Source organism: Tamandua tetradactyla, chromosome 16 (assembly GCF_023851605.1).
Source record: "Tamandua tetradactyla isolate mTamTet1 chromosome 16, mTamTet1.pri, whole genome shotgun sequence".
Taxonomy (NCBI): Eukaryota; Metazoa; Chordata; class Mammalia; order Pilosa; family Myrmecophagidae; genus Tamandua; species Tamandua tetradactyla.
Window position 1 is genome coordinate 19,073,896 of NC_135342.1, and position 72,089 is coordinate 19,145,984.

General features: G+C 37.9%; 1 protein-coding gene across 1 annotated transcript; it reads left to right on the forward strand.

Annotated features, from left to right (window-relative positions):
• The first annotated feature begins 24,115 nt into the window (after positions 1-24,115).
• Positions 24,116-54,975, forward strand: LOC143659028 (uncharacterized). Its single transcript, XM_077131524.1, has 5 exons — positions 24,116-24,167; positions 35,650-35,710; positions 43,650-43,776; positions 44,783-44,872; positions 47,789-54,975. Exons 1-5 carry the CDS (start codon positions 24,148-24,150, stop codon positions 49,513-49,515), a joined length of 2,025 nt encoding a protein of 674 aa, XP_076987639.1. The 5' UTR covers positions 24,116-24,147; the 3' UTR covers positions 49,516-54,975.
• The last annotated feature ends 17,114 nt before the right edge of the window (positions 54,976-72,089 follow it).

Consider the following 72,089-nt stretch of genomic DNA (forward strand, 5'->3'; position numbering starts at 1 on the left):
AGTCTTGTGATCACTAAAGACAACCCCTCATGTTTCATAATGAAGGGCCTTGAGTCAACTCAGAGTTAACCCACTCTAATTCAAAAGTTATTTTGATAATCAAAGCTGGATTTAAATAAAATGTAATTGTTTGACATGTGCGGTAGCTTAGACTTTAACCTGTAAGTGACCTATACCTCATGATAATACTAAAAAATACATGCATCATAATTTTAAGGCCACTATTTTCTTACATACATTTTGTGAATATGCATATAATCAACATGTGCATGCACAATAATTACATCATCTCTAGTTAAATCATCTAGAGCCACTGAACTCATCTTAAAACCTGCCATGTCTTGACACTATAAAACTATCAGAATTACTGCAGTTTGTGGAGAAAGATTTTTAGGCCCATAGACCATATGATCTCCTGCTTTGTACCTAACAATAAACTCTTTCTGTCTTTGAAACCCCAGTGTCTCAGGAAATGATCATTTGAACACATCAGACAAACAATATACAGTTTTCACATGGCCTTTGCCTCCCTGTTTCTTTATTATCACTCCCTCTGACTCTCTGTACCCTTTAAGGTCACTTGTCATTGAATTTAGGGCCCTCTCTCATTCAGGGTGATCTCCTTTCAAGATCTTAATTAAATATGCAAGGACCAATTTTCTAAATAAAATCACACTTAGAGGTTAAAGGAGAAAATTCCCTTTGGTGACCATCATTCAACTCAATTGAAAGTCCATGAAAATTATGGGATTGGATTTAAAATTTAACTGTTTTCTTTGCCTTTATTGTTTTCACTTTATACATATGCCATTTCCTTTGCACAGGCTATCAACCCTTCAAACCAAATATTGCATTTGGGGAGAGAAGAGAAACTTTTGATTATAATAGAGTCAGAAATTAATGATGGGCATTCAGTTGAGAATCATGCAGCCAAAATCTTGAAATTAACAGCCCTGAATATTTTGCTTCTCACCTCCTCTTTGGCCACCACCCAGCCCAAGCCCCCATCTTTCATTACTATGCTTTGATTAGAACAACTTTCTCACTACTTCCTTGTTTCCACTTTTCCCTTTTTAGAGTCCATTCTTTACACAGAAGTCAGAGGAATCCTTTAAAATGTAGTCAGATGATGTCATTTTTTACTCAAAATGGTCCCATGGCTTCCAATTTCACTAAACAAATTCAACTTATAATCAATTTTTTATGAGAAAGGTCTCTCATCACCATGATGGACACAGAGTACACAGAAGAGAGGACACATTTAGCCTATAATAATTGTGGAAAGACTTGAAATCATCCCAACACAGTGTAATTCACTCATGAGAGCAACCCTCTTATGAAAATGGAAAAGGAATCAGCCTTAGAACTATAAGCTTGTAACTTAATAAATCCCCTTTATAAAAGTCATTCCATTTTTTGTATATTGCATTCTGGCAGCTTTAGCAAACTAAGACACCCAGTTAAATTTGAATTCAGGTAAACAAAAAGTAAAAATTTTGTATATCTATGCCCCCCAAATTTCTAAAAATCATTTATAATTTTTAATTATATATATATATGATTTATAATTTTAGAACTGAGGTGAGGCCTATCCTACTGAATAGGTGCCCTAAAGCTGATATGGGAAATGAACCACATTAGGGGATAGTGCATATCATATTATGATTATTTACTATCAACAGGACAATGTTAATATGTCAAAAGGATAAGGCAGTGATAAAATTTAGGAGAAAATTCTGTCCTAGTATATTTTGGAAGCCAGAATGGCTGCAATATTTTCTAGTACACTAGACTAGTTGAGTCATAATTGAGTTTTCATAGCAATGCAAAATACTGCTCCTGTTTGGCCAGTATAAACTCTTGAAGATCTCATTTAGCTCATTAAATATATAATTTGAAGAGAATCTCTTCAATCATCCTGTGAAAAAATTTCCATCATCTTGTTGCAGAATAAAATGGAGATGACTTCTTGTCAGTCAAGATGGTGATGTGAGATGCTACAGGATTCCATTCCCCAAATAATATTTTAAAAACTAGCAAAGAATGAACATGAGGGACATTTGGTGAGACAAAATAAGCCACAAACAAAAGAACAACAATGGTATGGTCACCTTTAGAAAATGCTTATAAGACAACAGGGGAGTAGATTGTAAGTTTTTAGAACAGACACGTTAAGTCCGGAGTGGTGATTAATATTTCTGGATTTATATATATATATATATCCTGTCATTTAGAGATAAGAATGAAGCCAAACAGGTTGGTATTAAAGTAATTCAGAACGTAGGGGTAAGGAAGACAGTGTCCATATATTAGCACCACACATGGTCTTTGAGACCAATGGAAAAAATTGGAAAATTTATTTGATCTGGAACTGAAATTTTCTGTAGTGTGTAATCTAACTGAACCTATCTGTATAGCTCATTTGAACAATTGAAACACAGGGAGCACAGAATAAGAAAAAGGTCCTTTAATCCTGTATAGATTAATGTAATGCCTGGAAACATCCTGCAGTATATTAAGCAGATAATCAAAAAGTATTGGCAAAGTCCCCTGAGGGGTGGGAGAAAGGACATGGAATTATTAAACCTTACCATCAAGGAATCCCCTGATACTGTGTCAAATTTTAGAGACACCCAAATCAATAGGCATTGCCCTCGATCATGAGGCTTACTCTTGTGAAGCTTATGTAGGTAGCAGAGAAGCTTAGACTACCTAGAGTTATGCCTAAGAGTGACTTCTGGAGGACCTCTTTTGTTGCTCAGATGTGGCCTCAGTCTCTCTAAGCCCAACTCTGCAAGTGAAATCATTACCCTTCCCCTTACATGGTACATGACATCCAGGGGTGAAAGTCTCCGTGGCATCATGGGAGATGACTCCCAGGGATGAATACAGACCTGGAACCATGGGATCTACAATTCCACCTACCAAAAGGGGGAAAGAAGTGTAATTAATAAAATATCAGTGGCAGAGAAAGTTCAGATAGAGTTGAGAGGCTACTCTGGAGGTTGCTCTTATACGAGCTTCAGGTAGACCTTGCTACCTATCATAACTTGCTAATCCCCAACCATGACCATTCCAGCCAATGCTAAAGAACATTGAGGGAAATATATAAGATTCCACAAGGGTTCCAGGCACTAGAGTAACTTTCCAGAAACCTACAACCTCCAGATGGGTCCCTGATCCAGATAAGTCCTGAAATCTAGCCCAGCCTCTCCAAGACATCAGATAGTTCCACTTCCCTACCCCATATTCATGACAGGCCCTTCCAATATAAAAAAATTTAGAATTGCCATAGCCCAAACAACCCTAAAGAGAGAGATGGAAAGATCAAAGGTGATGGTGGAGTTATACATAGAAGACAGGATTTAACAAATGAATTTGAATGCTGAATCATTCAATTGTAGCTCTTTTAGCTTCCAGAATTTTAGAGCAACTAGAAGTAAAAACCTAAAATTGTGAAATTGTAAGCCATGTCAAAGTCTGAAATAAGTTCTACAACTAATTGTGGTGCTGTACTTTGAAATTTATAGCTTTATTGTATATTTTTTCACAAAAATATGGAATAAAGTCAATTGTGATGATAAAAAAATATTCAAGGCCACTAGCCTCCTATATTTTCCTTATAACAGCTATAAGGAAAAATATAAGAGATTGTATGGTTGCCCATGACAAACTCTGGGATCTGTCTTCTAACTTCTTGCTGAAGAGTACTTTGAAAACTATTGCCCTTTTATTTCTTTGTTTTGTACATATGTTATACTAGACAATAAAAAAGGTTTAAAAAACAGCAACAACAAAAAAAAAACAACTAGCAAAACTTGGCAAAGCAGTCTTCCCAAGACTAAGAGAAGAACAACTAAAGTGTTTCAGTAACTGGGTGGGCATTGAATCAAGAAAACACAACTTAAAAGTGTTTGAGAAGCATGTGGTGCCCTTGATGGCCTTACCCAACCCCCACTTATGTGGTATGGAGCCAGTCTTTATTCTGATTGTGGACCCCTCATCCTATGTTGATGGGAGCAGAGAACCACTAAGTGTATACTGGCATGTCAGCTCCAATCTATTGGGTAACAGCCTTATGGACTGAACCAGAACACTCTTCTCTGGCTCAGTGCTTCAAATGTTGCCAGCCAAGCAGAAGCAGCTTGTGGACAGCTGTAAAATAATCAGATTAAAGTGGCCTGGGCAAAAATTACTGGCATAAAAGACATAAAATAGAATAACCAGAACCAGGGCGGGGGTGGGGATCAATTCCATGAAGAGTAGAGGTGCTATTCCAATCTCTGTAGATGGGGGGAAATTCCTAAGGCCATGAGTACATGCTGAAGGCAAGATGTATGCTCATAAAATAAAGAGAGGCTTCCCTACATTTTTCAGGGGATTACTTAGCTGGAGGATTCAACCAACAAGACAACACAGAGCCAATTTGCAAGGACTGAAAGGTATTTTGCTTTGGTTGGTTTGCTTTTATTGGTGATGAAGGAAATATATGTCATATCACTAGCTCCATATAAAGTTGTGCTAGAATTAAAACCTAAAAAAGCCAGGTTTTAATCCTAATCCCATTTTGTAAAGGAAGCCATTTCTCCTAATCCCTACACAGTACTGTATGTTTGAAACTTTAATTAGATCATCTCCCTGGAGATGTGACTGAATCAAGAGTGGTTGTTAAACTGGATTAGGTAGAGATGTGTCTCCACCCATTCCAGGTGGGTTTTGATAATTTTACTGGAATCCTATAAAGGAGGAAACATTTTGGAGAAAGGTGGAGATTCAGAGAGAGCAGAGAAGAATGACAGAGCCACAAGAAAGTCACAGCAGATAACACCACAGAACCTTAAAGCAGAGAGTCCACCAGCCAGCGACTTTTGGAGAAGAAGGGAAATGCTTCCAGGGGAACTGGAGAGAAAACTAGCAGATGATGCCATGTTTCCCATGTGCCCTTCCAACCAAGAGAGAAATTCTGACCCTGTTTGCCACGTGCCTTTCCACTTGAGAAAGAAACTCTGAACTTCATTGGCCTCCCTGAATGAAAGTATCTTTTCCCGGATGAATTAGATTGGAAATTTCTATAGATTTTTGCTTTATTTGGGACTTTTTGTGGCCTTAGAACTGTTTACTTATAACTTACTAAATTCCCCTTTTAAAAAGCCATTCTATTTCTCATATACTGCATTCTGGCATCTAACAAACTGAAAAAAACTTAAGAAAAATATAAATCAGGTACTAAATTTCCATACTAATAGATTAAAATGTATAGTGTGCAACAGAAGAATATGAGACAAATAGAAACAGGCAATGACTGCACAAACAAAAGAACAAAATATAACTTTGGAAAATTTATTTTTCAAATAATCTTTAATAAACTCAAAGAACACAGAGGAGGAACTAAAGGATATTTGGAAAATGATAAAATGGACAAAATGAGTAGCACAATGAAGAGATAGTAGTTATAAAAATTGGCCAAACAAAACTACTGATGTTGAAGACCATAATAACTGCAATGAAAAATTCCCTACCATGTTACAACAGCAGATTGGAGATGGCCAAAGAATCAGTGAACTCAAAGATAAGACAATTGAAGTTATTCAGGGTAGGAAGCAGAAAGAGGAAAGAATGAAGAAAAGTGAACAGAGCCTGAGACCCAGGTGACATCATCAAAGTTATCAGTATATTTATTATAGGACTCCCAGAGGAGAGGAAAGAGAAGAAGGTACAGAAGAAATATTCAGAGACATAAGGACAGAAAACTTCCTAAATTTAATGAAAGTCATGGATACTCACATTGAAGAAATCCATAAATAAACCAGTGAAATCCCACACAGAAAATAAAGTTTTAAAATACAGACAATATCATCCTTTATGCTGTATTCCAATTCACCTTAGCCCTAACCAGATCATTCTTATTCACATTTCTCATTGAAGTCTGATCTCTTTTTGAGTTTCTTTAACAGTTGGTGTATGGAATGATGCTGACTTTTGGAGCTGGAAAACTCTAACTGTGAGTTTGTAGTACCCAAAGGTTTTTAAAAAAGATTTACTAATTTACATATTCCAATCACTTCATGTGAGTGAAATCATACAGTATTTGTCTTCTGTGTCTGACTTATTTCACTCAGCATTATGTCCTCAAGGTTCAACAATGTTATTTTCATGCTTCAGGACTTCATTCTTTCTTACTGCAGAATAATATCCCATCATATGTATATATCACATTCTGTTTATCCATTCACCAGTTGATGGGAATTTGGATTGTTTCCATCTTTTGGCAATTGTGAATAATGCCATTATGAACATCAGTGTGCATATATTTACCCACATCCTTGCTTTCAGGCCTTCTAAGCATATACTGAGCAGAAAAATTGTGGGGTCATGGGGCATCTATATTTAGTTTTCTGAGGAAACACTAAACCATCTTCCACAGAAGCAAAACCATTTTAAATTCCTACCAGCAATGAGTAATTGTAACTTTTTCTCCACATCCTCTCCAACACTTGTAGCTTCTTTAATAGTGGCCATTCTAATGGTTGTGAGATGATATCTAATAAGGGTTTTTATTTGCATTTTCCTAATAGGTAGTGAAAATGAGCATCTTTTCATGTGCTTTTTATCCATTTGTATATCCTCTCTGGAGAAATTACTATTCATGTTTTCTTTCCATTTTATAGTTGGTTCATTTTTCTTTTAATCATTGAGTAGTAGGATTTCTTTATATATTTTGGATACAAAACCCTTATCAGATACATGGTGTTCTAGTTTGCTAGCTGCTGGACTAGCTAGCTAAACTAGCTAAAACCCAAAACAGAATGGGTTTTAAAAGGGGAAGTTTAATAAGTTGCAAGTTTACAGGTCAAAGGCTGTGAAATTGTCCAAATTAAAGCAAGTCTATAGAAATGTCCAAAATAAGGCACCAATAAGGGGTTACCTCCCATCAAGAAAGGCTGATGAAGTTCAGGGTTTCTCTCAACTGGAAAGGCACATGGTGAACATGGCAATGACATCTGCTAGCTTTCTTTCCAGGCTTCTTGTTTGATGAAGCTCTCCCAGGGGCATTTTCCTTCTTCATTTCCAAAGGCCGCTGGCTTATGGACTCCTCTCAACCTTGTGGTTCTGCCATGGTTCTTCAGCTCTCTCTTCATTCTCAAAAAAAAAAAAAAAGGAATCTGTCACAAATGTTTCCTCTTTTATAGGATTCCAGTAAACTAATCAAGACCCATGTAAATGGGTGGGGTCACATCTCCCTCTATTCAAAAGTTAATACCCAGTTGGGTGAGTTACACCTCCGTGGAGATAACCTAATCAAGTTTCCAACCTACATTATTGAATAGGGACTAAAAGAAAGAGTTGTTCCCACAAGATTGATTAGGATTAAAACATGGTTTTTCTGGGGTACATAAATCCTTTCAAACCAGCACACATTTACCAAATTTTTTTTTCAAATATTGAATTGACTGCCTTGTCACCCTTTTGACAAATTGCTTGGAAGCACAGAAGTATTCAATGTTGAGGAGGTCTCATTTATCTATTTTTTCTTTCTTTGCTTGTGCTTATGGGTGGGAGGTCTAAGAAGCTACCTCCTATCACAAGGTATTCAAGATGTTTCCCTAAATTTTCTTCTCCTCACTTTATGCTATTGGTTCTTATATTTAGGTTTTCATTCGCTTTGAGTTAGCTTTTTATAGGATGTGAGATAGGGATCCTTTTTCATTCTTTGGATATGGATATCCAGTTCTCCCAGCACCATTTATTGAAGAAATTGTTCTGGCCCAGTGTAGTGATTTGGGGGCCTTAATAAAAATCAATTGACCATAGATCTGAAGGACTATTTTTGAACTCTCAATTCATTTTCATTTATCAGTCTGCCTATCTTTATGCCAGTACCATGTTGTTTTGATCACTGTAACATTATAATAAGCTTTAAAATCAGGAAGTGTGAGTTCTCCCACGTCATTCTTCTCTTTCAAGATGTTTATTCAAGACCTCTTCCTGATGCTCAACTTAACTGGCTATTAAAGAAATGCAAATAAAAAACACAATGAGATATCATCTCACACCCACCAGAATGGTCACTATAAACAAAACGGAAAATGATAACTGCTGGAAAGGACGTGGAGAAAGAGGCACACTTATCCATGGTTGGTGGGAATGTAAAATGGTACAACCGCTGTGGAAAGCAGTTTGGCAGTTCCTCAGGAACTAAGTATAGAATTGTTATATGATCCAGCAATCCCATTGCTAGTTATCTATTCAGAGGACAAGAGGGTAATGACACAAATGGACATTTACACACCTATGTTTATAGCAGCATTATTGATTGCCAGGAAATGGAAACAGCCCAAAAGTCCCTCAATGGATTGGCAGCTAAACAAGCTGTGGCATATACACATGATGAAATATTACACAGCTGTAAGACATAATAAAGATATGAAGCATGTAACAATATGGATGGATCTTGAAGGCATGCTGAATGAAATTAGCCAGAAACAAAAGGGCAAATTACTGCATAGCCAAATACTGTAAAGGGAGAAATGTTTATTTGGTATAAAATTTATATTTTGACTAGTGCATTTCCTAATTTAACTGGTATGGTCAGTTTAATTGAAAACCATAAGTACATGGAACCTTGAATAGGGCATGAGATTTTGTTGGTTTGTCCAGGTTAGTGTGATGCCCCGATAAATCCCAGAGTGATTTAAACAGTGAATAAAGAAGTATTTGTAAAGTCCCCTTGGGGGAATGGGAGAAAGGGGGAAAATTCAACTTCCCCATTTAGGGAATTCCTGATATTCTTGCAAGCAGTGGGGGCAACCAAATCAATAGGCTGAGCCCTCAATCTTGGGATTCACCCCTATGAAACTTATCCCTGCAAAGGATAGGCTAAGCTTACTTAAAATTAGGCCTAAGGACCCCCCTCAGAGAATTTCTTTTGTTGCTCAGATGTGGCCTCTCTCTCTCCAAGCCAACATGGTAAGTGAACTCACTGCCTTCTCCCCTCTACATGGGACATGACTCTCATGAGTGTAAATCTCCCTGGCAACATGGGACAGAAATCCTGGGATGAGCTGGGACTTGGTACCAAGGATTGAGAAAACCTTCTTGACCAAAAGGGAAAGAGAGAAATAAGACAAAGTAAAGCATTAGTGGCTGAGAGATTTCAAATAGAGTCAAGAGATTATCCTGGAGGTTATTCTTACACATTATATAGATATCCCCTTTATAGTTTATGGTGTATTAGAGTGGCTAGAGGGTAGTATCTGAAAGTGTAGAGCTGTGTTCCAGTAGCCATGTTTCTTGAAGGTGATTCCATAATGATACAGCTTTCACAACGTGACTGTGTGATTGCAAAAACTTTGTATCTGGTGCTCCTTTTATCTATGGTGTGGACAGATTGAGTAAAAAATATGGATAAAAATAAACAAATAGTAGGGGAAACAAAGGTTAAAACAAATTGAGTAGATTGAAATAGTAGTGGTCAATGAGAAGGAGGGGTAAGAGGTTTGGTATGTATGAGCTTTTTCTTTTTCATTTCTTTTGCTGGAGAGATGCAAGTATTCAAAAAATGATCATGGTGATGAATACGCAACTATGCGATGATATTGTGAGCCTCAGATTGTACATCATGTGTAGAAGGTTTGTATATCAAGAATGTTTGTATGTTTGTTTGTTGAGATTTATGATTATAGATATGTATATATATATATATATATGACACCCTTCCCTTCCAAGTAAATTTGATAAATTTCCAATTCTGCAAAGTAGGTTGATGGAATTTTGATTGGTATTGCATTTAATGTGTGGATTAATTTGGATATAATTGACATCTTAATGGCATTTAGCCTTTCTAGCCAAGAACATGGAATGCCTTTCCACACTTTTAGGTCTTCTTTGATTTCTTTTAGAAATGTCTTACTGCTTACTGTGTAACGGTCGTCTATATCCTTGGTAAACTCTATTCATAGTAACTTGATTCTTTTAGTTGCTGTTTTGAATGCAATTTTTTTCTTATTTACTCATCAGAAAACTCATTAGTAGTGTATAGAAGACTACCAATTTTTAAAAACATTGTTAGCATTTTTATTATTGTGAAATATAATATATATACAAAAAAGCAAATTTCTAAATACATTTAACAAGTAGCTATACAGCAGATTTTAAAATTTGGTATGGGTTACAGATCCACGATTTTTCATATTTTTTTCTAGCTATATCAAGACCAAAATAAATACCAATAAAATGACTCAGCAAATAAAACTTACTCATTTGTTAAATCTTATCTTCTCTATTATACTCCATCTTCTCTTTTTTCTTTTTTTTGTGAAAAAAAAATATATATATAAAAGAAATACATTCAAAGTTCATCACAACAAATAGCTGTAGAACAGATTTCAGAGTTTGGTATGGGTTACAATTCCACAATTTTAGGTTTTTATTTCTAGTTGATCTAAGGTACCAGAGACTAAATTCCATTGATCCCTTCTATCCTTGTGCTAGTACCATGCTGTTTTGACTTCTGTGGCTTTATAATAAATTTAAAAATCAAGAAGTAGTAATTCTCCCATTTCCTGCTTTTTTAGGATGCTTTTAGGTATTCAGGGTCTCTTCCCCTTCTCAAGAAATTTGGTAACTAGCTTTTCCAAGTCTTCCAAGTAGGTTGCTGGAATTTTGATTGGTACTGCATTGAATCTCTGCATCAATTTAGGTAGAATTGACACCTTAACTATATATAACCTCCCCATCCATGAGCATGGATTGTCTTTTCACCTATTTAGATCTCCTTTGATTTCTTTTAGCAATGTTATGTAGTTTTCTGTGTAGAACACTACCAATTTTTATGTGCTTATCTTGTATTCCACCACTTTGATGAACTCATTTATTAGCTCAAGTAGCTTTGTTGTAGTATCTTTGGGATTTTCCAGATACAGAATCATGTCATCTGCAAATAATGAGAGTTTTGCTCCTTCTTTTCCAATTTGGAAGACTTTTATTTCTTTCTCTTGCCTTAATTGCTCTAGTTAGAACTTCCAACACAATGTTGAACAACAGGATGACTGTGGAGATGCTTGTCTCATTCCTGATATTAGACAGAAGGCTTTCTCATGATTCAGCATATTAGCTGCCAGTATTTCATATATGCCCTTTATGATGTTGAGGAATTTTCCTTCAACCCCTACTTTTGAAATGTTTTTATCAATAAAGGATGCATAATTTTGTTGAATGCCTTTACTGTGTCAATTGAGATGATAATGTGCTTTTCCTTTTTGATTTGTTAAAATGTGTATTACATTTATTGATTTTTTTTGTGTTGAACCATTCTTGCATACCTGGAATAAAACCCACTTGGTCACCATATATAATTATTTAATGTGCCATTGGATTGGATTTGCAAGTTTTTGTTGAGAATTTTTGCTTTTAAGTTCACTAGAGAGATTGGCCTCTAGTTTTCTTTTCCTCTCATATCTTTATTAAACTTTATTTGGGTTAATGTTGGTTTCATAGAATGAGTTAGGTAGTGCTTCTGCAGTTCAATTTTTTGAGAATTTGAATAGAACTGTTGTTAATTCCTCTTGGAATGTGTGGTAAATTTCCTGTGAAGCCACATGATCCTGGGCTTCATGGTATAAAGTTTTTGATGCTTGATTTAATCTCTTTCTTGTGATTGATTTGTTGATATCTTCTTCTTCTTCAATTCATGTAGATTGCTCATATGTTTCTAAGAAGTTGTCTATTTCATCAAAATTGTCTAGTATGTTAGCATACAATTACTCATAGATCTTCTTATAATCCTTTTAACTTCTTCGGGATCTGTGGTAATGACCCCAGTATCACTGCTAATTTTATTTATTTACAGTGTTTCTCATTTTTATTTTGTCAGTTACCTAAGGGCTTATCAATCTTATTGTCTTTCTCAAATGACTAACTTTTCATTTTATTGATTCTCTTTATTATTATTTTTTGTACCCCATTTCATTTATTTTTGCTTTAATGTTTGTTATTTCTTTCCTTCTTGCTTTGGGATTTGCTTGCTGCACTTCCTCTAGTTTCTCCAGTTGTTAGTTAGGTCTTTGGTTTGAGCATTTCTTCCTTTTCAATGTAGGTTTAGGGATAGAAATTTGCCTCTCAGTACCCCTTCTACTACATCTCATTAATTTTGATATATTGCAATTTTGTTTTCATTCATCTGGAGATATTTACTCTTGCAGTTTCTTTACTCACTGATTTTTTTTTTGTATGCTTTATGGTGGGGGTCACATTTTATTCTTTTTCCATGTGCGTATCCTGTTATTGTAGCACCATTTGTTGAATTTTTTTGTTTGCTTGTTTGTTTGTTTTTGGAAGTGCACAGACTGGGAATCAAACCTGGTCTCATGCATGGCAGGTGAGAATTTTACCACTGAAGTACCCTTGCACCCACTGATTTTAAGAGCATGTTTTCTAACCTCGATATATTGGTTAAATTCATGATTCTCTTGTGGTTATTGAGTTCCAGTTTCATTCTACTATGATCAGAGGGTATACTTTAAATATTTCAACCTTTTAAAATTTATTAAGACCTGTTTTGTGCCCCAGCATATGGTCTATCCTGAAGTATGTTCCATGAACACTGAAGAAGTATGTATATCCTCGTGTTCTGGGGTGCAACAATGTAAGTAAATCTGTTAGGTCTAATTCATTTTTCATGTAATTTTTGTTTTCTAAATCCTGATATACATCGTTTGTTCAGATGTCCTATCTATTGAGGAGAGTGGTTCATTGAAGTATCCCACTTTTGTTGTTGAGGTATCTATTATTCCCTTAAGTTTTCGGTATGTTTGCCTCATGTACTTTGAAGCACCCTGAATAGATATTTATTATTGTTACTTCTTCTTGGCGAATTGCCCCTTTTATTGATATATAATGTCCATTTAAGTCTCATAACATTTCTTCCTTATATGTTGCAGTAGTTCTTTTCTGGATTCCCAAACCCTTGAACTGCTACATTGGACAGTTATGCCTGTTCTTTAGTAGTTTTTTGTGGAGAAGTGAGTTCTGTCTGACCCTATCCTGCCATCTTCCCAGAAGCCTCCCCCTTCCTTCTCTTTTAAAGCCCCTTTTGTTGAAGATGAAGTTCTGTCTTATAGCTGACATGTACATTTAGAGAAGCTTTAGAGCAAAGCCATGTAACTGACATGAAAATTTGGTCTTTTCTATTATTTGTAATATTCTCCTAAGAATAAATAAAACTATGATGAACAACATCATTCTATTGTCTAACAACATGCATATCAGTATCAGTATATAACATGGACAGTAAAAAAATTATCAAAAAATTATACAATCTTTAAATATATCAATAACAATTCACTCATACAACTTTAACCAACAGAAGGTTAGAAAATCCCCTTTAATTTTGACAACATTTCCAAAACACTTCTCATGCAACATTTCAACTATTTATTTATTTATTAGCTTTTTATTGCATTAGTATAACATATATACAAAGCAGAGAAATAAAAAAAAAAACAGTAATTTTCAAAGCACTTTTCAACAAGTAGTTACAGGACTGATCCCAGAGTTTATCATGGACTACCATATGATCCTCTCATATTTTTCTTCAAGCTACTCCAGAATATAGGAGGCATGAGGGCTTAAATAGTTTTTCATCATCAAAATTGACTTTTTTGTGAGAGATAATATATGTACCAAAAAACTATAAATGTCAAAGCACAGAACCACAATTAGTTGTAGAACATATTTCAAAGTCTGACACGGGTTACAATTTCACAGTTTTAGATTTTTACTTCTAGCTGTTCTAAAATACTGGAGACTAAGAGAGATATCAATTTAATGATTCAGCATTCATATTCATTTTTTAAATCCTATCTTCTCTGCACAATTTCACCATCACCTTTGATCTTTTCATCCCTCTCTTTAGGGGTGCTTGGGCTATGGCAATTGTAAATTTTTCATATTGGAAGGGTCTGTTAATAACATGGGGTAGGGAGATGGAACTATCTGAAGTCCTGGGGGGGCTGGGTGAAGTTTCAGGACTTATTTGGACCAAGGACCCATCTGAAGGTTGTAGGTTTCTGAAAAGTTATTCTAGTGCATAGAACCCTTGTGGAATCTTATACATTATCTTAGGTTTTCTTTAGGATTGGCTGGAATGGTCTTGGTGGGGGTTGGCAGGTTATGATAGGTTTTACTGAAGCAAAGTCTTACTGAAGCTTGTGCAAAAGCAACCTCCAGAGTACTCTATTTGAACTCTCTCTGCCACCGATACTTTAAGTACACTTCTTTTCACCCTTTTGCTCAGGATGGCATTGTAGATCCCACACTGCCAGGTCTGGATTCATCCCTTCAAGTCATCTCCCACATCACCAGTGAGACTTTCACCCTGGATATCATATCACATGTGGGGGGGGGGAGGGCAATGATTTCATTTGCAGAATTGGGCTTAGAGAGAGTTAGCCACATCTGAACAATACAAGAGGTCATCCAGAAGTCACTTTTAGGCATGCCTATAGGTGTCTAAACTTCTCTGCTACCTACATAAACTTCACAAGAGTAAGCCTCATGATTGAGGGCATGGCCTATTGATTTGGATGTTTCTAAAGTTTGATATGGTATTGGGGGATTCCCTGATGGTAAGATTAGTAATTCCATATTGTTTCTCCCATTTCTCAGGGGACTTTGCCAAAGTTAGCTCAAGTAACTTTGTGGTAGATTTTTCAGGATCTTCCAAATACAGTATCATATCATCTGCAAATAATGAGAGTTTTATTTCTTCCTTTCCAATTTGGATGCCTTTTATTTCTTTGTCCTGACTGATTGCTCCATCTAGAACTTCTAGCACAATGTTGAATAATAGTGGTGACAGTGGGCATCCTTGTCTTCTTCCTGATCTTAGAGGAAAAGTTTTCAGTCTCCATTGAGTACGGTGCTGACTCTTAGTTTTTCAGATATTCCCTTTCTCATATAGAGGTAATTACCTTTGATTCCTATATTTTGGAGTGTTTTTATCAGAAAAGGATGCTGAATTTTGTCGAATGCATTTTCAGCATCAATCGAGATGATCATGTGATTTTTCCCTTTCGATTTGTTAATGTGATGCGTTATATTAATTCATTTTCTTGTGTTGAACGATCCTTGCATTCCTCATATAAACCCCACTTGGTCATGGTGTTTAATTCTTTTAATGTGTTGTTGGATTTGATTTGCTAATATTTTATTGAGAATTTTTGCATCTATATTCCTTAGGGAGATCAGCCTGTAGTGTTCCTTTCTTATAGCATCTTTATCTGGCTTTGGTATTAAAATGATTTTAGCTTCATAAAATGACATAGGTAGAGTTCCTTTTTCCTCAGTTTTTTTTTTAAAGTTTTAGCAGGATTGGTGTTAGTTCTTTTTGGAATGTTTGATAAAACTCCCCTGTGATGCCACCTGGCCCTGGGCTTTTCCTTATTGGAATATTTTTGATGACTGATTGAATCTTTTTACTTGTGATTGGTTTGTTGAGATCTTCTATTTCATCCTGAGTCAGGGTAGCTTGTTTGTGTATTTCCAGGAATTTGTTCATTTCGTCTAAGATGTCTAGTTTGTTGGCATATAGTTGCTCATAGTATCCTCTTATGATTTCTTTTATTTCTTCAGGGTCTGTGGTAATGCATTCCTTCTGATTTCTGTTAGTGTTTATTTGCATACTCTCTCTTTTTTTCTTTGTCTGCTTATGGCCCCTCAATTTTATTAATTTTCTCAAAGAACCAACTTTTGGGTTTATTGATTGTTTCTATTGTACTTTTGTTCTCCTATTCATTTATTTCTGCTTTAGTCTTTGTTGTTTCTCTTTCCTGTATTCGCTTAAGATTTGTCTGCTGTTCTTTCTCAAGTTCCTCCAGGTGTGCTGTTAAGTCCTCAATTTTTGCTCTTTCTTGTTTTATAATATAGGCATTTAAGGCAATAAATTTCCCTCTCAGCACAGCCTTTGCCATATTCCATAAAGTCTGATGAGTTGTATTCTCATTTTCACTCATCTTCAGATAGTTATTTATTTCTCTAGCAATTTCTTCTTTGATCCACTGGTTGTTTAAGAGTGTGTTATTTAATTTTCATATATTTGTGAATGTTCTCATTCTTTTGTGGTTATTAAGACCCAGCTTCATCCCCTTGTGATCAGAGAAAGTGCTCTGAATAAGTTCAATGTTTTTAAATTTATAAAGACTTATTTTTTGACCCAGCATGTGATCTATCCTGGAGAATGTTCCATGAGCACTAGAGAAGAAGTGTTTTGGTGTGCAATGACCTATATATGTCTGTTAGGTCTACATCATTTATCAAGTTATTTAATTTCTCTATTTTCTTGTTGATCTTCTCTCTGGTTGTTCTATCTACAAAGGAGAATGGTGCATTGATGCCTCCTACTATTATTGTTGAAACATCTATTGCTTCCTTTAATTTTGCCAATGTCTGTCTCATGTACTTTGGACCTCCTTGATTTGAAGCATAAACATTTATGATTGTTATATCTTCTTGTTGAATTGACCCTTTAACTAATGTATAGTGTCTTTCTTTCTCTCTTATATTGCCTTTACATTTAAAGTCTATTTTTTCCTTAATTAGTATAGCTACTCCTGCTGTCTTTTGGTTACAACTTGCAAGAGAAATCTTTTTCCATCCTTTCACTTTCAATCTATTTGTATCCTTGTGTCTAAGATGAGTCTCTTGTAAGCAGCATATAGCTGGATTATATCTGTATCTTTTAATCGGCAAAGTTAGTCTATTAACATTCAAAATTCTTACTGAAAAGGCATTTCTTGATTCCACTATCTTATCTTTTTTATTTTATTTGTCAGATCTATATATTATTTTCCCTCTTTCTCTTTGTATTCTTTAAATTACCCTCAGTGGTACTTTTCAATTCTGTGTCCTCATTCAGACCTCCCCTCTCCTGTCTTTTTTTTTTTCAGCCAGCAGATCTCTTTTTAGTATTTCTTTTAAGCCTGTTCTCTTGTTGACGAGTTCTTTCAGGACTTCTTTGTCTGTGAAAACTTTAATCTTTCCCTCAAGTTTGAAGGACAGTTTGGCTCGGTACAGAATTCTTGGCTCAAGTCTTTCTCTTTCAGGATCTTGATATATCATACCACTGCCTTCTTGCCTCCAGAGTGCTAGTTGAATAGTCTGAACTCAGTCTTATTTGATTTCTGTTGTATGTAGTAGATTGTTTTTCTTTTGTCACTTTCAGGATTTTCTCCTTCTCATCAACATTTGACAGACTGATTAATTTGTGCCTTAGGGGAGGCCTATTTGGATTTATTCTGTTTGGAGTTCACTGGGCCTCTTTGACTTGTATTTTATGCCCTTTATGAATGTTGGGAAGTTTTCTTCCATTATATTCTCAATTACTCCTCCGAGCCCTTTACTCCTGTCTTCTCCTTCTGGGACACCAGTGATTCTTATATTTGTGTGCTTTGTTTTGTCTATCATTTCCCTGAAATACAATTCAATTTTTTCCATATTTTTTGTCCTTTGCTGTTTTGAGTCTTTGAAGTCAGTTATCCTGTACTTTATATCACTTATTCTTTCTTCTGTCCCTTCAAATCTGATGTTGTGTACCTATAGTGTGTTTTTTATTTGGTCAACAGAGTCTTTAATCTCTGTGATATCTGCTATTTTTCTATTTATTCTTTCAAATTCCTCTTCATGCTTGTCTACTGTCATCTTGATCTCCTTTATGTCATTTGCCATTCCACTTATTTTATTAAGCAGACTTATGTACATCTTTGGTTAGTTATTCCAATGTCTGTGTCTCCTCTGTTGTTTTAATTTCCTCATTAGTCAGGGCTATATCTGTCTGCATTGTATATGCTTAGTGATCTTCTACTGTCTTTGTGGCATGTAAATATCTGATTGATTTACTTTGGGAGTTGATTTCTTTCAGTACTCTAAGGCCTTGTGTTTGTGGGATGGTTGTACAGCAGGAAGCAGGGTACTGGGTGGAAGTTTTCTTCAGGGCAGGTATAGGTGCAGGTTGGGGATCTTATGCTGATGCTTGTGAATGTGGGTGTCCAGCAGCCAGGGGGAATGTAGGTGTGCAGGGGCACATCTGCGGGGCATAACCCTGATGTGCACTGGTCTAAGGCACAGGGCCCTTTGTGCTCATGTGTAGAACTGTGGTAGCAGGTGTGCATTATACTTTCATGGATTGGGAGCAGATATGATCTGGCTGTGCATGTCAGCACTTTCTCCAAGCTGGAAAGTGTGGCTGAGGTCCGTGTGCATGTGCAGTTCTAGGACTGCTGTAAAATGGAGTTGCCAGAGCTGAATGATGTGGTGTGCTGTAAACTGATATGCAGAGCTCAGGGTGGGCAGGGTGAGGCTGTATGACATTGCAGGCAGGGGTAGCCTAGGTATGGAGGTTAGTGCCCACAGCCTTTATGCACTGGCAACAGCCTGCAGGGAACAGGGAGGAGGTGGTAGTGCTCAGGAGGGGTGCAGGAGAGGTGGGTTGAGCTGGGTGGGGGCAGGTATGTGCACTGTGGTCTAGTGGGGTGAGGGTGCCTGGAGCAGGGGGAATAGGACCAGGTGATGGAGTTCAGGTGTGTGGGGTGTGGGGTGAGTTGTCAGTCATGGGGCTGCACTGGAGAAGGTGGTGCACCTAAGGAATGTGGCCTGGTTTACTTACTAGTCCTTGGCTCCTGTCTGGACACTTCCATGGACTCTGTACCTCCATGCCAGCCTCCATATTTCTGCCTCTCAGTTCCTCAGCCTCTCCAACAGGCTGCCCCATGTGGTACAGAAGGCTCTCCCAGATCAGACATACCCCTGAATCACCACCTCAGTCACCCTCCCGTCCCTTCTCTAACTTTTCCATGGAGCAGGACTAATCTGGAGCTACTCTATTTCACCATCTTCCTGGAAGACCCATATTCAACTATTTTTAACACCCTCACTTTTACAAGGTGGAAGAAGACATCCTTTGCAAATATTTGAAACCAAAAACATCCTTTAGGTTTGATTTTGGGAGGGGAAAATGTCAAAAGTTTGTCAGGTTTGAAAATAGGAGTTAATATGATCATAAGAAAAAATATATAGTTCCTTTAAAAACAAGAAGACTTGTCTTCTAAAATAAATGATGATAAGATTAATGTAAACCTAAAGAAGGATTTTTTTTTTTTTTTGCTGATATGACATAGAATCATTGTCTCATAGACAGAATACTTAGATGGTTAAGATAAACTTTTTATAAACTTTTGTTAAGAGTAGACCAGCAATTCACATTATTTTACCAGGTTAAAAGCTAAACTCCAGTTTTGTATGAATACATGGGTTTGACACAAGAAACTCTTAGAGAATTTTATAAAACAAGGTTATAAAGTTTTTGGTCTGCATTGACTACATCAAATAGAATTCACTTTCACAACCCTGCTACAATTTTTGATATCAGTTCAGGTCTTGTTTTCCTCATTAAAACTAGACATTTTCCTTTAGGACAAAACTACACTTCCTTAGACAAGCTTATCTAATTTTAGTTAGCATTGACTATGAAAAATTCCACAACTTTCCATATTCACATGAGTTTTGTCCTACACATTTTTGGGAGACAAAACTACACACCTTTCTTTAACAAAGCACATCCTGTATACTTTACATACCTGCATAACTTAACTTACCAGAAAGATATTTAATACATCCAATGAAATATAATTACTTTTAAAATAGTTTGTGAAATAATAATTTAATTTCATTAAACACAAACTTAGATTTTTAACCATCTTAAAGATCTGATAGACATAATACAAGCTTATTTTATCAGTAAACACATATAAATTTAGGGAGAACAAAATTTATCCAGGTAGAATAAAATTGTATTTGTTTGGTTCAAAAGTCATCAATAAAACAGAATTAAGGATAGATTTTGTCAATACATTTACAAAAATATTTTTATTGTCAATCCTTAAACAAATGTACAAACATTCTATACATCAGTGACCAACAATTTCATCACATAGATGTGTATTCATCACCATGATCACTTTTCTGAATATTTGCATCTCTCCAGCCAAAGAAATAAAAAAGAAAAAAGAAAAATTTCATATGTACCATACCCTTATCCCACCCTTTCATTGACCACTAGTATTTCAATTTACTTTAACCTTATTCTCACTATTATTCATTTTTATCCATATTTTTTTACTCACCTTTCCATACCTTAGACAAAAGCAGCATCAGACACATGGTTTTCACAGTGTAAAAGCTCTATCATTATACAATCATCTTCAAGAAATATGGCTACTGGAACACAGCTCCACAGTTTCTAGTACTTCCCTCTAGCCACTCCAATACACCATAGCCAAGAAGGGAATATCTATATAATGCATAAAAATGTCCTCCAGGATATCTCTTGACTCTGTTTGAAATCTCTCAGCCACTGACTTTATTTTGTCTCAGTTCTCTCTTCCCCCTTTTGGTTGAGAAGGTTTTCTGAATTCCTTGATGCTGAGTCCCAGCTCATCCCAGGATTTCTGTCCCATGTCGCCAGGGAGGTTTACACCCCTGGGAGTCATGTCCCATGTACAGGGGAGGGCAGTGAGTTTGCTTGCCATATCAGCTAAGGGAGAGAGACCACATCAGAGCAACAATGTGGGTTGCTCTGGGGGGGTATCAATACATTTTTGCAGCTGTGCTTGTCATTTTCTTTTGGAGGTTGCAAAATTCTTTTTGTTTTCATTATATTCTACAATTAGGAAGGACATAAAAAAATACCAATTCTGGAAAATATTCCTATTGTTTAATTTGTCCCAAATATAAATCCAGAAAAACTTTTCCATATGTCTCAAAGACATTTTCTTTCATTTCCTGAAATTTAGCAATTGGATCTTATTCATTTACTCCTATCCAAGGCTATTTATATTTATAATGATTTGGTTATTTTGGTACCATTGCAAAGGTATTATTAGCAAAATGATTTTTAATAGTGAAATTCTGTCAGTTCAAATATGATCTGTTCTACAATATTTCTTCTGTGCCTAACATTTTTAATCTCCAGACCCAGCAGAAATAATTCTAAACAAAGCCTACTTTTCCCCATCTTTCTGCACCCAACCTTTCCTCCACAGCTGCCTTACCTTATTCATTCATATTTGGCTGAGGTTTAAGAAACCTTGGGGGCTGGGATAGGTAAGACATAATGAGGACTTGTTTTAAAATTTTAAATGAAGGTGATGGGATTTAAGACCTCTAAGGTGGCCTGAGTGTTAATGAGAGTTTCTTTGCCTGTATTTCAATTGTTTCCAATTATTAGATCTATTTTCCATAAAGCTGTCTTTTCCATTACCTGAGACAGCTCTGACTTCAGGAAATTTCAGAAGATTATTTCTTTTCAGTGTCCAGATATGCTTTCAGTTCAAAACTTACAGAAACGAAGGTTTTCAAACCTGTTGTCTAGAGCTTTTTTGCGGGGGAGGGGAACTCTAGGAGTCTTAACATATTTAACTGTTGTACATGAAAGGATATTATAAGAAAATGGAAAGACAACTTACAGCATGGGAGAAAATAGGTGGATATATTCTATCAGATAAGGGTTTGATATTCAGAATATATAAAATGCTACAACTCAACAAGAGGAAGGCAAGCAATCAATTTAAAAATGGGTAGAGGAATTGACTGGACATCTCCCCAAAGTAAATACACAGATGGTCAATAAACACATGAAAAGATGCCCCGTATCATTAGTTATCATGGAAATGAACATCAATACCACAATGCGATACTTCTTTACATCCACCAGGATGGCTCTTTTTTTTTATGGAAAATAAGAAGGGTTGGCAAAGAGGCAGAGAAACTGGAAATTTTGTACACTGTTATTAGGAATGTAAAATGTTGAAGGTGCTGTGGAAAACAGTTCAGTGATTCCTTGGAACATTGAACATGTAATTATCACATAACCTGGCAATCCCATCTCTAGGTATATACCCCAAAGAATTTAAAACAGGGAATCAAACCAATATTTGTATGCCACCAAAGTCATAGCAGCACTATTCACATAGCCAAAAGGTAGGAGCAACCCAAATGTCCATCAACAGATGAACAGATAAACAAAATGTGGTATATAAATATAATGAAAGATACCCATAAAAAGTAATACAAGATGGATGAACCTTGAAGGTATCATGAGTGAAATAAGCCAGATACAAAAGAAAAATATTGTATCATTCTATTTATCTGAAATAACCATGCCAGTGTACAAATTCATACAGGTAGAAAATAATACAGGTTACTAGGGGTTGAGGGTCTGGCATGGGGAATGGGGTACATAGTTTCTGTTTGATGTGGTGAAAAACATTATGAATGTAATTAATACCACCAAACTCAACCTTTGAAAGAGGTTCAAAGGGAAAATTTTTAGTTGTATATATATATTACCACAATAAACTGTTTAAAAAGAAAAGATGTTTGAGGGGTATGCATATTTGGCATACATAGCAAGAATGTTCAGGAATTCAAGTCTCATGTCAGATTGCCTTCCTCAGCAATGATAAAAGTTAAATGACACCACGAGGAAGAAATTAGACAAATCTAGAATGTAAGTCATGTTACATGACAATTGGCCTAGGTTATTCGATAAGCAAAGACATGGTTAAATTTTGAAGGGGAGACTATTCTAGGAAAAAAGAGACTCAACAAACCTAATATGATGAATGGACCTTTAAATATTGATATAAACATTAATACTATAATAATCATTTTAGAAAAATCATTGGAAACTTGAATAGGGACTAGGTATTATGTAATATTAAAATTATTTTTAATTTTGTTTAGCGTAACTTTGTATTTGTGGCTAAGACAAAATATGGTATGATTCTACTTATATGAAATATCTAGAATAAGCAGAATAAGAGAAAGTAGAGTGGAGGTTAGCAAGGGCTGGGGTGAAGGGCAATGGGGAATTATTGCTTAATGGGCAAAGAATTTTTGATTCTGGTAATGAAGTTTTATTAATGGAAGGAGGCAACAGTAGGAAAACACTGTAAAAGTAATGCCACTGAATTGGATTATTAGAAATGTCAAAATGGAAATTTATTTTGTATATATTCATACATAAATAAAATAGTCACAGATGATTCGATGATCGCAGTATATTAATAATTGTTGAATCCGGAGGATGAAAGCATGGCGTTCGTGTTACCATTCTTTTACTTTTTTATAATAAAGTTTTAAATGATTTTATGTTCTTTATCAGTAGAAAGATGGGCAGTGCATGCTTTCAGGTATTGAATTTATTGGTTATCTGCACAGAAGCCCCCAACTTCACTCTCACTTTTGAATAACCCTTTAATCAATTTGTAGGAAAATAAGACAGTCTATTTTGTTCTGATGTAACGAGCAGGCTGGATGTATATTATGAAATATTTGGAGCTGAACTTAAGTAAGAAACATTTTCAACATATATCCAGATTGTTTTCTCCAACTACAGTATATCCTTCAGTTTCCTGCCAGTGCAGAGCCTTTCATTTCCCAGAATACCAATCATCAAAAGAAGCAATTATAATCTATAAAAGTTGGAAGCTTTTAAAATTTGTTTTATGGCCTTATGAGAGTCTTTAGTATCTTGGAGTGAACAACTCATGCCAGGTTTTATTATCAGAGGTCTAGATGCAACTAGCCACGTGTAAAGAAGACAATAGAAGTCTCAGATTCTCTGTTCCTTAAATTCCGTGTCCAGTACAAGCCCAGTCCTACTCTTTTAACGGTCTCCACTTTTATTTTACTCCTCACTTCACTATTATGATGTGATTTTATTTTCTGATTGCAAGCTTCGCTTTTCTCTTCTATATAACCACATTTACTTTAAGGTCCTACTTCTTAGTACTGTAATATAAAAACCGAGGAAAAAAAGAAGGAAGAAAAAGAGGGAGGGGAGGAAGGAAAGAAACTGAAAGTGAAAAGAGGGAAAACGCCGACAACATCTGTGAACTGTGAACTAAACATGCTTATATTACAAAAAATAGCTGCCCAGGGTGCCGAGAGTGCCGGGCATTGCAGCTGCAGCGCATCCAGTCGAGGCACTTCCGCTGCAGGAGGGCGGGGCTGTGCCGTCGCTCTCGCGGGGCTTCTGGGAATTGTAGTCCGGGCGCTGCCTCAGGTTCACGCACGTCCGTGCTGGAGAGCTTGATGGCTCTCAGTCCCTTCAGGTGAGGTGAGTCAGCGTCCCCCTCCGCGCCGTCTCCGGGCTTTTCTGGCACTGATGTGAGGTCCGCAGGTGTCGGCCCTCGCCCTAGAGGAAGAGAAACCCCGGCCAGCGGTGGAGGGTGCGGCCTGGTGGCGGGAACAGCAGTTTGCGCTCCTTGGTGCTTGGGGTGTTCCGCGCGTCCCGGGGTTGGGGGCGGCTCCGGGTTGTGCCTCGCGGGGTTTCAGGGTGTTTCTGGCGCTTCGCAACCGCATCCCACCCTCCCCTCGTCTTCCACACGCTCTGCCGCTTTCGGAGTGTTATCTTAGAAGAGCTAATTTCTCCGTTTTTCCTCTGTAAAATGGGGCTAACAGTAGTAACCTACCTGGTAGGGGTGTTGGGAGAATTACGTGAATAGACGGGAAAATGCTTAGAACCGACACCTGGCGCATCCTGAGAAGGGATCGGTGGTCACCATTCTTATTTCTTTTCCGAGAAGTGCTCGATCCCTGAAAACTTTTGTGAACCCGGGATGGGGTCGGAGCTCAGCTGAGTGCGGTAGGCCTTTCTCTGATTACTGAAGCAAGCGGGGCTGTTCCGGGATTCCAAACGATTTTCCTCTCCTTTTTACGAAAGTAAGGAGTGAGCATCACCTACTGTGATCTTCCTGGACCAGAGACACAATCGTGATATCTCCAGCCTCCTCTGCGCCCTCGGCCCTGACCTCTTGAATGCTGTGTATCATTTCTGCTCTCAGTAGAAAAGACTTCTTTCACCCGTTAGCACGTTCTTCTGCTGGGAAAACGTTTAAAATTTTGTTAAATAAGTGGGAGATAGAATAGACATATGTTGATGAATGAGTAATAATTGATTAACATCTTGAATTGCAAGTATTCTTCTGATGGGTTTGGATGCATCAGTTAGCTTAATCCTCATGACAGACCTGTGACATAGTACGATTAGTATCCCTATTTTACAGATGATGTGGAAAGACCTTAAATTATTTGCCCAAAATCAAGCAGCAGGGAAGAGATGGAACTAGGATTTGAATTCGGGCTGCTTGGGTTTATACTTCTATGCCACATTCTCCTTCAGCCCTAAGAAGTGGGAATCCCTGTGGGAGGGGGAGAGAATCATTTTGTAATAAATTAGGAAGGTAATTTGGGACTTTAAGTAGATGACGCGAAGGATATGCTCATTTAATTAATTTCTTCTTTTTACATAACATTATAGTGTGTATTCTGATTGTGGTGGTAATGTGTGCTTATATAGAGAGTTTGAGAAATATGTGAGGAAGAAAGCTAAAAATTATCTTAGAAGAAATAATCGTAAACATGTCTTCCTCTTTAGTTGTTTCCGTGTATATATCTATTTCTGTGTTTTTAAAAATTTGTTTCACACTTATGGTACTTTTATATTTGCTAAATTATGATTATGAAAATTTCCCAATATAAACAAATATGGAGAGGATGACTTAATGACCTCTCACGTAACCATCAATGCTTGTCCACCTTCAACCATTGTCAACGTTTTGTCAATCTTGTTCTGTATTCTCCATCACCTTCTGCCCCCAACTTTTTTTTTTTAGCTTAGTATTTTATTGCAAATCTCAGCTTTGAGTCAAGAGGTGTTAAAATTGATTATCATAAATACATGGAGGCCAAGGGCAAGGGGACATTTATAACTACAGGGTTTTCAGGGATAACTAGAAGTATAGTAAATACCCAAGAAAGCTAGGGAACTCAAAAGAGTTGCAGTTAGAGAAGGGAAGATGATGAATTTTTTTTGCTTATTTGGAATTTAACTTGTTTTTGGTTTCTGATCAGGCTCTTCTCCTAGACTGAAGAGTCCTGTATAGTGGGGACTAATTTTTTTCCCCGCCTCCCCAGCACTTATGACAAGGGTTGGGAGAGAGATGTTATTTAGGTAAGAGTTGGTGGTTGGTGCAGTTGTTCAGTTGGCAGCTGAATGTAGAGGACACCTGCAGCTCTGAGAGATTGTTTCCTGGATTCCTAAAAATAGATATTAGGTGACAAAACAGAATTAAAATGATCCATACAGCTATTTCTTGCCCTTAATCTTGCTCATTTTTGTCTGGGTACAGAAGCCATAGCTTTTGCAGAGTATTCAAAAATGATATACTGCTAGTGATTATTCTTACATGTCTAAAAACGAGTTTCCTTAGGAATAACCCAGGACCGATATATCATTTTTGTACTTTTCTCCAGCTCACACTAACAATGGTGATAATAAGAGCAGTGAACATTTATTGGGTGCTTATTGTGAGTCAGGCAGAGTTTTCCAATGCTTTTCATGTATGACCTCATTTATTCCTAAAAGGAGCCCTATGAAGCACAAGAAAATAATTGATTTATAAAAGGTCACTCAGGCAATAACTGACAGTGCCAGAATTGAAACCCTGACAGCTTGATTCTGGAGCAGTCTTTTTGGTCACCATTCGCTTTCGTTAATCTAGCATGACAGGCAATAAGAACTTATATAGAATAACACAAAATCCCACTAGACAGTATCAAGGTGCATGGTCACTTGAGCTGGGAGTTAATGACTAAGGCTGAGGTGAAGGGAACAGGAAGCATGACAGAGAAGGAGCAACCCATGCACAGCCTGGAATCTCTTCTGGGAGAGTAATATTTCACAAAGTATGGACAGTTAGGACCAGGGAGAAATTGGATTGGAAAAGAGCAGCCGGACGTGGGAAGTTCCTGTATGTGTGGCATGCCCAAGACTGGACATTATCCTAGATGCATTGGGGAAGCCATGGAGATGTTTTCAAGAGGAAGAGAAGGTAATCAGTCTCCATTTTTGGACCCCTCTCTCTGGCATCAGGAAGTCATGAAAGAAGATGATATGATTGGGGATAAATACTGTTCATTTTGATTAGAGACAAAGCATTATGTGTAGTGGTTAAGATTTATGCTCTCCCTAGAAAATCTTGTGTTGCCAGGAAGTGTGGAAGGGTTGAGAGAGGATGGGGCTTGTCAAAGGAACCCATGAACCAACCTAAAAGAGTTTCCAGTGGCCAAAGCTGGATCGAATGGAGCAATGAAGTAAATACTCATGATACTGGATATTATCCTGTAGATCAAAATAATTACCATGAGTCCATGCTGATAAAAATAAATCAGAGAATAAATAAATACATGGGGGAAAATAAATAAATACATGGGGGAAATTCTTCCTTACAGTAGAATTTTAAAAAGTAAATGTAAGAGAAGAGAGGGAAATAGAAATGCACTATTAGGCAACACCACATTAATAATTGTTGCAGACACTTGCTTAGTCTCAAAATATCTCCCCAAAGATATTTATTAACTACAAAGGGAAACATATTTATTAACTGCAGCACCTCAACCAAGTGACCTAGGTTAACTTCTCCAGGAATAAAAGCTAGTGACTCCCTGAACCTAGGAATAGGACATATATCATTTTTGTTGTGTTCTTGCAAAAAATACTTATGAGCAACATCAGAAAAACCCAAAATGAGGGCCATGCTGCAGATAATTGACCACATCTTTCAAAAGTGTCAAAGACATTGAAGACAAGGAAAGACTGAAAAACTTAGAGACTGGAGGAAGACCAAGGGGAAATAAATAAATGCAGTGTGGGATCTTGGATAGGATTCTGACATGAATGAAAACTTTTAGTAGAAAAACTGGCAAAATTGAGTAAGGTCTTTGTATATAGTTAGATTAGTTGTAACCATGAGGTGAAGCTAGGTGAGAGGCCTATGGGAACTCACTGTATTATTTTTGTAGCTTCCCTAATAGTTTCAGATTAGTTAAGAATAAAAGGTTTTAAATAAGAAAATATTTGGGGACCAGATCTGGACTGCTTAGGTTTGAAAGCTACCTCTGACACCTATTGATGGAGTAACTTGGGGCAAGTCACAACCTGTCTCTGTTCAGTTTCTTAACTCATAATGTAGGGATCATGTTAGTATCTACCTCATATGTTTGTTGTAAGGATTGAAAGAGGGACTGTATATAAAATGTGTGGAATAATGCCTAGCACACATTGAGTGCTGAATACTGTCAGTTCTGAATAGTGGAATAGAGTACATCCACCCCAAGAAAAAGGAAACCAGGGATTGTAGGGGATACAAAGTTATTATTCTCTCCACCCCCAATTCTTTTGTTTGAGATTTAGCTCTAACCTACATCTGAACAAATATGAATATTAGTTATGATCATTATTTAATGTTACTTTGCTTGTTTTTTGAATTCACAAAGATCCTGGGATAATTAGGATGACTTCTATTGCTTGGGCAATAAATTTTAAAAGCTCTACAGTAATGTTAATCTGCTTGAGGGTTGAGAGCCCCTTAGCAATTAAGAGCATGTGCTCCTGGCTAAAGTTCCATCTCTCTGGCTAAATGCATAATCATGAACAATGTGGTTTAACATCTCCAGATCTCCTCAACTATAAAATGGGCATCAAAAGTGTCTACCTCTGAGGGTGAGGTAGAGTTTAAATGAGTTATCCATGGTAAAGCACTTGTAACAGTTACCTGCTCTTATTATTTTATTATTTTAAGGCCTGCAGTTCCTTGTAAATAGAACAGACTGCTTAGATTGATCTTTGCATTTCTTCTGGCTGTTACATACCATGCTTCTGATCTCATTTGTGAGGATTTGAGAGAAGTGACTCTTTTCTTTTGTGTCTCGTTTCTTCTCTTTTCCCTTAGTCCCATACACTGATGAGGAAAAAAGAGTTGAAGCCTGGCAGTAGGAGGGGCTTGCTAGAAATAGGAGGTAAGGACCTTAAGTCCTCAGACTGGCAGACTCTGGAGGGTTGTTTGAACTGATGGTAGAGAACTGCTCAAGGTTTTTGCACTATTTATTTCCTCTTCCTAGAATCAGAGATGCTCTAGATCATTCTTCCCCCAGATACATACATGGCTTATTCCCACAATCCTCTCAAATATCTGCTCAAATGTCACCTTTATCAGAAAGGCCTTCCCTCACCATCCTTACGAAAATATCACATTACCATCTCTCTACTTTTCTTATTATTTCCTTGTTCAAGTTTTCATTTTGAAATAATTTCAAGCTTACAGGACAGCTACAAAAATAATACAAAACCCAGACAGAGAACTTCAGCATACCCCTTCTCTCAGATGCCCAGATCCATCAATTTTAACATATTGCCACATTTATTTTATCATTCTTTTTATTTATCTACCCATCCATAAATCTAGCCATCTGTAGTAATTATCTGTTTTCTAAATATTTGAGAGTAGATTGCATATATCATGTTCCTTAAACATGCATATGGAAATACTTCCATAAATATTTCCTAAGAACAAGGATAATCACTGTGTAACCACTTTAAATGCAGTTGTCAAGTTCAGGAACTTTAACATTGATATAAAGCTTTCAGTCTGTATTCCAGTTTTTCATATCTTACAGTATTGTCCATTTGTGCCTTTTCTCCTACATTATTAGATTCAGTCTAGGATTGTCTATTGCATTTAATTGTCATTGTTTAAAGTTTGTTCTTCTTTTTCATTATGAAAACATAGACAACAAAAATCCCCTGCTTTCTGTCTAGTCACCAGCTGGCATATTGTAAACTTATCAGATGATTTGTTTATTACATGCCTCCCCTACTATAATTTCACCTTCATGAGAATAGGGACTTTGTTTTATCACTGATTTATCTTTGATAGACAGACTTCGCCTGGTGCTTGGTAGGTGTTCAATGTAAAGGATTTTTTTTTTCAATTTTAGTAACATATATAGCCTAACATTTCCCATTTTAACTACTTTCAGATTCAACCATTCATTTTTTTCATAAAATTTCCAAAGAGATTTACGAAATCTCTTGGAGAATGCTTGCTGCATTCCGTGAAATCTGCTAGATGCTGGAGGAAGAATAGTGAACAAAACAATGTAGCTTACATTCTGTATATGGTGAAAAATATAAGCAGGCAACATACATAAGTAAAACATGCTAGCAAATTTTGATGCTAATATAAAAAGGGAGGAGTGGCAAAATGGAAGGGATAGGGTAGGAGACAAATTATATAAAAGATATCCAGGGAAAAACTCTTGAAAGAGATGAAATTTGAGGAAGGACTGATGGTTTTTAATAAAGAAACCAGTAAATACACAAATAAAAAAATTTGCCTTATCCAGATTTCACTTTTTGCCCTTTTATGAATCCTCCCCCTTCTAAGGATGCCCTTGATGTTACTCAACAAGGCGAGTAAGAGACCCAGAGGAAGAAATTGAAAGAGAAAAGTCATGCTTTCCTCCTTCCAATTAGGAACAGCCTCAGAATTTTATAGCTCAGAAGTACCCCAGAAATAATTAGTTTATTTCATGCTGGACTGAAGGTGTTTTCAGTTCTTTTATTCCATATGTTTCGAGTACTTCCTGTACTCCAGGTGCTGGAAATAAAAAATTAGTATTAATCATCTCACAGGCAAAACAGGCATTTAAAATCTCTAATTTACCTTCCTTGTATGGTGATAGGAAACTTTCAGAGGAGGGATTTGAAGGATGAATGAAAATTCTCCAGGAGAAGAAAGGGGAAACCAGTATTCAGTTAGCGGGAATGATAGGAGGAAAGGCATGAGAGGACTTGACAACCCAGGAATAAGCTGTCTGAAAAGTCAGGCCTAGAAAAGTGGTCTTGCTGCACATCTTGCTGTGGAGAGCTAAGGCAGGCACCCAAATCCCACTTGCTTTTTCCTGCTAAATATCGTGAAATGTCAGGTCTCCTTGCAAAACCCTGTTATTGAACAGAGCAGGAGATGCAGACATACCGAGCTAGTAGAAAAGGAATTGGAAATTATGAACTGATCTCTCTCCCAAGCTTTAAACACTGCCTCATCTCTTCCCTTCTAGAGTACTTCTGCTTGCAGTAGAAGTATCTGCAAACATAAGTAGCTATGGTATATTGAATGCTTACTTGTATTTATTCATTGATTTTTTTTTATTATGAAATATAACACATGCATAAAAAAGCAATAAATTTCAAAATACTTTATAATAAGTAGTTATAGGACAGATTTCAGAGTTTGGTCTGGTTTACTGTTCCACAATTTTAGGTTTTTCCTTCTAGCTGCTTCCAAGACACTGGAGACTAAAAGAAATGTCAATATAATGATTCAACAGTCATACTCATTTGTTAAATCCTATCTTCTCTGTTATAATTCCTCCTTCTCCTTTGAGCTTTCTCCCAGTCTTTAGGGGTATTTGGACTACGGCCATTCTGACTTGAATTCCGTGTTGGAAAGGTGTTGATAATATGGGGTAGGGGGATGGAACTAGTTGATGTTCTGGAGAGGCTGGCTGTTCTGGAGTTTCAGGACTTATCTGGCCTAGGGAACCATCTGGAGGTTGTAGGTTTCTTTGTAGAGTCTCCAATAGAGCCCTAGGTGTTCTTTAGGGTTGGCAGTAATGATTTTGATTGGGGTTTGGCAAACCACGGTTAATAGCAGTATCTAGCTTCACTTCCGTAAGGGTAGCCTCCAAATATACAGCCTCTCGATTCTGTTTGAACTCTCTCAGCCAGGGATACCTTATTTTGTTATAATTATTTGTCCCTATTTGCTCAGGCAGGCATTGTCAATCCCACACTCAGTGCCAGGCTCATCCCTGGGATTCATATCCCACATTGCCAAGCAGACTTTCACCCCTGGATGTCATATCCCACATACAGGGGGAAGATAGTGATTTTCCTTGCATAGTTGGGTTTAGAAAAGGGGGGCCACATCTGAGCAACAGGAGATGTCCTCTGGAAGTAACTTTTAGGCATAACTGTAGATAGATCTAGCTTCACAAGAGGAAGCCTTAAGATCAAGGTCTTGGCCTATTTATTTAGGAGTCCTTAATGTTTGAGACTGTATCAGGGGGTTCCCAGTGGTAAAGCTTAATAGTTCCATATTTTTTTTCTTGTCCCTCAAGGGACTTTGCCACTACTTTTTTGGGGGGGGTGCATGGTCCGGTAATCGAACCCAAATCTCCCGCATGGAAGGCGAGCATTCTACCACTGAACCACCACCAATGCTTTTTTTTTTTTTTTTTTTTAATTTTTATTAATAAAACCAAACAACATGCAACATGAACATTCTTAACATATGAATATTCCATACTTGGTATGCAGTCCGTGGCTCACAATATCACATAGTTATATATTCATCATCATGATCATTTCTCAGAACATTTACATCGCTCTAGAAAGAGAAAGAAAAAGAAAAAGCTCATACATACCATACCCATTACCCCTCCCTCTCATTGACCACTAGTATTTCCCTTTACCCAATTTATTTTAACATTTGTTCCCCCATTCATTTATTTTTAATCCATATTTTTTACTCATCTGTCCATACTGTAGATAAAAGGAGCATCAGAACAAGGTTTTCACAGTCACATACTTTGCGAAAGCTATATCATTATACAATCATCTTAAAGAAACATCCACCAATACTTTTTAGTTATCTGCTCACCATACTCTGGAATGTATCTGAGCACTATATTTAGCTATACAGCATAACAAGCCCTCATTCCCATTCTGGGCTCCATGTATTTGGGTTGTTTAAATGATCTGTACGAACAGGTTGAGTTAGATTATGTGCTACAGAAAATTTAGATTTTGCACAAAGTAAGCTTTTCTTCCTTTAGTCTCATTGAGTAGATGAAGTTCTAAAAATATAGACAATATCCTCCTTACCTCTGTATTCTGATTTGCCTTAGTCCTGACCTGATAAGCTTCATTCTTTGATTGAATCCTGATCTCTTTTTCAGTTTCTTTAACAGTTGTTGTATGTGGCAGTGCCGACTCTTGGAGCTGCGGAACTCCTACTCTGAGTCTTAGGTTTCACACAGGTGCCCAAAGTTCCAAGGAAGTACCAGGTTATATCTGTGTAGCACAGCCTCTCAGAATCTAGGAATAATAGTTACAGCTCCAGACTAAATTTGATGGCTATAAGAGCTTACAATCTAGACCCCTGTTTTCTTATAATTATTTTCTAAAAGAAACATTTATTAATAACACTTTAAGGTAGATGCTATTATTATCCCCATTTTATTAGATGAGGAAAGAGTTCCCCAAAGCTAGTAAGGTAGAAGAGTCAGTATTAGAATCTGATGAGCTGGCTCCATTCTCTCTCAGCAGTTAATTTTCAGTAGAGTCTAGTCTTTAAATCCCTTTCCTCCTATCCGTAAGGACCTCTCTCCCATCTCTTGGGATTTTTGATTAAAAACAGCTTGGAAACAAAATGAGGGTCCCAGGCTCTGGAGTCAGTGCACTCTCACCTTTCGCCAGCCTTGTGACTTCAAGTAACTTATTGTCACTAATCCTCAGCTTCCACATCTGTTAAATGAAAACAAAATCATCCTATCATCACTTACTGAGAGCTTATATAATATGCCAGGTGTTAAGCCAGGCTCCCCCCCATTCATTTAATTGAAATATGATTCACATGTTATAAAATACACACTTTTTAAGTGTACTAGTCAGGCTTTTTTAGTATATTCACAAGATTTTGCTACTCTCACCGCAGTTTAATTCCAGAACGTTTTTATCAGACTAAAAAGAAACCTCATTCTCCTTAGCTGTCAATTTCCCTGCCTTCCATTCCCTTCTCTACCAGCCCTGGACAACCATCCATTTTCCTGCTGCCTCTAGATTTGCCTAGCCACAGCTTGACTGTCACGCAGTGATTCCCCAAAGCGACCCAGAATTTAGGTCCTTTACTTATAGTGATACAGAGTCTGTTAAGCTTTTGTTTAAAATGAAGAATCTAGCAGAGTCATATTTTATTTTTTCACTGTTTAAGGAATTTTTATTAAAGCAAGAATTTTATAATCCGAATTATGTTTCCTTGCTTAGTTATCAGTTCTTTTATCTAAAGCCTAAGTGACAGTCTGAGCTATTCCACAGTGAAGAATTACAAAATTAAAGAAAGGAATGCTTTAAATTTTTGTACTTGTTGAAAATTCTTTTTCCCAGGATCTATAAAACTTTAATATGTTTTTATATTTTACTATTTTTTGTGTTTTTTTAAATCAGTAAGTAATCTAGGGCTAGCATTGTGTTTCCAGGGTGCACGATTGATCAGGGTGCACGATAAAAAACTTGTGCTTCACCGAAGAAAAATATCTGAACATCAAAAAACTAAATATTGTGGAAAAAAAATGCAAAATATAAAATAAATTTAAAGAGGAAAGGAAAGTTTGAACCTTATGTACCAAGCAAATGCCAGAATCATTTTAAATTAGTTTTCCTAAAAGAAAAACCTTGCCATGGTGTGCATGGGATGTGAGGGGAAGTACTATTAAGATGGTTCTGGCTACATGAAGAAAATTCCCTTACATCAGTACCTTTTTAAGATGTCAAATGCTGATGTCAATTATACATCACTCCAGGATGACAGAATTCTAAGTAGTATAGCCAGTCTTTTCAGAGGGAAAGGTGAATTTCTCAAGACAGAACAATGGATATTCTCTAAAATGTTGATATTGTGAAAGACTCCTTTATGAAAAAATTATGACACAAATGTATCTCCCAAAGAACTGGTACTGAAACAGATAAATGTACATGATTGTTCTAATGGCATATTCACAATAACCAGAAAGTGAAACAGAATCAGTGGATGACTGGACAAACAAGTTGTGGTATGTTCTTGCAGTGGGATGTAATTCAGCCATAAAAAGATAGAAGTGCTAATAGATACTGTAACTTGATGAACCTTGAAAACATTATTGCTAAATGAAAGAAGCCAGGTACAAAAGGTCACAGAGTATGTGATTCCACTTAAATGAATATCTAGAATAGGTAAATCCATAAAAACAACTTGCAGGTTTGGTTGCCAGAGATTGGAGGATGGGGGGAATGGGGGAGCAAATGCTTAATGGGTACAGTGTTCTTTTGAAATAATGGAAATGTTTTGGAAGCTGTATAGAGTTGGTGGTTGCACAACATTGTGAATGTACTAAATGACACCCAATCATTCACTTTAAAATGGCTAGTTTTATGCTATGTGCATTTTAATTTTTGAAAATAATGACAAAAGATGTCATCAAGCACAATTTTATGATTCACAACATTCTGTTTCTCTGTAGTGGTAAGGAAGTCATTTATGAGTGTTATATCTACATATACTTTTGGCTCCCCACAACACTGTGAGGTAAACACTGTTCTTCTTACTTTGCAGGTGATGGACTTGAGGCACAGGGAGGTTAATTAACTTAACCAGGGCCAGTTAGTAGCAGCACCAGGGCTTGACACTAGACCTTCTTGTTGCCAGTACTTTCCACCATCCTTCTTTTTCCCATGATGCCCAGGATGAGAATGATCACCCTGGGAGCTGCAAGGGGCTCTTGTGTTAGGCTCTCTGCTTATAGTTGGGCAGGTTGTTCACTGCTTAAGGGCCCCTGGCTGAGAGGTCAGTTAGATGTACTGATGGAGGAGTCCCTTTTTGTAAAAATTCATGTAGACTAGGGTCTGCATCTCATGGCTTCTTTCTCCATTCCCAGCTCTGCCTTGCCTGGATTCTTACCTCCTGCAAAGGTGCAAGAGAAAATGACCCGGTTTCAGGTGAGTTGAGTTTTGATTTTTGTCTCTTAAAATGATATCTCTTTTCTCGAAGACTACACACATTTTTTTTCTCTTTGTGAAAGATAAAAGAGGACAGCAGGTATTTGTTATGTGCTAGTTACTTGCTTTTTAATTTGTTTATTTTTCATTTTTGTGTGCAGCTTTTGTTTTGTTTGTAGTATTGTTTTATTTTGTCATCTTTTCTCACATAGTAGTGCAAAAATTCGTAGTTATCAAAATTTAAATTAAAATAAAGCCACAATATTACACTGCTTGCCAGTCAGCTGTTTTCCCTACTCTGCAGAAATAGCTAAAGGAAGTTTTCTGAACAGAAAGAAACGAGAACAGAAATATTTAATGAAATAAGTATAGTATGGTAAAGCAACTTAAAGGGAAGTGAGGTTCCTATACCTTCCATGCATTCATAAATGTTGACTCCAGCAGACTGTCATGTGTATATATTATGTAATACCTAGAGTAGCTACTAAGGTAGTTGCAAAAGAGATTCAAGAGAAGGAGCAAACAAAATAGAGAGATCACATATAGCCTCTACCCAGTATACCCCAATAGCTACACCTTAAGCACCTGTAGTACAATATCATATCCAGGGAATTGACATTGGTATAACGTGGGTGTACAGTGCTATGTCATTTTAACATGTGTAGATTTGTGTAACCACCACTTACGCCAAGATACAGAACTTTCTTCTTATCAGGGAGATCTCCTGCAGCTCGATTACAGACACATCCACACCCTACCCCCTTCCACCTTCCCTAAGCCCTAGTAAGCATGAATCTGTTCTCCAGCTCTAAAGTTTTGTCATTTTGAAAGTGTTACATAAATAGAATTATTCAGTTCACACATGTTGAGGTTGGCTTTTCTCACTCAACATAATGTCCATAAGGTCCATCACAATTTGTGCATATATCAATAATTCATTCCTTTTTATTACAGAGTGGTATTCCTTGCTCTGGTGTACCATGGTCTGTTTAGCCAGTCACCATTGAATGACCTGGATAAGTTCCAGTTTGGAGTCATTTAGAGTAAAAATGGCTATGGACAGTCATGTTCAGCTTTTTATGTAGATATGTTTTTTTTTTTTTTTATTAATTAACGGAAAAAAAGAAATTAACCCAACATTTAGAAATCATACCATTCTACATATGCAATCAGTAATTCTTAACATCATCACATAGATGCATGATCATCGTTTCTTAGTACATTTGCATCGGTTTAGAAGAACTACCAACACAACCGAAAAAGATATAGAATGTTAATATAGAGAAAAAAATAAAAGTAATAATAGTAAAAACAAAACAAAACAAAACAAAAACCTATAGCTTGGATGCAGCTTCATTCAGTGTTTTAACATGATTACTTTACAATTAGGTATTATTGTGCTGTCCATTTTTGAGTTTTTGTATCTAGTCCTATTGCACAGTCTGTATCCCATCAGCTCCAATTACCCATTATCTTACCCTGTTTCTAACTCCTGCTGGACTCTGTTACCAATGACATATTCCAAGTTTATTCTCGAATGTCGATTCACATCATTGGGACCATACAGTATTTGTCTTTTAGTTTTTGGCTAGACTCACTCAGCATCCATGAGTGAGTTCTCTAGGTCCATCCATGTTATTACATGCTTCATAAGTTTATCCTGTCTTAAAGCTGCATAATATTCCATCGTATGTATATACCACAGTTTGTTTAGCCACTCGTCTGTTGATGGACATTTTGGCTGTTTCCATCTCTTTGCAATTGTAAATAACGCTGCTATAAACATTGGTGTGCAAATGTCCGTTTGAGTTTTTGCCCTTAATTCCTTTGAGTAGATTCCCAGCAATGGTATTGCTGGGTCGTATGGCAATTCTATATTCAGCTTTTTGAGGAACCGCCAAACTGCCTTCCACAGTGGTTGCACCATTTGACATTCCCACCAACAGTGGATAAGTGTGCCTCTTTCACCCCATCCTCTCCAGCACTTGTCATTTTCTGTTTTGTTGATAATGGCCATTCTGGTGGGTGTGAGATGATATCTCATTGTGGTTTTGATTTGCATTTCTCTAATGGCCAGGGACATCGAGCATCTCTTCACGTGCCTTTTGGCCATTTGTATTTCCTCTTCTGAGAGGTGTCTATTCAAGTCTTTTTCCCATTTTGTAATTGGGTTGGCTGTCTTTTTGTTGTTGAGTTGAACAATCTCTTTATAAATTCTGGATACTAGACCTTTATCTGATATGTCATTTCCAAATATTGTCTCCCATTGTGTAGGCTGTCTTTCTACTTTCTTGATGAAATTCTTTGATGCACAAAAGTGTTTAATTTTGAGGAGCTCCCATTTATTTATTTCCTTCTTCAGTGCTCTTGCTTTAGGTTTAAGGGCCATAAAACTGCCTCCAATTGTAAGATTCATAAGATATCTCCCTACATTTTCCTCTAACTGTTTTATGATCTTAGACCTAATGTTTAGATCTTTGATCCATTTTGAGTTAACTTTTGTATAGGGTGAGAGATATGGGTCTTCTTTCATTCTTTTGCATATGGATATCCAGTTCTCTAGGCACCATTTATTGAAGAGACTGTTCTGTCCCAGGTGAGCTGGCTTGACTCCCTTATCAAAGATCAAATGTCCATAGATGAGAGGGTCTATATCTGAGCACTCTATTCAATTCCATTGGTCGATATATCTATCTTTATGCCAATACCATGCTGTTTTGACCACTGTGGCTTCATAATATGCCTTAAAGTCAGGCAGCGCGAGACCTCCAGCTTCGTTTTTTTTCCTCAAGATGTTTTTAGCAATTCGGGGCACCCTGCCCTTCCAGATAAATTTGCTTATTGGTTTTTCTATTTCTGAAAAATAAGTTGTAGGGATTTTGATTGGTATTGCATTGAATCTGTAAATCAATTTAGGTAGGATTGACATCTTAACTATATTTAGTCTTCCAATCCATGAACACGGTATGCCCTTCCATCTATTTAGGTCTTCTGTGAATCTTTTAGCAGTTTTTTGTAGTTTTCTTTATATAGGTTTTTTGTCTCTTTAGTTAAATTTATTCCTAGGTATTTTATTCTTTTAGTTGCGATTGTAAATGGGATTCGTTTCTTGATTTCCCCCTCCGCTTGTTCATTACTAGTGTATAGAAATGCTACAGATTTTTGAATGTTGATCTTGTAACCTGCTACTTTGCTGTATTCATTTATTAGCTCTAGTAGTTTTGTTGTGGATTTTTCCAGGTTTTCAACGTATAGTATCATATCGTCTGCAAACAGTGACAGTTTTACTTCTTCCTTTCCTATTTTGATGCCTTGTATTTCTTTTGCTTGTCTAATTGCTCTGGCTAGAACCTCCAACACAATGTTGAATAATAGTGGTGATAGTGGACATCCCTGTCTTGTTCCTGATCTTAGGGGGAAAGTTTTCAATTTTTCCCCATTGAGGATGATATTAGCTGTGGGTTTTTCATATATTCCCTCTATCATTTTAAGGAACTTCCCTTGTATTCCTATCTTTTGAAGTGTTTTCAACAGGAAAGGATGTTGAATCTTGTCAGATGCCTTCTCTGCATCAATTGAGATGATCACGTGATTTTTCTGCTTTGATTTGTTGATATGGTGTATTACATTAATTGATTTTCTTATGTTGAACCATCCTTGCATACCTGGGATGAATCCTACTTGGTCATGATGTATAATTCTTTTAATGTGTTGTTGGATACGATTTGCTAGAATTTTATTGAAGATTTTTGCATCTATATTCATTAGAGAGATTGGTCTGTAGTTTTCTTTTTTTGTAATATCTTTGCCTGGTTTTGGTATGAGGGTGATGTTGGCTTCATAGAATGAATTAGGTAGTTTTCCCTCCACTTCGATTTTTTTGAAGAGTTTGAGGAGAGTTGGTACTAATTCTTTCTGGAATGTTTGATAGAATTCACATGTGAAGCCGTCTGGTCCTGGACTTTTCTTTTTAGGAAGCTTTTGAATGACTAATTCAATTTCTTTACTTGTGATTGGTTTGTTGAGGTCATCTATGTCTTCTTGAGTCAAAGTTGGTTGTTCATGTCTTTCCAGGAACCCGTCCATTTCATCTAAATTGTTGTATTTATTAGCGTAAAGTTGTTCATAGTATCCTGTTATTACCTCCTTTATTTCTGTGAGGTCAGTAGTTATGTCTCCTCTTCCATTTCTGATCTTATTTATTTGCATCCTCTCTCTTCTTCTTTTTGTCAATCTTGCTAAGGGCCCATCAATCTTATTGATTTTCTCATAGAACCAACTTCTGGTCTTATTGATTTTCTCTATTGTTTTCATGTTTTCAATTTCATTTATTTGTGCTCTAATCTTTGTTATTTCTTTCCTTTTGCTTGCTTTGGGATTAGTTTGCTGTTCTTTCTCCAGTTCTTCCAAGTGGACAGTTAATTCCTGCATTTTTGCCTTTTCTTCTTTTCTGATATAGACATTTAGGGCAATAAATTTCCCCCTTAGCACTGCCTTTGCTGCGTCCCATAAGTTTTGATATGTTGTGTTTTCATTTACATTCGCCTCAAGGTATTTGCTAATTTCTCTTGCAATTTCTTCTTTGACCCACTCGTTGTTTAAGAGTGTGTTGTTGAGCCTCCATGTATTTGTGAATTTTCTGGCACTCCGCCTATTATTGATTTCCAACTTCATTCCTTTATGATCCGAGAAAGTGTTGTGTATGATTTCAATCTTTTTAAATTTGTTAAGACTTGCTTTGTGACCCAGCATATGGTGTATCTTTGAGAATGATCCATGAGCACTTGAGAAAAAGGTGTATCCTGCTGTTGTGGGATGTAATGTCCTATAAATGTCTGTTAAGTCTAGCTCATTTATAGTAACATTCAGATTCTCTATTTCTTTATTGATCCTCTGTCTAGATGTTCTGTCCATTGATGAGAGTGGTGAATTGAAGTCTCCAACTATTATGGTATATGAGTCTATTTCCCTTTTCAGTGTTTGCAGTGTATTCCTCACGTATTTTGGGGCATTCTGGTTCGGTGCGTAAATATTTATGATTGTTATGTCTTCTTGTTTAATTGTTCCTTTTATTAGTAGATAGTGTCCTTCTTTGTCTCTTTTAACTGTTTTACATTTGAAGTCTAATATGTTGGATATTAGTATAGCCACTCCTGCTCTTTTCTGTTTGTTATTTGCATGAAATATCTTTTCCCAACCTTTCACTTTCAACCTATGTTTATCTTTGGGTCTATGATGTGTTTCCTGTAGACAGCATATAGAAGGATCCTGTTTTTTAATCCATTCTGCCAATCTATGTCTTTTGATTGGGGAATTCAGTCCATTAACATTTAGTGTTATTACTGTTTGGATAATATTTTCCTCTACCATTTTGCCTTTTGTATTATATATATCATATCTGATTTTCCTTCTTTCTACACTCTTCTCCGTATCTCTCTCTTCTGTCTTTTTGTATCTGACTCTAGTCCTCCCATTAGTATTTCTTGCAGAGCTGGTCCCTTGGTCACAAATTCTCTCAGTGACTTTTTGTCTGAGAATGTTTTAATTTCTCCCTCATTTTTGAAGGACAATTTTGCTGGATATAGGAGTCTTGGTTGGCAGTTTTTCTCTTTTAGTAATTTAAATATATCATCCCACTGTCTTCTAGCTTCCATGGTTTCTGCTGAGAAATCTACACATAGTCTTATTGATTTTCCCTTGTATGTGATGGATTGTTTTTCTCTTGCTGCTTTCAAGATCCTCTCTTTCTCTTTGACCTCTGACATTCTAACTAGTAAGTGTCTTGGAGAACGCCTATTTGGGTCTAATCTCTTTGGGGTGCGCTGCACTTCTTGGATCTGTAATTTTAGGTCTTTCATAAGAGTTGGGAAATTTTCAGTGAAAATTTCTTCCATTAGTTTTTCTCCTCCTTTTCCCTTCTCTTCTCCTTCTGGGACACCCACAACACGTATATTTGTGCGGTTCATATTGTCCTTGAGTTCCCTGATACCCTGTTCAAATTTTTCCATTCTTTTCCCGATAGTTTCTGTTTCCTTTTGGAATTCAGATGTTCCATCCTCCAAATCACTAATTCTATCTTCTGTCTCTTTAAATCTATCATTGTAGGTATCCATTGTTTTTTCCATCTTTTCTACTTTATCCTTCACTTCCATAAGTTCTGTGATTTGTTTTCTCAGTTTTTCTATTTCTTCTTTATGTTCAGCCCATGTCTTCTTCATGTCCTCCCTCAATTTATCGATTTCATTTTTGAAGAGGTTTTCCATTTCTGTTCGTATATTCAGCATTAGTTGTCTCAGCTCCTGTATCTCATTTGAACTATTGGTTTGTTCCTTTGACTGGGCCATATTCTCAATCTTCTGAGCATGGACTGTTATCTTCTGTTGGCGTCTGCGCATTTAGACAGATTTCCCTGGGTATTGGATCCAAAAGTTTGGAAGATTTTTCTGGGAAATCTCTGTGTTCTGTTTTTCTTATCCTGCCCAGTAGGTGGCGCTTGTGGCACACGTTTGTCTCACGTGTTTGGAAGGGATCCCCCCAGTCACCGTTCTCCGCGGCCTGGGGATTTCCGATCCAATTCTCTCAGTTGGTTTGGGGGGCCGTGCGTGGTGGGGGCGTCAGCCTCTGAGGCTTGAGGGGACCCTGTGGCTCCTTTATTAATTCCCCTATTGGTGTTTGGTTGGACCCAGTCCCTGCCACTGTCGGAAATTCCCTCCTCTCCCTGGAGGGGTGTCGGTCGCTGGCCGCAACAGGCCCGGGGAATTCACCACCAGACCAGGAAGCCGCCCGCGGGAGAGGGGCGTCGGTCTCCGGCCTCCGCGACCTGGGGAATTCGCCACCGGACCAGGAAGCTGCCCGCAGGGGAGGGGCATCAGTTGCCGACCGCCGCGGCCTGGTAAATTCGCCACCGGACCAGGAAGCCGCCCGCGGGGGAGGGCCACCGCGGCTTGTGTAGCCCTCTGATCCGAGACTCGTAGCTGGTCCAGGAAGCTGCCCGCAAATAGGGGCGCCGGCTGCCGCGGCTTGGGAAACTTGCCTCTCTGAGACTCTCAGCCAGCCCGGGAAGGAGGGAGGGCGGAGCTCCGGCCGCCACAGCTGCCACTGCTCAGGGAATCGCACACCGCTCGGGGATCTCACCGCAGCAGAGTCTCGCAGTCAGACTAGCCAGTCCAGACTGGGGTATGCTGTGTGTCCATTCTCTGCCATGGCCCCGGGAGCTGTTCTGCACTGTTTCTGTTCACCTAGTAGTCCCTCTAGATATGTTTTTATATCTCTGCAATAAATGCCAGGACTGTGGTTGCTAGCTGGTATGTATAGTAAGTGTATGATTATATTTTCATGTTAATTTAACCATTCCTGCTTGCTTTTGATTAATGTGACTAGTTCAACCAAGAAACCAGATTTTAAATTTTATTTGACTTTTAGTTGATTTAAATCTATATAGCATGTAGCTAGTGGGTACCATATTGGACAGCACAGTTCTAAGAACTTTATGTGTATTCATTCATTTAATCTCTAAAAGGATCTTCTAAGTGATATTACCTAGGGTTAGTGAATGTATGAGTGGGAAAAGAAAGCTGGAAATTATCAGACCCTGTTGGAACTAAGTTGATCCAACATTTCTAGGGCAATTTGGTAGTATCAGTCAAACTGAGAAATGTGTATACTCCATGATTCCAGAGTTACAGTTCTAGGGGACTTACTGTAGGAGTTCTTATTGATAGCACCAAATTTAAAATACAGGGATTATTTTTTTATTGTACAAACTTTTGATGTGATTATGGAAAAGTCATCTGTGGAACAGGGAAGAGGAGGAAATTATGTACAGTTGACTCATGTTCCCTAGAATACAGAAGAGCTTCTCGCCTATCTTGCATCTTCTGTGACCTTTTTCCAGTGATGATGGTTGTAGGATTGATGTGTTGTGTGTTTTGCATTGTAGGAAGCAGTGACATTCAAGGATATAGCTGTGGTCTTCACCAAGGATGAACTGGGGTTGCTGGACACTGCCCAGAGGAAATTGTATCAAGAGGTGATGGTGGAGAACTTCAGGAACCTCCTCTCTGTGGGTGAGGAGTGGCTCCCTCTGACACTAAATGTCAGCCACCTGGAGTGTCTTTGGGTCCTCAGATGTTTGAGACTTTTTGACTCTTGAAATCCTTCCCTGAACCAGGGTATCTGAGTTTCCTTATTCCTGTGGAAAATTTGTCTATACCTAATGTATTTTTTTCAAATTGCAGTTGTAACATTTGTTGGGTTATGAAATCAGTTACTGAGTTGCATCATTATTACGTTTGATAAAATACAATAGAGTATAAATATCATAGCTCCTTCTCAGAACCTATACATTGTGCAACAAAGTTATGAGTAAAAACATGGAAGAATTGATAAAAATAGATATAGGTTAGACTCACCTCATATGATCATTTGAAGCAGTGATTTATATTTATGTAATTGTGTACTGGATCACAACATAAAATAGAAGGTATTTATTCCAATAAAGCCCAAGGTATATTTTGAAAAATATTCCTTAGAGCTTTTATTAGTTTCCTCGTGCTGCCCGCACAAATGACCAGAAACAATGTGGAGTAAAACAACAAAAATATATCCTTTCGTAGTGTGACCAGAACTCCAAAATCAAGGTGTCAGCAGGGCCACACTCCTTCCAGAGGCTCTAGAGAAGAATGCTTCCTTTGCCTCTTCCAGCTTCTGCAGGCTCCTTACATTCCTTGGCTTGTGGAAGCATCACTCCAGTCTCTGTGTACATCTACACATGGCCTTTTACTCCATGTTTTTTCACTCCCTCTTCCTCTCTGTCTTTGTCATTCTGACTGGTCATTGATTGGATATAGACCCCTCCTTCATCCAGGGTGATCTCTTTTCAAGACCTTAATTACATCTACAAAGACTCTTTCTAAATGGCCACACTTTTCAGGTTACAGTTGAAAGCCACCTTTGGGGGACCATCATTCCACATACTACAGAGTGTATGAAAATTATGGAATTAGAATTAAAATTTAAATATTTTTTGCCTTTGATGTATTCAGTTATAAATATGCCATTTCCTTTTCACAGCATATCAGTCCTTCCAATCAGATATACTACAATTGGGGAGAGAAGAGAAACTTTTGATGATAGAGTCAGCAATTCAAGATGAGCATTCAGGTGAGAACCATGCAGCCAAATCCTTGAAACTGACAACCCTGGGAACTCTGCTTCTTACCACCTCTTTGGCTCCTACCCAGCTGAAACCCCAGCTTTCATTACATTGTTTTGATTAGAATAACTTTCTCAGTTTCTCTTTGCTTCTACTTGTACCTTCTTACAGTCCATTCTCTATACACAGTAGCCAGAGGAATGCTTTAAAATGTAAGTCACAGTTTGTTGTTTCTTTGCTCAAAACTGCCCCATGGCTTCCCATTCCAAACTCCTTACCCTGGCCTCCACAGCCATGTTGAGGATGTCTCAACATCACCCGGCCACTCACTAACTCTCTGAATTCATTTCCTATCTTTTGCTCCTCACACTGTCCTTTCCTGCCAGATGGGACCACTTTCTGCATAGAAAACTGAGGGATAATGCCTTGAGCTTCCATATTGGGTTGAAAGGATCTGTGAGGCACACATTTAAGCTCTGTAGAGGAATTGATATCTGACTCGAGTACTCTAAGGCACAACATTTGATCTTTCTGAAGTCTTAACAGAAAATTTTGTAATCATACCCTTGACTTTATCTTTAAACCATGTGTCTGTGAGAAAGCCCTGGATTTAATCTTTCCGCAGAACCCATTTCTTAATTTTAACACCATTTGCCATCAGTGACCTGACTCGCGGGACAGACGAACCTGGACCTGAGGGAGGGAGTGAGAACAAATGGGACAAAAGACACAGAGAATGGAGACAAGACAGGATTCTGATTAAGTCTCAATTTATTGAGGGCAAATCCAGGGTATTTATCCAGCGGGACGGAGGACGTGCCTTGTATCAGGTGTTAGCAGGTGATAGGCATTGCACTGTGGCTAGGCCAATCCGCAGAAACTAAGATAGCAAAGGCGGATCAGCCGAGGCTAGTCAGCAGATTTCTGGGCAGAGTAGAGCAGACATGAGAAAATAGAAACTTTACTTGAGATAAAAACTTAACTTGAGTTAGTATCCAAGATGGTGTTGGACCACAAGGTGGTCAGTAGATGGCATCAGACACCAAGCTGATGGCCAGCACACTGTTGGTGCCATAAGCAGCTTCCCACACATCAGTACATCAGACTCAGGATATTTAAAACCAAAAATTATTGAATCTTCTTTGTGCAACAGTCTTTCCTTTAGATAATTTTCTTTTCTTACATTTTATTGTAAGCAGAAAGAAGAGACTAGGCAGCACCTTCAACAGTGAGTAGCTAGAGCACCTAGTTTATTAAATACATTTTTTACTTTCCACATAAATGCAGACAACAGTGTCCCTAAATTTTCTGCCACTGTATAAGAAAGACTACCCCCCTTTCTTCCAGTTTCCAGTAATATTTCCTCACTTCCCTTTAAACCCTTCTCACAGCTTCCTCAAAGTCCAGACTTTATGAAAAGTCTTAAGGCACTTCATAAATTCTCTCCTAAAATGCTTTCAATTTCTATCTGCTTCCTGGTTTAAAGCCATTTCCATAATTTTAGGCTTTTCTTTGAAGGTACCCCAAGTAAGTCTGTTTTATTATCTATTGCTATATAATAAATATCTTCCTCCCACTCCCCTAACTTAGCAATTTACAACAAAAAATATTTATTATCTTATACAGTTCCTGAGGGTCAGAATTTCAGGAATATTTCATGAGGTAGCAGCCAAGTTGTTGACTTGGGCTGCAGTCACTTGAAGGCATGACTGGCCCTAGAGGGTGTGCTGTGAAGATGGGCTTGTTCACGTGGTTCATGGCTATAGTCCCCATTTCCTCACTGGTTCTTGGCAGCAGGCGTATCCTTGCTAGTTGAACCTCTCACTAGAGCTTCCTGAGTCTCCTCAAAGCATAGCACCTGTTTCCCCTATTGGAAGTGAACCACAGGAATAGTAGGCAGAAGCTACATGTCTATTATGACTTAGCTGTGAGAGTAACTTACATTTCTTCCATATTCTATTGATTTCACAGACAAATTCTGGTAGACTGTGGGAGGGAACTTTAAAAGTTTATGAATACTCAGAGGAGTCATAGGAAGCCATCTTATATACTGGCTACCACAGTCTCTTTTGGTATGTACAGGTACATATCTATGACCTCTGAAAGATAATATTAACCATTCAACTTTACCACAAAATTCAGAAATATTTAATAGCAAAAGTTACCAAAACTTCATTCCCATAGTAAATATCAACTATGGGAATGAATTTCCTAATTTTTTCATGCTATAATATTCACCAGTTAAACATTATATACTAAGAATTCGTTGAAATCAAGGGTAAATTTTCTCAACTAAGTTGATTTGACATGTTGATTTAATTACCAAATTTAGGAAATAAAGGGCACCGTCTTTTGGATTCATTATGGAATAGAAGAGAGACTTTGCAAATATATTCTGTTTTTCTGATGACATCTCTTCTCCTTTGGAATTTTTGGCATCCCATGAGAATCCTTCTGAAAGATCATTCCAGGTTTTTTAGACATTTTGTTCTTCCTTGGTTTTACCAAGCAGCCCTGGTTTGGGGGCTTATTTATAGGCAGAATTATGTGGCTCACATAAACCTGCTGCAAAAAAGAGGAAAAGAGCTTTAAATGATTATTCTTGTGGACAAGGAGGTAATTTTTCTCCTCTGTTAAATGTTTGTAGGATATCTTTTTGTTGCAATGCAGTCTGCTTATTTCTAACTTTGACCATGTATGTAAGACTTGGCATAGTTCTAAATGAGTCCTGTTAAATACTTAGTAGGTAGAAGCCTATTAACTATTTGTTTGTTTCTGTAGGCATGGAAAATGTATGATAAAGTCAAGCTGGACTTTCCGTTTGTTGAATATGGCCTCACAATATGGTCTAAATATGAAATCCTTGTTACTCTGAACAATCACCTGTCCCTTTTATCATCTCTAAATTCTCCTTATCCTTCCAGGACACAGGAATCAATGTGAGAGAGAGACTCTTCAAGAAATACCATTAAGATACCTTTTACAAGAAGACCATACATGCTGGCAAATGTGGGAACAATTTTCAAGTAAATTGATCATAAATCAAGATTTGACAGTAACTCCTCAAGGCAAGATATTGCTAAAACAAGATAAATCCCCCTGTCAGGTGTGGGCAGGGAAATCCATTCAGATTTCTGAAGATGATAACTTTGGAATGAAGCTTCAAGAGGAGAGTTCCACTGGGAATCAAAACAAACAGTTCCCAAGTGGAACCACCTGGGGTTTTAGGAGGAAAATGTATCACAGAGAGTTACTGAACTATCAAATAGATATAAGAAGTAAACTGCATAAATGTGCTCAGTGTGTTATGAGGAAGGTTTTTCATCACCGTGATGGCCATGGAGTATCCAAAAGAGAGAGAGTGTTTAAACATAATAATTGTGAAGAAGACTTGAAATCATCCCAGCATAGTATAATCCACTCAGGAGAGGGAACTTCTGATGAGAATGGAAAAGACGTCAGCATTGGCTCTAGTCTTGAACTTCATCAGCAATTGCACTTACAAGAGAAGCCTCATATATTTATTGAGTATGGAAAGGGCATTAGTTATTGCTCCATGCTGCCCATTCATCTGCGTGTTCATACAGGAGAGAAATACTGTAGGAATGATGGGTGTGGTGAGGGCCTCAGTCAGAGTTCACATCTACAAACTCATCAGAAGGTCAACACGGGAGACAAACCCTGCAAATGTCAGGTATGTGCTAAGATCTTAGATCAGAACTCCTCTCTTCCCATCCATAAACTTATTCACACAGGAACAAAGCCATATAAATGTGACAGATGTGCAGAGGGCTTTATGTTAGATCTTAACATTTGCAATGTGTGCAACACTGTAGAGAAATCCTATAAATATGCTTATAATAAAGGTTTCAGTCAGACATCACAACTTGAGAAGCATCAGGGAGCCCACAATGGAGATCAAACAGACAAATGGGAAACATCTGATAGGATATTTATTCAGAATTCTGGTCTTCATCAGAGAATCCACAATGGAGAGAAACCATATCAATGTGAGGTGTGTTGTAAGGTCTTCAGGAAGGACTCATATCTTCAGGCCCATCAGAGAATACACACTGGAGATAAACCTTACAAATGTGATGTGTGTGATAAAAACTTCGGCCGTAATTGCTATCTTCAAGCCCATCAGAGCGTCCACACAGGAGAGAAGCCATACAAATGTGTGATATGTGGGAAGGACTTCACTCGGGTTTCAGGTCTTCAGGATCATCAGAGAGTTCACACAGGAGAGAAGCCATACAAATGTGAGATATGTAGTAAGGGCTTCAGGTGGAGGGCATGTCTTCAAACCCATCAGAGAGACCACGCAGGAGAGAAACCGTACAAATGTGAGACATGTGGCAAGGACTTCAATCGGATTTCAAATCTTCATGCCCACCAGAGAGTTCACACAGGAGAGAAGCCATACAAATGTGTGACTTGTGATAAGGGGTTTAGTCATATTTCAAGTCTTCATGCTCATCAGAGAATCCACACTGGAGAGAAACCCTACAGATGTGAGACATGTGGGAAGGACTTCAGACAGATTTCAAGTCTTCAGGCTCATCAGAGAGTTCATACAGGAGAGAAAGCAAACAAATCTGATGCATGTGGTAAGGGCTTTAATAAGAGATCATATCGTCAAGGTCGTTAGAGTCCATAGAGAAAAGAAAACTTAGAAATGTGAGATATGTGATAAGGAGTTCAATCAGATTTCAAAACTTCACTGTCATCAGAGAGTTCACACAGGAGAGTAGCCATACAAATGTATGACATATGGTAAGCGCTTTAGTCATAGTTCATATCTTCCAGGCCATCAGAGAGTCCATATAGGAGAGAAACCCTATAAATGTGGCATATGTGGTAAGACTTTCATTCAGGCTTCACACAGTCAAACCCATCAGAAAGTCTGTACTCGAGAGAAGCCATACAAATGTTTTGTATGTGCTATGGCCTTTAGTCAGATTTGTTTCACTTTATCAGAGAGTCCATAAACATGATAAATGAATACATGTGATGTGTGTGGTAAAGGTGTTCTTGAGGAGTTAGACATCTCATTTTCATCAGAAAATCCACATATCAGAGTATATTTTTGAAATGTTTCAAGAACGGAGAATGAGCTGAGTTTTTCAGTTATGAGTTCTATTGAAGAAAACCTGTTGTCATGAATATGGCTAGTATTTGAAGCAGACCTTTAATTGTCACTGTTATCAGGAGAATACACAGCAGCAAAACCCAATGATAAGGGTTCCACATTCAACAGAATCTACACAGGAGAGACCTTAAAAATGATGAGTAAGGCCTAAAGACAAGCAAAAGTAATGATGGACATGAAAAATCCATCTACACTAGAATGTAAGCTCTAAGAGGGCAGAACTTTGTTTACTGCTTTATTACCATGACCTCAAACCAGTGCCTGAAAAATAGTAGGTGCGTTTTGATAATTGCTGCTTTAAAATTCTTCTCAGATAATTCCAATATCTGAGTCTCCTGACCTGGCATCTGTTGATGGTCTTTTCTCATTCAAGTTGTTATTGTTCTGGTTCTTGGTATGATGAGTGATTTTTTATTGTATCCTGGACATTGGGTATTCCATTGTGAAACTTTGGGTCCCTTTTAATCCCCTTTGTTGGCATGCAGTCACCCTGTGTATAACATGCAGTCCTAGGTGGGGGTTCAGCTCCTATGTAGGCACTGGGGAAGGAAAGGAGCAGAGTTCTATCCCTTTACTGCTGTGGGAATGGAAGTTCATTTCCCTGTGGGCTCTGCTGACAATAGCAAAGATGAGGGGAAAGTGGTTATAGCAGAGAACTGACTGGTACCACCTTGTTGCTGCTGAGTAGGGGTGAAAGTCCACCTCTCCATTCAACCCTGATGACACCATCCTGGTAGAGGAATTGGAGTGTTGATTAAGTCCTCTTCATTCTTACTTACTGCAGTGGAGGAGTAGGGGCTGGAAGGGTGGAAATTCAGCTCTCCATTCTGCTCTGCTGACACCATCCCAGTGAAAGAAAGGCAACTCACATTGCCTCCTTGCCACTAGAAGGGAGTGGAGGTTCCGCGCCTGTTTAGAGTCATTGAAACTAAGAGGGGGAAATGGATGACCAGTTTACACAATTTTATTTCTACCAGGTTGAGATTGAGATTCAGTTCTCCCCGGATGCTGCTGATATTACAGGGTATGGAGAGAGGCAGTTTTTTCCCATTGGTGTTTGGATAGTGTGCTGGTTTGAAAGGAAGTATGCCCCCTAAGAAAAGCCATGTTTTAATATAAATCCCATTTCTTAAAGGTAGAGTAATCCCTATTCAATACTGTATATTTGAAACTGTAATGGAATCATTTCCCTGGTTGATGTGATTTAGTTAAGAATGGTTGTTAAACTGGATTAGGGATGACATGTCTCCACCCATTTGAGTGGATCTTGATTAGTTTCTGAAGTCCTATAAAAGAGGAAACATTTTGGAGAATGAGAGATTCAGGGAGATTCAGAGAGAGCAAAACTACAAAGCAGAGAGTCCACCAGTCAGCGACCTTTGGAGATGAAGAAGGAAGACGCCTCCCGGGGAGCTTCATGAAATAGGAAGCCAGGAGAGAAAGCTAGCAGATGATGCCATGTTCACCATGTGCCCTTCCAGCTGAGAGAGAAACCCTGAACTTCATTGGCCTTCTTGAACCAAGGTATCTTTCCCTGGATGCCTTAAGTTGGACATTTCTATAGACTTGTTTTGATTGGGACATTTTCTCGGCCTTAGAACTGTAAACTAGCAACTCATTAATTTCCCCTTGTTAAAAGCCATTCTATTTCCGGTATATTGCATTCCAGCAGCTAGCGACTAGAACAGATAGAGTAGGGTTAATGTTATCCATAAAGGTTTTCTGTTCTGCTAGGCCATTCATTTGCCACTTCTTTTTTGCTAGAAGGAGCAGAATTGTTTTTTCTTGTCTCACCTCTTGGTGCCCAGTTGCAGATTTATCTAGCCCCCTACCCAGGATATTTTTGAGGCAAACTCACTGCCATATTCTTCAAGTCCCCTTGTCCTCAGCCAGTCTACCTTTCATCTTTTAGAGACTTCTTACCTGTATTTTTGTATTATGGCCAGGGTTGTATAGTTTTAAAAGGAAGTTATGGTATACTCCATGTTAGCTGGACCAGTTTACTTATATGAATCAGGAGCCAAACAAGGTCAGATAACATTTGCTTGTTATGCCTGTTAATGTTCTAAGAGCAGCTTATTGTTTTTTTTATATCTTTTCCTACCATTGACTTGTTACAGAATCTAGTTCATTTGTTTGTATAATATCTCACACTTGAAATGGTTTTGTGCTTCTTTGTGGTGTCATTTAACTTTTTCCTGTATCTCAATAAATGGAAGTTTTATATATCTAGTTTTTACTAGGTATGTTAGGCTTTTGACAAGAATATCACATACGTCATTCTGTGTGCTGAAATGAGGATTTTTAAAGTTTGCATTTTATGTAAAAATAGGGTGTGCGTGTATTTTTTTCTTTTGCTGTCAGGATTATATATGCGGACCTCTTCACTTGATTCCACTACATTTCTTTGGAAAAAGAAAAAAAAAGAACGCCTGAATAGAGGATAAACTTGCTTTCCTGGATGAATTGTCCACTTCCCACCACCCCCCAGCAGATGGGACTAAAAGTCAATTCATGGAATCTTGAAGAAAAGAAGGTTAAATAATCATTCCTAATAAGGAATTATCCCACTGGCAAATTTGAAAACACAGGACCAATGGATTAACTGATTCCTCATGAATTTCAAGGAGATGGGTCCCAATATTTAAGAAAGGATGTTTCTCCACCATGAGTGGATGGATGGTGGGGTCTTTTCAGATTTTTGAAGGGACACGTGTAGTAAATATGCTCAAAATACAATAAATGAAGTCATTCGAACTTGGGGTATTCAAATGGAGGTCCCTATCCTAGACTGTTGGGGAAAAGCTTGTGTGATGATTAAGACCCAGAATTTTCAGAGAAGATATTAAAGAATCCATATAGAAAAGCAACTATATGGATGTGATCAGTATGGTAACACTTGAATTTGTCCTGACATGATTTTGATGGTTCCCATAAACAGAGGAGAGAAATCTTATAGATGCAGTGACTCAGAAAGATTTTGTGAAATCATCATGCAGACAACATATTATAGTCCATGTTCGGCTAAACCTTATAAATGTAATGACTTGTGGAATCAAGTTTAGTAATTATTCATATCCCATGTTCAGACAATATGGAACTATTAAACTTTACCACTGGGGAAAAATCTTAGAGCTGTGACTAGTGTGGAAAACACTTTAGAAAGAGACTTTCATTGAGAACTATAATCTGAGTTTATATTTTTCCAAATATCAATTTATTCTGTCAGGGAGGAAACTGTAAATATAATAATGTGCTAATGACTTTGAAGGAACTCATCTATTCTTGGCCATCACTGAGTTCACACAAGAGAGGAGTCTTACAGATGTGATGTTTATGACAGGGATTTGGTTTTAGGTCAGTTCTTTGTATTCATCAGGTATAACACAAATTCTATACAGAGGAATGGGGGAGGGATTCAATCAGTGCTTGCATTGTTCGCTGGAAGATGCACATTGGAGGGAAATGACCTTCAGTTTAAGCTTTATTTTTCAAGTCTTCTGGAGTTAGCAGTCAAGAGAAAGGCCTTAGGTGTGAATAAAAGTGGAAAGAACTTCAGAGAACAAATACCCTCACATTTGTTAAAATCCACAAAGAAGAGAATATAAATTTGTTTGTGGAGATAATTTGGCATACAGTTGAATTCTTCACACACAGTTTTATCAGGGGAGAATTTTTTTTTAAGTTGTTGGGATTTTGATTGGTATTGCATTGAATCTGTAAATCAATTTAGGTAGGATTGACATCTTAACTATATTTAGTCTTCCAGTCCATGAACACGGTATGCCCTTCCATCTATTTAGGTCTCCTGTGATTTCTTTTAACAGTTTTTTGTAGTTTTCTTTATATAGGTTTTTTGTCTCTTTAGTTAAATTTATTCCTAGGTATTTTATTCTTTTAGCTGCAGTTGTAAATGGGATTCGTTTCTTGATTTCCCCCTCAGCTTGTTCATTACTAGTGTATAGAAATGCTACAGATTTTTGAATGTTGATCTTGTAACCTGCTACTTTGCTGTACTCATTTATTAGCTCTAGTAGTTTTGTTGTGGATTTTTCCGGGTTTTTGACATATAGTATCATATCGTCTGCAAACAGTGATAGTTTTACTTCTTCCTTTCCAATTTTGATGCCTTGTATTTCTTTTTCTTGTCTAATTGCTCTGGCTAGAACCTCCAACACAATGTTGAATAATAGTGGTGATAGTGGACATCCTTGTCTTGTTCCTGATCTTAGGGGGAAAGTTTTCAATTTTTCCCCATTGAGGATGATATTAGCTGTGGGTTTTTCATATATTCCCTCTATCATTTTAAGGAAGTTCCCTTGTATTCCTATCTTTTGAAGTGTTTTCAACAAGAAAGGATGTTGAATCTTGTCACATGCCTTCTCTGCATCAATTGAGATGATCATGTGATTTTTCTGCTTTGATTTGTTGATATGGCGTATTACATTAATTGATTTTCTTATGTTGAACCATCCTTGCATACCTGGGATGAATCCTACTTGGTCATGATGTATAATTCTTTTAATGTGTTGTTGGATACGATTTGCTAGAATTTTATTGAGGATTTTTGCATCTATATTCATTAGAGAGATTGGTCTGTAGTTTTCTTTTTTTGTAATATCTTTGCCTGGTTTTGGTATGAGGGTGATGTTGGTTTCATAGAATGAATTAGGTAGTTTTCCCTCCACTTCGATTTTTTTGAAGAATTTGAGGAGAGTTGGTACTAATTCTTTCTGGAATGTTTGATAGAATTCACATGTGAAGCCGTCTGGTCCTGGACTTTTCTTTTTAGGAAGCTTTTGAATGACTAATTCAATTTCTTTACTTGTGATTGGTTTGTTGAGGTCATCTATTTCTTCTTGAGTCAAAGTTGGTTGTTCATGTCTTTCCAGGAACCCGCCCATTTCATCTACATTGTTGTATTTATTAGCGTAAAGTTGTTCATAGTATCCTGTTATTACCTCCTTTATTTCTGTGAGGTCAGTAGTTATGTCTCCTCTTCCATTTCTGATCTTATTTATCTGCATCCTCTCTCTTCTTCTTTTTGTCAGTCTTGCTAAGGACCCATCAATCTTATTGATTTTCTCATAGAACCAACTTCTGGTCTTATTGATTTTCTCTATTGTTTTCATGTTTTCAATTTCATTTATTTGTGCTCTAATCTTTGTTATTTCTTTCCTTTTGCTTGCTTTGGGATTAGTTTGCTGTTCTTTCTCCAGTTCTTCCAAGTGGACAGTTAATTCCTGCATTTTTGCCTTTTCTTCTTTTCTGATATAGGCATTTAGGGCAATAAATTTCCCTCTTAGCACTGCCTTTGCTGCATCCCATAAGTTTTGATATGTTGTGTTTTCATTTTCATTCACCTCGAGGTATTTACTAATTTTTCTTGCAATTTCTTCTTTGACCCACTCGTTGTTTAAGAGTGTGTTGTTGAGCCTCCACGTATTTGTGAATTTTCTGGCACTCCACCTATTATTGATTTCCAACTTCATTCCTTTATGATCCAAGAAAGTGTTGTGTATGATTTCAATCTTTTTAAATTTGTTAAGACTTGCCTTGTGACCCAGCATATGGTCTATCTTTGAGAATGATCCATGAGCACTTCAGAAAAAGGTGTATCCAGTTGTGGGATGTAATGTCCTATAAATGTCTGTTAAGTCTAGCTCATTTATAGTAATATTCAGATTCTCTATTTCTTGATCCTCCGTCTAGATGTTCTGTCCATTGATGAGAGTGGTGAATTGAAGTCTCCAACTATTATGGTATATGTGTCTATTTCCCTTTTCAATGTTTGCAGTGTATTCCTCACGTATTTAGGGGCATTCTGGTTCGGTGCATAAATATTTATGATTGTTATGTCTTCTTGTTTAATTGTTCCTTTTATTAGTAGATACTGTCCTTCTTTGTCTCTTTTAACTGTTTTACATTTGAAGTCTAATTTGTTGGATATTAGTATAGCTACTCCTGCTCTTTTCTGGTTGTTATTTGCATGAAATATCTTTTCCCAGCCTTTCACTTTCAACCTATGTTTATCTTTGGGTCTAAGATGTGTTTCCTGTAGACAGCATATAGAAGGATCCTGTTTTTTAATCCATTCTGCCAGTCTATGTCTTTTGATTGGGGAATTCAGTCCATTAACATTTAGTGTTATTACTGTTTGGATAATATTTTCCTCTACCATTTTGTCTTTTGTATTATGTACATCATATCTGATTTTCCTTCTTTCTACACTCTTCTCCATACCTCTCTCTTCTGTCTTTTCGTATCTGACTCTAGTGCTCCCTTTAGTATTTCTTGCAGAGCTGGTCTCTTGGTCACAAATTCTCTCAGTGACTTTTTGTCTGAAAATGTTTTAACTTCTCCCTCATTTTTGAAGGACAGTTTTGCTGGATATAGAAGTCTTGGTTGGCAGTTTTTCTCTTTTAGTAATTTAAATATATCATCCCACTGTCTTCTAGCTTCCATGGTTTCTGCTGAGAAATCTACACATAGTCTTATTGGGTTTCCCTTGTATGTGATGGATTGTTTTTCTCTTGCTGCTTTCAAGATCCTCTCTTTCTCTTTGACTTCTGACATTCTAACTAGTAAGTGTCTTGGAGAATGCCTATTTGGGTCTGTTCTCTTTGGGGTGCGCTGCACTTCTTGGATCTGTAATTTTAGGTCTTTCATAAGAGTTGGGAAATTTTCAGTGATAATTTCTTCCATTAGTTTTTCTCCTTTTCCCTTCTCTTCTCCTTCTGGGACACCCACAACACGTATATTTGTGCGCTTCATATTGTCCTCAGTTCCCTGATCCCCTGTTCAAATTTTTCCATTCTTTTCCCGATAGTTTCTGTTTCTTTTTGGAATTCAGATGTTCCATCCTCCAAATCACTAATTCTATCTTCTGTCTCTTTAAATCTATCATTGTAGGTATCCATTGTTTTTTCCATCTTTTCTACTTTATCCGTCACTTCCATAAGTTCTGTGATTTGTTTTTTCAGTTTTTCTATTTCTTCTTTTTGTTCAGCCCATGTCTTCTTCATGTCCTCCCTCAATTTATCGATTTCGTTTTTGAAGAGGTTTTCCATTTCTGTTCATATATTCAGCATTAGTTGTCTCAGCTCCTGTATCTCATTTGAACTATTGGTTTGTTCCTTTGACTGGGCCATATTTTCAATTTTCTGAGCGTGATCCGTTATCTTCTGCTGGCGTCTGGGCATTTAATCAGATTTCCCTGGGTGTTGGACCCAACAGGTTGAAAGATTTTTCTGTGAAATCTCTGGGTTCTGTTTTTCTTATCCTACCCAGTAGGTGGCGCTCGTGGCATTCGTTTGTTTGCGGGTCCCACCAGTAAAAGGTGCTGTGGGTCCTTTAACTTTGGAAAACTCTCGCCGTGGGGGAGGTTCGCCAGCCGAAGCAGCTTGGAAGAGTGCCAGCCGGCCCGGGATCCGAACGCGGGGAGGGTCACCGGCCGCCGCTGCCCGGGAGAACACCCGTCCGAATCTCCTAGCCGGCCTGGGGTGCCACGTGTGGCAGGAGGGCACCAGGTGCCATGGCCCGGGAGAGTGCACCGTTCCCAGCCGGACCGGGAAGCCACGTGTTTGGAAAGGAACCCGGTCACCATTCTCCGCGGCCTGGGGATCTCCGATCCAATTCTCTCAGTTGGTCCGGGGGGCCGCGTGTGGGGGGGCGCCAGCCGCCGCGGCTTGAGGGGACTGCCTGTCCAGTTCTCCCAGCTGGCCCGGGAAGGAGGAAGGGAGGGACTCCGGCTGCTTGCCGCCCCGGTCCGGCGAAGCCCGCGCCCCTCGGCGATCTCACTGGAGTGGGTTCTCCCAGCCAGTCAGCCATTCCAGAATGGGGTATGCTGTCTTCTTGATCTCTGTCGTGGCTCTGGGAGCTGTTCTGTATCATTTCTACTCCCCTAGTAGCTGTTCTGGAGGAGGAACTAAGACCCGCGCGTCTTACTAAGCCGCCATCTTCTCCGGAAGTCGAGAGAAATTTTTAAACACTGAATGTGATAAGGATGAAACAGCATGAATGTGACAAGTGGACGAAGGGCTTCATTTGGAATTCAGACATTTACATTTGTCTCAGAAGCCACATGCAGACAAAAACTCAAATGTAAAAGACATATTATGGATTCCATACATCCCAGAGTATATGAAGCAGATAACCAAAAAGTATTGGCAAAATTCCTTGAGGGATGGGACAAACAATATGGAACTATTAAACTTTACCACTGGAGAAACCCCAGATACTGGGTCAAACATTAGGGACACCCAAATCAATAGACCAAGCCCTTGATCTTGAGGCTTGCTCTTGTGAAGCTTATGTACATAGTGGAGAAGCTTAGCCTACCTATAGATATGCCTAAGAGTCACTTCTGGAGGACCTCTTGGTCAGATATGGTCTCTCTCTCTCTCTCTCTCAGCCCAACTATGCAAGTGAAACCATTGCACTATGTGGGACATGATGTCCAAGGAAGAACATTTCCCTGGCAGCATGGGAGATGACCCCCAGGGTCATCCATGAAGTCAATAATGCCATCCTAACCAAAAAGGGGAACTGAAGTGTAATATGTAAGGTATCAGTGGCCGAGAGAGTTCAAATAGAATCAAGAGGCTACTCTGGAGGTCAGTCTTATGCAAGCTTCAGTTAGACATTGCTACTATCATAACTTGCCAAACCCCAACCAAAACAATTTCTGCCAATCCTAAAGAATGAAAGAATGCTAGGGCATTATATAAGATTCTGTAAAGGTTCCATGCACTAGGGTAACTTTGCAGAAACCTTCAACCTCCAAGTGGGTCCCTGGACCAGATAAGTACTGAAATGCAGAGGACAAGCCTCCAAAATATCAACTAGTTCCATCCCCCTATCCTATAGTAGCAACAGTCCCTTCCAACATGAAAAATGTAGAATGGGAATAACCCAAATACCCCTAAAGACTGGGAAAAAGATCAAAGGTGATAGTGGAGTTATACAGAGAAGGTTGGATTTAACAAATGAGTATGAGTGCTGAATCATATTGATATTTCTTTTAATCTCCAGTACCTTAGAGCAGCTAGAAATAAAAACCTAAAATTGTGGAATTGTAATCCATACCAAACTCTGAAATCTGCTCTACAATTAATTGTTGCAATGTATTTTGAAATTTATTGCCTTTTTGTATAGATGTTATTTTTCACAAAAAAGAAAAAGAAGGAAAAGTATAATAAAGAAAATAGGATTTAACAAATGAATATGACTGCCGAATCAACATGTTGATATTTCTTTTGGTCTCCAGTGTCTTGGAGCAGCTAGGAGAAAAAATGAAAAATCAGGGAACTATAACCCATACCAAACTTTAAAATCTGTTGTATAACTATCGTTAAAATGTTCTTGGAAATTTATTGGGTTTTTTTTGTGAACGTTATTTTTCACAATGAAAAAGTTAAAAATATATTATGGATTTCAGTTGGATCCCAGATTTTCTTTAAAATGCAATTTTATTGAGATATGTTCACATGTAATCATCCAAAGTATAAAATCAGTGGTTCACAAAATCATATAGTTGTGGAAACTCATAGTTTTTGTTCATCAGAGATGCATGTGGAAGAGAAAACCATATACATGTGAAGAGTTTATTTTCAATAATAAAACTTCTGATTCATCAATGCTTGCACAAGAGAAAAATCCTGTAAATATGGTCAATGACCTGTTAGGGTTGAACTGTATAACATGCCACCATATATATTCCAAGCAAGAACCTTTTTCATATATTCAATGAGGCATATACAACTGTTGGAAAGGCTAGAGGATTAATGATGAGGGACGCCAATGCCAGCCTGAAGCACCAAAGTGGGTTCTCAAGATCTATATGAGAAACTTCTGGGAACCTGAAGAATCTCAATTACAGCAAAGTGGATGATACTGATGGCTTTCTTTGAAGCTTCTGCATATCTAAAGTTTGTAGGAAAGTCCCTACAAATTCTGTCAATAGCTGAAATGTGAGTGATTCTCAAGAAGCTCACCTGGAAATGCCTTCAAAGTTCCTGCCCGGTCCTGTCTCTGCCTTCAAGTACCTTCAGAGAATAATGCACCCTCCTTCTCCTCCCTTAAATATCATATGAATACCTTCTCAATGACAAACTTTGTAACCCGGAGTGATTTGGGTTATAAATAAATAAGTGATGCTACCAAATCAACAGGCAATATAACAAAATAATAGTTTTATTTGCATCTCATCTCAGTAAACATCAGAATGCACAATTTGTGTCCAACCCAAAATTGTGATGCAAAAGGGACTACAGTTAGCACTCACGTCTTTGAAGGTATGCATTTACCTACAGAATTGGTAGATCCTATCAGTATCATGTATGGCAAGACTTAAAGCAATAGATCTGGTCTTACTATTGTGATAGTTGTAGCAATAACCATAGTCAGATTTCAAGTTGCTTTCATACCATCTGTACAGAAAGGAAATTGTCATTGAAGTGAATAAGGTAAGGTCTTCAATCATGGCCAAAGTCTTCAGATTTATTAAAGATAGATAAGCTCTAAATGTAGTCAGGAAAGACAAGTCATCAGAGACTGTATTCAGAGTGTCAATATGATTGGGGTGAGAACTTTAATATGTGCTGAAGCCTTTAAATTCGTTAGTCTCCATATATGAAAGTTCATTTGAATTGATATTTTAACAGTGTGTCAAAAAACCTGTTATAAGGTCACTACACTATTTCCTTTTTCTGGCCACAGAGGCTACATTCCCAGCCTTCTCTGCTGCTGAATTGGAGCCATGTGACTGAGTTCTGACCAGTGAATTGAGGACAGAAGTTATATTTTCCACTTTCTGACCTTGCCTTTAAAAATATCCCCTGTGAATCTCCACCCTCTATAGTTCTTTCACAGTAACTTTTAACCAGGTGTATTCATCAAGGTTCTCCCAAAAAGCAGAACCAACAGGATATATATATATATATATGTGTGTGTGAGGGTGTGTGTTGTGTTTGTGTATATGTGTGAATGTGTATTTTTGAATGTATGTGTATGATTTGTTATAAGGATTTGACTTATGGGACCATGGTGACTGACAAGTCTTCACTTCCTAGGGCAGGCCATATACTGGAAGCTCTGGTAAAGTTGAAGTTGAACTCCTTTGTCTGAATTCTCCAGAAAAAACTAGCTGTCTGGGAGTTCCAGCAAGAGTCATCACGAAGTTGAGGCAGAAATTCTTCTGGCCTCAGAAACACTCAGTTCTCACATTTAATCCCTCCAATTGATTGGATGAGGTTACTCATATTGCTGAGAGCAATCTCTTTTGTTGACGGTAGATGAATCACCAGCTTGTAGATGCAAATCCTATTTATGAAATACCTTCATGGGAACAAGTAGGCCAGTGTTTGACCAAACAACTGGACACCATAACCTTGTCAAATTGACACATGAAATTATCACAACAGGATCTTGGGTGCCACTTGTTTCATAATATGTAGCTGCAAAATGAAAGACTGTCTGACCATTATTGGTATTCATTTGAACAAGAAATCAATTTTATTGCATTAAGCCACTGAGATTTCAGAGTTTATCTGTCATATAGTCCTATCCTGATCAATGCAAAGAATTTTAGTAGCAGCTACTTTCATAATTACCCAAGAAGATAACTCCTATAGCTAGCTAGCACTCTCATTTTGAAGCAGTTTTGTCAACGTTAAAAGTGGTTTTATGCCCACCTTTCTTTTTTTTGAACTATTTGAGTATAAGATGCCATGACATCCCAATCACCCCTGAGCATTTCAGTACATATAATCTACATATACGGACAATCTCCCACAAAACATTCAGATGGTAAATTACTACCATCCAATCCACAATGGCTCTCATTAATCCAAATAATTTCCTTTATAGCAAAATGATCCATTCCAGGATACCATAATGAATTTAATTGTAATGGCTCATGAGTTTTCTTTGGTTTGAAATGATTCCTCAGACTTTCATGTCTTTGACACATCTGAAAATTATGTACTAGTTATTTTGTTATTGTTTATGGAGAAATATCCTCAACTTGGGATTGTCTGAAATTTCCTCACAATTAAATTCAGGTTATGCATCCTTTGTTGGAGCAACACATAAGTGATGATGTGGTCTTGTGGCACATATTTTGATTTATCCTTTTCATGGTGATTATATAAGTATTTATAACCTAGTATTTAGAGAAAAGAATGAAGCCAATCAGGTCAGGGTTAAAGTAATTCAGAAAACAAGGGTAAGGCAGACAGTGTCTATATTTTAGAACCACATATACTCTAGGGAGAAAAGGAAGAAATGTTTATTTCATCTGGAACCAAAATTTTCTGTAGCACATAATCTAACACAACCTATCTGTATAGCTTACTTGAGCAATGGAAACATAGGGAGCCCAGAATAAGAAAGAGGTCCTTTAATCATGTATAGCATAATGTAATGCCTGGATACATCCTAGAGGATATTAAGCAGAGAATCAAGAAGTATTGGCAAAGACTTTTGAGAGATGGGAGAAGAAATATGGAGCTATTATACCAACAGGGAATCCCCTGATACTATGTCAAACTTTAGAGACACCCAGGTCAATACACCAAGCCCCTAATCTTGAGGCTTACTCTTTTTTTTTACAGGTAACATTTCTTTAAAATTTTTTTATTAATTTTTAATTTTTTTAACAAAATGACAAGAAAGAAACACATTCTTAACATGTGATCATTCCATTCTACATATATAGTCAGTAATTCACAAGATTATCACATAATTGCACATTCATCATCATCATTTCTTAGAATATTTGCATCAATTCAGAAAAAGAAAGAAAAAGGCAACAGAAAAAAATTCATATATATCATACCCCTTATCCTTCCCTTTCATTGATGACTAGCATTTCAATCTGTTTATTTTAACATTTGTTCCCCCTATTATTTATTTTTATTCTGTATATTTTACTCATCTGTTGACAAGGTAGATTAAAAAGAGCACCAAACACAAGGGTTTCACAATCACACAATCACATTGCAAAAGCTTTATCATTATACAATCATCTTCAATAAACATGGCTATGGAACACAGCTCTACATTTTCAGGCAGTTCCCTCCAGCCTCTCCATTACATCTTGACTAACAAGGTGATATCTATTTAATACTTAAGAATAACCTCAAGTATAACCTCTCGACTCTGAAATCTCTCAGTCATTGACACTTTATTTTGTCTCATTTCACTCTTCCCCCTTTTGGTTGAGAAGGTTTTCTCAATCCCTTGATGCTGAGTCTCAGCTCATTCTAGGATTTCTGTCCCATGTTTCCAGGAAGGTCCACACCCCTGTGAGTTATGTCCCACATAGACAGGGGGAGGGCAGTGAGTTTGCTTGTTGTGTTGGCTGAAAGAGGCCACATCTGAGCAACAAAAGAGGTTCTCTTGGGGGTGACTCTTGGGCCTAATTTTAAGTAGGCTTGACCTATCCTTTGTGAGGTTAAGTTTCATATGAACAAACCCCAAGATTAGGGGTTCAGCCTATAGCTTTGGTTGTCCACACTGCTTGTGAGAATATTAAGAATTCAACTTGGGGAAGTTGAATTTTCCCCCTTTCTTACCATTCCCACCAGGGGACCTTGCAAATACTTTTTTAATCACTCAGGGATTTATCAGGGCGTTCCCTCTGGATAAACCAACAAAATCTCATGTCCTACTCAAGGGTCCATGTACCTATGGTGTTAAATTAAGTTGTCTACATAAGTTATATTAGGAAATGCACTAGTCAAAGTATAAATTTTGTACCAAATAAACATTTTTTGCTTTAGTCTCACACATAAGTTAAAATTTTAAAATATTAATTACTATCAGTTTTCAACAACCTGCAGTTATGACATTCCTATTCTTCCTCATGCAGAAACAATTTTTAAAATTTGTACATTTACTCACTATCATTATACACTCTAGGCATTCCTAGATTATACCGTCTCAGTCTTTATCATCTATCTTTCTTTCTGATTTCATTTGTGCCTCCATTGAGACTTATACTCTTGTGAAGCTTATGTAGGTAGCAGAGAAGCTTAGTCTACCTCTAGGTATGCCTAAGAGTTACTTCTGGAGGACCTCTTTTGTTGCTCAGATGTGGCCTCACTCTCTCTAAGCCCAACTCTACAAGTGAAATGATTTCCCTCCCCCCAAGTGGGACATATGACCCAGGCATGAAAGTCTCCATGGTGACTTGGAAGATGACTCCAAAGGATGAATCTGGCCCTGGCGGCGTAAGATCAATAATTCCATCCTAACCAAAAGGGAGAAAAGACATGTAACTAATAAAGTATTAGTGGCAGTGGGAGTTCAAATAGAGCCAAGAGGCTACTCTGGAGATTAGTCTTACACAAGCTTCAGTTAGATATTGCTACCTATCATAACTTGCCAAACCCCAACCAGGACCATTCCAGCCAATCCTAAATTCATCTAGGGCGATATATAAGATTACACAAGGGTTCCATGCACTAGAGTAGCTTTCCAGAAACTTGCAACAAGGGTTTCAGATGGGTCCCTGGTCCAGATAAGTCCTGAAACCTAGAGGGCCCAACCTCTCTAGAATCTCAGATAGTTCCATCTCCCTACCCCATATTATTTACAGACCCTTTCAACATAAAAAAGTTAGAATGGCCATAGCCCAAACCCACCTAAAGAGAGGGATAGAATGATTAAAAGTGATGGTGGAGTTATATAGTGAAGATAGGATTTATCAAATGAATGTGATTGCTGAATCATTAAATTGACATCTCTTTTAGTTTCCAGCATCTTAGAGAAGCTAGAAGTAAAAACCTGAAATTGTGGAATTGTAACTCATGCCTGCTGAGACCAGCTCAGTATGAGGGGCTGAGGAAGGCACCATGAATCTGAAAAATAAAGATACTCACACAGAAGAGTCTTTTAAGATGAGAGCAGGGGACTCATGTCTCAAAGGACAAGAGCCTTGACCCTGACTCCTTCATTGAATTTATTGAGAAGCTTCAAAACAGAAAGTATCCTTCAAGGTTGTTAGTAAGTTGTTTTTCACCCAAACTGCCACATCAACATTAATCTCAGTCGTGCCATGCAGGTTCATATGTTTCCTTCTGCAAACAATCATGTGCTTACCAGGACAGTGTTCCACCCTGATAGGACCTGGTGTTTCAAGTCTGCACCTTTATCTGCATTATGGAAACATTCTGACCTTCAGCCATTTTCCCACACATGCCAAACTCTGAAATATGTTCTACAATTAATTGTGGTTCTGTGCTTTGAAATTTATTGCTTTTTTGCATATATGTTATTTTTCACAAAGAAAAAAGTCCATTGTGATGACAAAAAAATATTTATTCCTTCTAGTCTCATACGTTCAGGAGCTGCTAGAAGGAAAAAGCTGGGTGGGTCATATGGTAGCTTGTAACAAACTGTGGGATCTGTCCCGTTCAACTACTTGTTGAAGAGTGCTTTGAAAACTTTTTTTTCTTTTCTTTTTCTTTTTTTGCTTTGTATATATGTTATATTATACAATAAAAAGTAAAAATTTTTTAAAAGATAGATAATTTCTAAATGTAATGAAGCAATCAGAGACTGTATTCATAGTGTCAATATGTTACTGGGGAGAACTTTAATCAGTGTTGAGGCCTTTAAATTCATTAGTTTCTATATGCAAAAGAAGATCTATTAAAGCGATATTTTAAGAGTGTGACAAACACTGCTATATGGAGGCCACACTTTTTCTTTTTTTGGCACACAGAAGACTACATTTCAAGCATCCTATGCAGCTGGATTGGAGACTTATGACTTATTTCTGACCAATAGAATAGGACAGAAGTTATGTATATAAATTCCTGGCCTTGTATTTAAAAACATCCCTGTGATTCTCCACCTATCTAACTCTTCCATAGTGACCTTTATCAAGATGTATTCATTAAAGTTCTCCCAAGAAACAGAACCAACAACATATATGTATATATATATGTGAATGTGCGTGTGCATGTTTGTATGTATGTGTATGCTTTGTTATAAGGATTTGTCTCATGGAACCATGGGGGCTGGCAAGTCTGAACTTCATAGGACAGACCATACACTGCAAGGTCTTGTAAAGGTGATGTTGACATTCTCATTTGAATTGTCTAGAAAAAGCTGGCTGGCTGGAAATTCCAGCAAGAGCTAATGTTGAAGTTGTGGCACAAATTCTTCTTCTAACCTCAAAAACAGTCAGTTCACACATTTAATCCCTCCAAATGATTGGATGAATAGATTGCCCATATTGCTGAGAGCAATCTCTATTGTTGATGGTAGATGAATTGACTGCCTGTAGTTGCAAATCCCATTTATGACCAAACAAATGGACACCATAACCTAGCCGAATTGTTGCATGAAATTAATCTTCGCTCCAGGATCATGGATGTCACTTGTTCTTTATTATGTAGCTGAAATATGAAGGACTGTCTAAACATTATTGGAATTCCCTTGAGCAAGAAGTAAATTCTTAATTAAGGCACTGATATTTCAGGTTTTGTCCATGATATATTCCTATCCTGATCAACAATGAGTCTTCTTAGCATCAGGTTTCATAATGACCCAGGAAGTTAATTCCCATAGCTAGTTAGTGCTCTGTCATTTTGAAACAATCTTTGTCAAACTTACATCAAGGTTACAAGTAAATTTACAGAGAACTTTCTTTTCTGAACTATTTGAGAATAGGATGCCAAGATGCCCATCACTCCTGGATACTTTGGTATGGATAACCTGCACATATAGATATTCTTCAACAAAACCATAACACAACAGTTAAAATCAGGATGGAAATATTACTAAACTCTAATCCACAAATTCCATTCATGTTTTACCAATAATCCCAATAATGTCCATTATAACAAAATGATCCAATCCAGGATCCTATAATGCATTTAGTTGTCATGTCTCATTCATTTTCTTCAGTAAGAAATGGTTCCTCAGATTTTCATGACCTTGACATGTTTGAAATTATGTGCTAGTTATTTGGTATTATGTATGGTGAAATTATTCTCAGTTTGGGATTTTCTGACAATTAAATTCAGGTTCTGCATCTTTGGCTGGAGTATCACCTAAGTGATGATGTGGTCCTCTCACACAGTTTAATTTATCATATTCATTGTGATGTTAACTTTGGTTACTAGACCAATGTGATGTTTGCTAGATCTACCCAGTCTAATGTCACTCTTTTCTCCTTTATAACTAAAAACTTTGTTGATATTGTGTAAATATCTTTTCTTCATTAAATCTTCATTTTATTTATTTGTCAATATCAAAGTAGGCTCCTCAATTTCTATTCTATTTTATGTTATGGCCACTTACTTTCGTTATATATTTGAAGAGCGCCTCTTCAAGCTAGATTTTGTATCCAATGACATGTTCCCATCATTCTTTAACCTTTTCCTTGCTTTCTGGCATAGAAGAATGAGAAAAGCTTACCTTGTTATTTCCGTGTCACAGCCCTAGAATCAGTTGTTGTTATAAGGACTCCTCCTCCACTTACTGGAAATGGTAATTAGAAGCCAAGCTCTAGACACTAGGTGTGCTCATTACTTCAAAATTCATTGCTCCCAGGTCTTTTTTTCTATCCCATAACTGGCTAAGCATATGAGTATGGTTTTGAATAAACACACGCACACACACATACACACATATTATTTCACTATATACAGAAAACAAAAAACAGATACCAAAACTCCAATTATAATCCAAACCACAGCCACATTCTAGTTCTCTGCCTTTCCATATATTTAACTCTCATCTTTGAAAAGGACCATCTTTGCTCTCATTTAAAAAAAATTTACTTACATGATCGATTTCCTTATATGTGATTAATCTTCTAATACTACCAGCAATCCCCTACACAGATGTTCTTTTATTTCACCTCAGTTTTAACTTCCTGTTGCAATCTTCCCCCTCACATGGATATCCTCCTCACCTTGCTTGTTCCCTGATACTTCCAAACACCACCTTCATCCCACTCTGGCTCTGACTCTGTGGTTGGGATTTATGCCACAAAAATATGTTTCTTTAACATGCTCAGACTCCAATGCTTTACACAACATCTCCCTCCAGCATTCAAACCCTTTCCAATCTCCTTGAACTGTGACACTCTTGGACCTCTAGCTCAGGTTTTGTTTGACAGAGGAGAATTTTTCAGTTCTTGTTTTCTTGTTTCTTGCCCTGCTTATATGGTGCCTTTCTCACCCCCCACCCTTAGGAGGGTCTACTTGGGTATTATAGACCCCAGCTAGATTTTCCCAGACCAAACTGGCCTCCTATCAGGAGGAAAGAGTCACCTGTGTTGGTTTTCCCTTAGGGTGAGACCCAGCAGGTTGAAAGACTTTCCTGTGAGGTCTCTGGGCTCTGTTTTTCTTCCCTTGCCCAGTATGAGGTCCCACCAGCATAAGATGATGTGGTACCTTTAACTTTGGCAGACTCTCCCTGCTGGGGATGTGGTGGAGACAGAGGAGATGTTGTAGGCTGGTTTTAATGGCTTCAAATTACCAAACGCTGGTGTCTGAATTCCTTGAGGGAGGGATTCCACATGACTTGGGCTTCACCCCTCCCATGGGGAAGGCACAATCTCCAGACAAGCCCTCAAATGAGCTTGTTTCTGCCTATGCCTGGGGCAGTTGCAGGCTGAGAAGCCCTGCTGCTGTATCCAAAGGCAGTCAAGCCTTTGTAGAAACACAGCCACAAAAATCTCTGTTTCCTTTTTTATTTTCTTTTTCTGTCAGTGCTGCCCCCTTGGCACTGGGGCAAAAATGAGCAACCTCCGCTTTGACCAGGTTCACCTGAGCTGGGGGCCTATTTTTAGTAGTCAGAATTTGTTGATTAATTCCACAATTGGCATTTGGCTGGGCTCAGCCCCTGCTCCTGCTCCTTTTCCCTCTGGGAAGCAGCCTGTTGGGGACAGGTACCCGCCACCGCAGCTCAGGGAACTCATGGTTCTGGGGAGGCTCGCAGCCAGTCCAGCTGGTCCAGACTGGGGTACACTGTGTGACTGGTCACTGATGTGGCCCCAGGAGCTGTTCTGTACTATTTCTGGTTATTTAGTAGTTGTTCTGGAGGACAAACTAAAATACACACATTGCTAAGCTGCCCTCTTGGCCCGGAAGTTGAACTGTGACACTCATATGCCAGACTGCCCACATGTGTTAAGATGCTTCTCATTTTGCTTAAAAGGAGAAACCTCAGCCATCCCTCATTACTGAATGCATGCCCCTGTCATGCTCAGGTTCATGAGTCAACTTGGCCAAGTGGTGGTGCCTGTATGTCTGGTTGGGCAAGTACTGGCCTGTCTGTTGCAATGAGGACATTTTATAGAATTAGATCATGATCACGTTAGCTGCATCCACAGCTGATTCCATTTGTAATAAGCCAAGGGGGGTGTCTTCTGCAAATAGTGATGCTCAGTCTAATCATTGGAAACCTTTTAAGGAGGATTCAGAAGAGACAGTCTCTCTTCCTGCTTCAGCTGGTGAGACTCTCCTGTGGAGTTCATCCACACCCTCCATCGGAATCGTTGGCCTCACAGCCTGCTCTGTGTATTTTGGACTCTGTGTTCCCACAGTCACATGAGACACTTTTATAAATTTTATATTTGCAAATGTTCTCTGTTAATTCTGTTTCTCTAGAGAACCCTATTTAATACATCTTGGTACCAGGAGTGGTTCTTAAGAAACAGAATCTTAAAAATGGGTTTTTATGAATGGTTTTCTACTCTGACTGGACTCAAAGGCACTAAGGACTCTGATTCCCATAATGAGAATGATACTCCCAATACATGGAGTGATTTGGCAAAAGAGATAATGAAAATATCACCATTCGATTCTCCTAATGCTTCGCTTGTATGAAGCCAGGCTCTGGGGGATAATGTTTTTGACATCTTTACAGAGTTTTGTAGAAATAAGAGGTACAGAGATGTTGGCTGGATGTTGTTAGATACACTGACTACATTAAGAAGTGAAAGATATGGGCTTGAGGCTTCAAACGAGAAGCTGAAGCGCAGTCTGACAGATGTAGAAGTTTCTATGAGTAGCCTGAAGGAAAATCCTATTTCCTATAGCTGTAAACTTGAGATCTCTGAAAATCAGACTCAGAATCTTATTGTTAGAGTAGCAACTTTACAACGTAAACTGAAATCTCAATCTTGCATGGTGTCTGCTGTTAAAGTGAGGGCATTGATTGGAAAGGGGTGGGACCCTGAAAAATGAGATGGTGACATATGGATTGATAATGATGTCGGGGGTGAGGTTGAAACCCTAGGCCATGTTGAGTCTTCTCTAGATAACCCTGTAATAGTCTGCCCTGAGGACATAGCCACACCACCTCCAGCCTGCCTTGAGGAGTTGGCCATCCAACCTCCTCCTGAAGAGATTAGCCCTAGAGTGATTAATTCTGTGTCACCAGATGAAACTGCAAATGAACGCCCTGAAGCAAATGGCTTGGAAGATATTTCTAAAACTTTTCATGACCCGCCCCCCCCCACCCCTCATATCTTCCAGACGTATAACTAGACTAAAGTCCCAACAGGCTCCTAACAGTGAGGTACAAAGTATCACACATGAGGAGGTACATTATACACCAAAAGAACTATGTGAGTTTTCCAATTTCTATAGACAGAAATCAGGGAAATATATGTGGTAATGGATTTTAAGGGTGTGGGATAATGATGGGAGGAATATAAGGCTGGATGAGGCTGAATTTATTGATAGGGCCCCCTAAGCAGAGATTCTGCATTCAATATTATAGCTTAAGTTGTTAGAAAAGGTATTAACCGTTTGTTTGGATGGTTGGTTGAAACATGGATCAAAAGGTGGCCGACATTACCTGAGGTTGAAATGCCAGAACTACCCTGGTATAATGTAGAGGAGGGGATTCAGAGGCTTAGAGAGATTGGGGTGTTAGAGTGGATTTATCATGAAAAGGCTGCTCTTACACCTCAGGAATGTTATAGAGGATGCACTTTTTACAGGAACAGTGAGAAATAAATTTGTGAGACTATCATCATCTCCCTGAAGATCTCTGTAGTTGCACTTCTCTGTAGGTCAGATATTATGGTAGGAAATACTGTCACTGAGCTGGAATCCTTAAACACAATGAGGATGACAGGATCCCGAGTTGGCAGAAGTCAGGTGGTGGCACTTAATCGCCAAAGACAGGGTAGACATGGCTATTATAAGTGACAGCAAACTCAAAGCAAGAGTCAAAATTATATGACTCACAGAGATTTGTGGCATTGGCTAGTAAATCATGGGGTACCTAGAAATGCAACAGAAGGGCAGTCTACTAAATTCTTGTACAAGCTGTATAAACAAAAAAGTTCTAGGTGAAATGAGCAGAAATATAGCCTGAATTACAAAAACACAGAGTCATGGCCCATTAATCAATTTCCAGACTTGAGACAGTTTACAGAACCACAGTCCCTTGAATGAAGGGGAGGCCAGGTCCCTTTGGGAAAGAGCCCTGTTACACTGCTACATTGTTATTGTTAACTGTGCATTGGGGAAAAGGAAATGATCTGATATTTTGGGGATTATTAGACACTGGTTTGGAAGTGACATTAATCCCAGGTGGCCCAAAACATCACTCTGGTCCACCAGTCAGAGTGGGGTCTTATGGAGGCCAGGTGCTCAATGGAGTTTTAGCTCATCTCCATCTCATGGTGGGTCCAGTGGGCTCCCGGGCCCATTTTTTAGTTATTTCCCCAATTCCAGAATGGATAATGGAATAGACATACTGAACAACTGGCAGAATTCCCACATTGGCTCTCTAATTAGTGCAGTGTATTATGGTGGGAAAGGCCAAGTGGAAGCCACTAGAACTGCCCCTACCTAGCAAAATAGTAAATCAGAAGCAATACCAGATTCCTGGAGGTATTGCAGAGATTATTGTGACTCTTAAGGACTTGAAGGATGCAGGGGTGGTGATTCCACCACATCCCCATTCAACTCTCCCATTTAGCTTGTGCAGAAAACAGATGTTTGCTTTCTGTAGAAACAGAGCTCTAAGGATATTAAGGAATGATGAGAAAAAAAGAAAGGAAGAAAGAAAGAAAGACACAGACGGGCTCA

Coding starts and splice junctions, on each gene's coding strand:
- LOC143659028 (XM_077131524.1), top strand. CDS start 24,148: ATGGCTCTCAGTCCCTTCAG. Junction 35,711..43,649: donor AGAAAATGACCCGGTTTCAG/GTGAGTTGAGTT, acceptor TTTGCATTGTAG/GAAGCAGTGACATTCAAGGA. Junction 44,873..47,788: donor AATTCAAGATGAGCATTCAG/GTGAGAACCATG, acceptor TTATCCTTCCAG/GACACAGGAATCAATGTGAG.